Source organism: Ochotona princeps, chromosome 13 (genome assembly GCF_030435755.1).
Source record: "Ochotona princeps isolate mOchPri1 chromosome 13, mOchPri1.hap1, whole genome shotgun sequence".
NCBI lineage: Eukaryota > Metazoa > Chordata > Mammalia > Lagomorpha > Ochotonidae > Ochotona > Ochotona princeps.
In genome coordinates this window covers 19,923,301-19,995,389 of record NC_080844.1, presented here as the reverse complement: position 1 = coordinate 19,995,389, position 72,089 = coordinate 19,923,301, and the positions used below count along the sequence as shown (strand labels likewise).

The following is a 72,089-nucleotide window of genomic DNA, read 5'->3' as shown; positions in this document are numbered from 1 at the left end:
AGTAGAGATGCCTACTGCCATATACCTTCAATTCCTGGTATGCTAATATCCATTATATAGGTCATCTATGACAATAAATGTATATACGTGAATATATATATATATATATATATATATATATATATATATACACTCTGTATTTTGCATGAAGGTTGCCCTATATCAGAGAGAACATATGGTATTTGTCCTTTGGGGATTCGCTTATTTCACTGAGCATAATGGTCTACAGTTGAGACCATTTTGTTGAAAACGATAAAATTTCATTTTTTTAATGGCTAGGTAGTATCCATGGAGTATATGTACCACAGCTTCTTTACCCATTCTTTCAACAGACATTTAAGTTGTTTCCATGTCTTTGATATTGTGAATTGTGCTGCTATATAGTGTTGTAGATCACTTTCCTATATATATATATTCACTGCATATATACCCAGGAGTAGGATAACTAATTCATATGATAGATCAATTTCAGTTCTCTTAAACACTCTCCATACTGCCTTCCATAGTGGCTTTATTAGCCTGCACATACACCAACAGTGGAGAAGGGTACTTTTCTCCACCCATCCACACCAATAGGTGCTGTTGGTACATTTCCAAGTGTAGGCCAATCTCAACAAAGTTAGTATAACCTCAATGTGATTTTCATTTGTATTTCCCTAATAGCTAGGGATCCTGAGCATTTTTTCATGTATCTATTAGCCATTTAATTTAATCTTTTGATATAATGTGTGTTCATTTCCTTCATTCATTTCTTCAAGGGGGTGTTTGTTTTGTTATGATTGAGATTCTGAAGCTGTTTGTAAGTCTTAGATATTAGTGCCCTGTCTGTTGTATAGTATGCAAACATTTTCTCTAATTCTGTTGGTTGCTTCTTCTCTTTGTTGATCATTTCCTTTGCTGTACAGAAGCTTCTTACGTTGAGGTGGTCCCATTTGTTTATTTTGGATTTGACTGCCTATGTTTTGGGTGACTTTTCTAAGTCTTTCCCAATTCCTATATCTTGCAGAGTGCTTCCTACATTTTCCTCTAATAGTCTGATGGTTTCTGGGTGCAAATTTAGGTCCTTGATTCATTTAGAGCTGATTTCTATATAAGGTGACAGCTAGGGAGTCTTCCTTTTGCAGGCTGCTATACAACTGCCCCAACAGTATTTCTTAAGAGACCAATTTTTTCCCCTTGGATTATTTTCAGTTCTCTTGTCAAGGATTAGTCAGTTGCACATGTGTGGGCTCATTCTCAGGTTTCTGTTCTGTTCCACTGATCTTCTATGTCTGTACCAGGATCGGACTGTTTTGATTACTACCACCCTGCATGATGTCTTCTGAAGCTAGCATAGTCCTGCATTTACTAGCCTACTGATGCTGAATTCAGAGCTTTGTTGAATATCACATTATTAGCAAAAAGAGTTTCACTAAGAGAGCCCATTTTCCTTTTATCAACCATGTCAAAAAATGATTATTGTGTGTAACATTTGTCTCTGATAGTCACATTATACTAGGAATGATCAGTCTGTATGCTAAACTAGTTTTACATTAGGTTCGAGTACATTTCCCTATAAATGCTTGTTTTTCTACATTGAATTAGATTATGAAAATAGTATCTTACAACGGTATATCAGAGAGCCCTTAGACAATCTCCCTTCAGCCTACTAATATCTTGGCCACTAGTTTTTAAGGAGATTTCTTCACTCACAAATTCATAAACTTTATCTAATATCAGTAGAACAGTATTACCAAATGCAGGTTACTTGATTTCCATAAGCTAATTTATATCAGTTATAATAAAGAAGGGAATCAAAACATAAATTTAAATTCATAGCTTTACCTGCAATCATACAAATTTTTATTAATTACCACATTGAAATACTTTTTTTTCTTAAAGATTTATTTATTTTTATTGGAAAGGCAGATATACAGAGAGGAGGAGAGACAGAGAGGAAGATCTTCTCTCTGATGACTCACTCCCCAAGTGAGCGCAACGACCAGTGCTGTGCCGATCTGGAGCCAGGAGCCAGGAAGTTTCTCTAGGTCTCAAAGCTTTGGGCCACCCTTGACTGCTTTCCAGGGCCAGAAGCAGGGAGCTGGATGGGAAGCAGGTCCTCTGGGGTTAGAACCGGCGACCATATGGGGATCCCGGCGCATACAAGGCGAGGATCTTAACCACTACACTATCAGGCTGGGCCCTAAAATATGTTAAAGTAAATAACTCCAGATATTGGACCATCGCCCATAAAAAAGAAAAGATTTCTATGTGATGCCCCCATTTTCTATTACACTTGCTTGTCAGAAGTTCCACTGTTCACCAGAAGAGTCACTTGTGGCTATTTATACCTTTGGAGACTGCTGTCCCTCAGCTTAGCTGTCTTTCCTAAGTCAGAGTTCAGTATTCATTATTATGATGATCAAAACATTTCAGTGAAAGGGATTTCCACAACCTAAAACTGGAAAAGCAGTGATAGAAGAGTTGATGATTAACTAGTGTGATTAAGTAAGACATAAAAGTTTACTCTAAAACCTTTTGAAGCATTTCTGTCCCAGAGTTTTGAACACTTTACAAATTGCCTACTTGAAAAATAAAGGTTAATTAATGTAGAACCTGCCACAAAGATGTATTAGTTATATATATACTAGCCACACTGCTGTCTTCCCCATGAACACATAACTGGTACATACCAACAGTTTCAAGCAGTCTTAAAAGTAGTACTTACACTGGTAAACCAGAGTAAACTTACTCTAAAAGTTACTCTAAAATTAAGTTACTCAAAAAGAAATTAACTGTTCTTCTCAACTTTTTAAAGGGCCTAACTGAATGAAAACACAATCAGTGTAAAAGTAACGCACAAAAGCAAAACACGCCAATATGTATTGTTTCTCTGGCTCTGTGTGCCCACTTCACATTGGCTCCTCCGTGTCCTAGTGATCACACACGTGACTGCCCACTTCACATTGGCTCCTCCGTGTCCCAGTGACCACACACGTGACTGCCCACTTCACATTGGCTCCTCCGTGTCCCAGCGACCACACACGTGGCTGCCCACTTCACACTGGCTCCTCCGTGTCCCAGCGACCACACACGTGGCTGCCCACTTCACATCGGCTTCTCCGTGTCCCAGTGACCACACACGTGGCTGCCCACTTCACACTGGCTCCTCCGTGTCCCAGCTACCACACACACACGTGACTGTCCTTGCAGTCCTTTTTGCAGCAGTATGTGTGATATTTGTTTGATTTATTACATGAAACTGTCATGGTGAACATCCTTCTTTAAGTGCTTAAATATACTATCCAGGTCCACACTATCCATGCCAAGGCTAAACAGGAAAGAAGAAAAAGATCAGTACACATCTATGAGAAACTGGAGGAATTAAAAGAAAGAATACTTCTGAAAAGTTCCATATTTTTAGTTGTAAAGCTACAATCATCAAACTAGAGTGAAAGGAAATTGCAGTCTTAAAATGGTACATGATTCTTGAAGTTTTTAGACTCTGAGAGATGCAGTCAACCTGTACAAGGGAAATGAAAATGGAATTCTTGGGAAGATAGGCTTCAAGCCTTTATGAAAGATGCAAATGATATGTGTACAATTAGAGAACTTTGGGCTATAAAAAGTGAGGAATAGATGGAAATTCAGTTTGATCCAAACATTTGAGTTAATCAGGGGAGCTCAAAGAGTTTGAAGAACTGCTTGTAAGTTTCAAATATGAAGACTTCCAGATTTATCCTTGTCTCTTCCCCAGACTATCATGGCATGTGGGCAAGACCTTTGTTCTTTCAGATACCGTCATTATCCACAGTGCCTGGGCGACAATGAATGCTTTATAATAACTGATAACTGAAAGAACTCAGAAGGAGCTATGTTTAAATTTAAAAACAAAAACCATGCTATCCTATAAATGAAAATATTTCAATAGATTGACAGGCCCACACTATGAAATATCTTTTTAACAGAATTAATATATTATTTCATGTTAGGCTTTAACAAGTAGAACAAAGAAACTTGTAAAATTGGGTCTATATAAGTAAAGTAAAATTATGTCTTTATAAGTAATTTATTAAATAGGCCTCTATAAATAATTGGAGGATTCGGGCTTTATTATTATTGTTGTTGTTGTTGTTGTTGTTATTTGTTGCTGTTTTCTTTTGCTTTTGATAACTAAAATTTACTTTTTTAAAAACTTGTTATCCATAATAATAACAGCTGGATCAGAAGTGGAGCAGCCAGGATTCGAACCAGCATCTTTCTGGGATGCCAACTCTGCAGGTGGAGGCTTCACTTGTTATACCGTAGCACCAGAAACAGGTACTATCTTTTTAATCTAACTCTTTGTATTGGTTATGAGGACTCCAAATTATAGCAGATATATAGTTTTTACTTTCTAAAATACAGATTTTTAGAATATTTAAGCTAAAGGAACTTTGAGATTTATTTCTGTTAGCCATGCAATTTTACTTACAAAATAAGATATTAGGTATAAATTGCCAGCTGGTATTTACTTGGCTAAGTTAGTGCCTGCATGACCAATCAATACTGTTTTTCAGTTTCTGTTACTATAACTATTTCCTTTAAAAAGTGGAAGTTGGGCTTCATGAAATCCACAGGCTAATATCAAGCTCTTTCTGGACTTCTAGTAGTTCCAAAATTTAACTGTATTGTCAAATTTAGTCTTTACTGAAAAAAAATATATTATGAACTAACGTTTTTCAATTCTTATTCAAGTAGTTTTCCCACTTTCAGTTGATGCAGAATTAATTGTCACAGAGATCAAATTGCCTACTGAAGACCAAGTAAGCTTCTTACTCAGACGCTTTTCCCAGTAGTTTCCCCAGCAGAAAAAAACTTTTAAATGCAGTCATGAATATTAACATTCTGAGTATAAATGAGCCACTAAGTCCTCTCTTCTTTGTTTCTTTTCTGAGAGAAAGATTGCCAAACTGCACACAGCACAGACATAGAGAGGGAGAAGCAATTTTCCAGGAGATTTAAATGTGTGACCTAACTCCATCAAGGATCTGACTTCTCTCCTGCAATATAAGAAAATGAATGGAGATTTTTTTTTTAATTTATCAGGGAAGGGGTATTTGGCACAGCTGCTAAGAATGCTTGGTCTAAGCTACTGCTCCTTCACTCCCAATTCAGTTGTCTGCTAATACAAACACTAAAAGGTGGCAGGTGTTTTCTCGTCAAGTACCAGCCATGCATGGTAGAGACCGGAACTAAGTTCTAGCATCCTGCCTTCGGTTTGGCTAAGCCTGGCTCTTGCAGAAATTTGGGAAAGGAGCCATCAGACAGCAAATCCCTGTATATCTGTCTCTGCCTCTCTGTGTATCTCTCTGGCTTTCAAATACAAATAAGGAATGAATAAAAAACTAATTTTAAAAATAAATTGAATAAAACTCACCAGTATGTTCCCCCATTGGAGACTCATATTTTGCCCTGACCTTTATCTGTGTAAAGGTTGCTTTAGCTGGCATTAAATGAATGACATTTAAAAGTATGACTGAGTTAACTGATAATCAGAGTTCCACCTGGGAGTATAATCCTACCAATAACGGGTCTTTTGCATTCAACAGCAACGGGAAATCTTATAACAAACAAACAGGTTGATCTGACCTTGATCCTCCTAAAAATTATCCAGCTGCTTAGAGGGAATAATTTCCTAATCAATGACATCATCATATCTGCCTTCCAGCCTAAGCTCCAAACCTAGCAACAGGCACATCTATACCTGACCATCCTCTGCCATGAATATGTATGAATGTGCTACCCCTGATTTTGGAGAACTGGCCAGATAGCCTTTGAAACTCTTCACTGAGATTGTATAGCAGCATCAAAGCCTTCAAGATCAAAGCAAAGAAGGCATATTACTTGCTTCCAAATGTTAACAAATGACAAGGAACACAGTAAAAGGGAGAAAGAAGGCAATCTTCTTCCACTATTAAGACACTGGAATTGTTAAAAGTGCTATTACTTTAAAAAGCAAAATGGTGGGCCCAACATAACAGCCTACTGGCTAAATCTTCACCTTGCATGCATTGGGATCCCCTATGAATGCCAATTCACATCCCAGTTGCTCCATTTCCCTTCTAGCTCCCTGCTTGTGACCTGGGAGGGCAGTGGAACATGGCCCAGAGTCTTGGGACCCTACATCCACGTGGAAGACCTGGAAAAAGCTCCTGGCTCCTGCCTTCAGATTGCCTTAGCTCCAGCCATTATGGCCACTTGGAAAGCGAACCAAGCGGTGGAAGATCTTTCTGTGTCTCCTTCTCTGTGTATATCTGCCTTTCCAATAAAAATAAATGAATCTTTTAAAAAAGAAAAATTCCGACACTCATATAAACATAAAATGAACACCTGGCAGTGATTTTATTTAATTCATTATTATATGAAAAAAACAATTCAAATGAAAATTCAAGAAAGGCACATTTGCAAACCAGGAATATGGACATGCATTTACAATGAATGCAAAACTATCTTTTGCATCAAGGGAATGGAATTTTACCTTCACTAAACCAAATTATTTGCATTACTATAGACATTGTTTACAATGCTATTTAAAATTTGAAGAGTTGTAAACTCACTCAAAAGCAATCAAAGGATGCAGCCTCCATACAATCAGATCTGGTAACTGAGAAAGTTGTACTATAAAAATGCACAGGATTTATGAAAACACACATTTTTCCTAAAACTCAATTGCAAACCATGGAATTCTTTTTAACAATTCAAGCACATAAGCAGCTCAGTGAAGAGGACAAGATTGCAGCTATTCTGAATACTAAGCTGAACACTTTATTGAAGTCTATAGTTTATACTGTTCTTTCTAAATACCTATGCAAATAACAATCGCTCTTAGGAAAAGGAAGACATTAAAGTAAAATTTGTTTCAGACAAATAAATTTGTAGAACTGAGTGGGAAGAGTTGAAGATATATTTCATCCTAATATAAGGGTAATATCAGGAATTCTGCTTGGAAAAGTTATGGCACTGCTTCATAGTGTATCAACATTATTGGCACTTCAGTTCTGTCACTGGACTTTTTAAGAGATTTTTCATTCTACTACACTGAACTCTAACACTTGACTGGCAACAGTTTGTAAAACACAAGCATGGATTTTACATAGCAAAATCACAATGTCATAAAGCAAAACTGAATGTGCTTCTTATACCTCACTGGATGGGACACAAAGATTAGTTACTCCTCACTGGGGTATGGAAGATTTCTCTGCACACCCCTCCTAAACATGCTCACCTAAACTGTTGACATATATCCTGTTAGAATTATAGAGTTAAACCACCTGAAAAACAGCCAGGTTCAGCAAAATCATGCTTTAATGCTATAAACTGCTAAAGACTAAAATTAAAATAGGCATGAAACAGCTGAATAGCAATCTAAGTCATTTTAAGGTGTATAGAACACGGTTGAATGTAAACCAAAATTGAAATGTCTATGAAGAAGTCACAGGTTGTGGTTGAGAACCTGCATTTTCCTATTAACATATTGGTTAATCAATACCATGTCAATTAATGCCATAATGTTGTAAATGGTTGGAAATATTATGTTGGGGCTTTTAATTGATTGGGATGATACTCTGCCGGCTCCACCTTCAGACCAGAGATGGTCTCACCAAGAAACCATTGAACTTCCCAGGACAATAAGATGCTGGACTTTATGCTTGGTAAATATCTCCAATGACAGAATCTCAACTGAATTTGAACTATGGAAATGCAACAAGGTAGAGCAATCCACCGTGGGGGGAGGGTTTGGTGAGGGGCGGGGGGAATCCCAGTGCATAAAAAAATGTATCACATAATGCGATGTAATTAATTTTTAAAAAAGGAAATGCAATAAAAATATATGTTTAAAAAAAAAAACTGAATGTGCTTGGCTTCCTAGCTTTACATTTCTATTACATGTTACAAAATCCCTCTCAGAAGAAATGGGTTGGCCTGTTTTAAGTAAAAAAAAAATTGTTTTATATATATAATTATATATACATATATGTGTGTGTATAATATATATTCCAAAAAATTATATATAAAAATTATATATATATAAAATCACCTGAAGCTGGAAGTCAGGAGCTTCTTCTGGGTCCCCACATGGGTCCAGAGGACCAAGGAACTGAGCCATCCTCTCCTGCTTTCCAGGCCATTAAAAGAAAGCTGGACTGGAAGCAGAGCATCTGGGACTCAAACTGGCACCCACACTGGAGGCCAGAGCCCTAGCTAGAGGCTTAATCAGCTATACCATGGTGCCAGCCCCTTAAAATGTCCTTTGATAAACTGTGCTTGAGTCCATGGGACAAGACAGCAAATATCTACCATTGAGAAGAAGTCACTGAATTTTAGGTTTACAACTCAGTAAGTCAACATGACCTATCACTGCTGAATCACAATCCAGGGTCTATGTTCTTAACAAGAACATGGCTTTACTTCATGTAAGACGTAGATGAGAACAAAATTTAAAAGGAAAACAAGAGGTGACTTGCTGTTTACTACATATTGTGGCTTTGCAATAATACTCTTTTTTAAAATTCTTTTTTTAATTATGCTTTTTCCATGATACAGTTTTATAGGTTTAGGGAATCTACACCTCCACTTCCCCTTCTTTTCCCATTCTCCATCACCATTGTTTTCCCTTATATTTTTACAATAGTATAATCTTTCAGCAACAGTCCCAAGTCCAGCATCCTGCTTTTTAAGTGTATCATGGCATTGTAGGTATAGATAATGATAGAAAGTCTAGTGTCCTATTGCCAAGGTATATTAAAAACCTCAAGATTAAAATCTTACATGACAGTTTCAGGAACCGGGCCTATCTCACCTGTAACAGACATACAGACAGAAATAGAATCAATGGGTCAAGCAAGTGGAATGAATGTATCCCTGATACTCATGGTTTTGCATCACCTGCTGGGGATTGGGAATCAACTTGCACTGACTGAAAAGTAAAATCATTTTGTTCTCAGGAATTACATGAGCCAGTTGTTAAACATAGCCATTATTAAAATTTTAATTAGATAAACCTCCAATCAAATTGGTTTTATTAAAAACTAAAGAAATAATAGAATCTCATACCTTCATAATTAGATTACTACTTTATGATATTAGCTATACTCTTGAGGTTAATTACTTCTATTGTAGCTATATAGTAGAATGCTATAAAATAGTTCTGTTACATAAAACACACATAGTGATGTTATGCTGTTACCAGTGATGACAATAAATTAGGAAAATCATTAAACACTATTAACCCGAAGCTTGATTTATCATTTTGTTGACTATCTACATTTTGTTGATTATTGGTATAGAAGCTTAAAAGTCAGATATTAAAATTAAAACTTTACAAGTGGCTGTTTGGCCTGGAAGTTTTGATATTGCTTGGGACACCCACATCTCATGGCTGAAATCTTGGCTCCAACCAAGATTCCAGCTTGTTGACAATATATATTCTCTAAGGCAAAGATGAGAAACCTTCACTGAATCCTGGGTTCCCAGCTGCAACCTGGCACAATCCAAGTCATTATGGGCATTTAGGGAGTCGAGTAGTGGATGGAAGCACTCTGTCTCTTAAATTTCTTTTTTTTTTTAATTTAAAAATCAAGTTTGCTTAAAACTGTTAAATTATGAACACCACAAGTAACTGAGGATGCAGTATTACAGAATTAAAACTTTTTATTTTGATTTAGCAAAGTTATTTCATTCACTAATGAGTAAAGTTCTAGGATACATCCTTGAGTCCTTTTCATGGTATTCATTAATATCAATGAATATATTAGCAAAAATGTAATAACTATGCCTATCCACCTACTGCAATCATGCTTTAGGTATAAGCACAAGAACTTGACAGAACTCACAGACTTTGTTATCATAAAAGTCAGCTGTCACAGTGGGATTTATAGTAAGCATACTGTATACTTCATTATTAGTTACAAAATCAGTGCTAAGTTCCTTTATATTAGTAAAATTATTGTACACCCAGGTACATACATAGTTAACTTACAGTTGTTATTTTGCAAGGACTGCACTCAAAACATTACTATCCCTAAACGCTCACCTTACAAAGGAAGTAAGTGAGCACAGATAAATGTTTGCCTTCTGATATCTTTGTCTTTTGAAGACTGAAAAGCAAGGCAGAGACGGGTTGAAAAACCCACTATCTCTTTCTCACTTCGCTGCCATTTCCCTTTTGTATCTAACTCATTTCACTTGACTGATGAGAAAAATTGGGCCTGAGACCTGCTGATGCTGCAAGAAGCAGACTTAGTCACCTCTGACTCTTGTAATTAAAGTTATAAAGACTAAAGATCTGACACTCAGGCATGGATCCAGAGGAAAAGAAGAAGATAAGACTATATATGCTACAATATAAAAGGCATCCAACTCTACCTTGGAATAGGCAGATAATTTCACTTTGCACAATAAAATTCAACATTGTGTTTTAGGGCCTATACCATCCTTCCTCTATAACTTTCCTCAGGCAAGTGACAGCCCATTGGAAACTGGGAGTACCTTACTCATAATCTCTCCCTCTTCTCAGCCTTAGTCTCAAGTTATATAAGCAGCATTTCCTACTGATCACAACTCTGCCCATCTCCCCTTCCCTGGACTCTCTTCTTATGGAATAGAGAGTGCGACTGATTCCGGGATCTAAGTGATGATAACATAGGCCCCTGAGATCTCAGAAATGATAGAAAATCATGAAACATGGTTGAAATGGGGAAAAAATATTCCCAAAATGCTCATTAACTCCATAATTAGTGAACCTATGAGTCTTAAATGTCTACCAAGAAGCTGAAAACTCACGTTATCTTTGTTAAGATGAAAAGTTAGGCAAAAAGAAAACTCAGAATCTTAAAAGTTGACAAGTGTCATCAGTACATCCCATAGTTAGGAAGAACAACCATATTCTTGAGAGTGGATGAAATACCACTGCCACAAGCGACACAGATACAAGGAGCAAGCTTTGTGACCTGCAGCCCAGTATCCTGGAGTTGCTTCTGAATGCAGACACCTTGGCCTTATCAAAAAGGAAATCGAAAGAAGTAATGATAAAATCCTACTTTGTGGTTTTACATTTAGTGAAACATTTATAACTTCAGCTTGGAGATTCATTGCTGACACATTTAGGTGTATTTACTGTTCCTGTTGAATCATGCTTTCCCTCCCCAACACTGAAAACTCTTTGCGTTTGTACTCTGATTGTCTTTGCATGAGAACATTTCAATAAATTCAGTGAAGGTATTGGTGTGGGAATTTCCAGTTTTGAAAACAGGGTTTGTAAGTGTATATTGAGAGGCATTTGTTGATATCGATAGCAGAATGATGGACTTAAGATTGATTGTGAAAAACTATACTATTGTAATGACATTGGGGAAATCAGTGGGAGGGTGGGGACTTGGGGCAGTGGGAAGGGAAGTCCTGGTGCCTACGGAACTCTATCATGGAATAATAAAATCAAATAAATAAATTTAAAAGAAAAAAATAAATGTTTGACTAATTTCCTAGGGATATTTATGACAGTTTCTCCTTGAGAAATATTTTTAACCTCCATGAATATAGTAAGAAGTGAAGACTGGAAAATGTATGTTTCATTATGGTTCAGCAGAGATTGACACCCGTAACAGCAATGAGTTAAGATGCTGGGTGCCTCTAATTCTGCACACTGTTTAGTAGTACCTACATTATTTCTGCTATAAAATACATGACTATATTCTTGATGAAAGAGCTTTCTTGAGGATTATGCTGCTTATTTCTGAAACTCATCCATTATAAACAAACTGGCTTGGGACCACCATAAATATTGGAAGGCTGACCAAGGTTATTTTCTGAAACAGTTATTTCTGGTACTAATTAAACATAAAAATATGAGATGTTACTGGCAAACATATTATATTTTTGGAGTCAGTGTTTGCTTTCCTTGGGCTTATAATAAGCGATGTGTTATTGATCTATTAACAATATTACTTTGATAAAATTTGATTTAAAAAAAGTATAGGACTGGCAACTACAGAGTTAATGAGAGGAGGTAGAAACGGTTACCATGATTTATACACAACACGAAATACACATGTATCAAAATATCACATGGTCCCCTATATATAAAACTGAATTTATTATTAAATTAATGATTAAAAGTAAAATAGATGCTTAACCAAAATTGGAAAATATTATTGTCCTGGAGCTTTTTCAGTAGCCAAGGTTAGTTGATTCTTCATCTTTCTAATTGAAAAGTTAAATGGAAGCCAGAGTTTTTGATGCTTCATTAAATTTTAAGTTCAATAGATTTTTTTTTCTATGGAGTGACTATTGTCGCAACTTAATTAAATCAAGCAGTTATATAGACTATGCCTAAATAACATTAAAATAATACATCACCTAAAAAGAAAAGTATAGTCAAGCAGATTGAGTTGAGACATATTTTGACAATTAAACTTTCTGTTTTTTAACCTTTGCTATACCCTAGCACAATCTCCATAGCAACTCTACAAACATTGCTCTCCCATTCAAAAGAAAAAAAATCCCTGACCCACATATAAGGAAAAGTTAGGCTTCTAGACAAGCAGGTCAGCTTTTTACTCCACAATTGGTCAAAGATTCAATGCATCATTGAAACCACTGTGTGCAGCTTCTCCCTTCCTGCTCTCAGAATTATATCCTTACAGCTCATTGCTCTACACTAAGCAGGAACCTGGCCCGCCCTAGACAGAACTGTGAAATATACCAAGACCACTTGTGGACTCTCCAAGTTCTTGACCATGAGTCTGTCCTTCCCCTGTGACAACATTTCATCACAGTTCTGTGCTGTGCTGCATGGGAACAGGGTTATCAGTGTCACCCCATACTCCTGCTGGCACATCCCTCAGGACTGGAGAACCAAAATCATTCTCCTTTTTTGTTTGTTTGTTTGGTTTTTTGTTAAAGATTTATTTGTTTTTATTGGAAAGGCAGATCTACAGACAGAAGGAGACAGAGAAAGGTCTTCTGTCCCCTGGCTCACCCCCCAACCGGGCGCAACAGCCCGAGTTGAGCTGATCCGAAACCAGGAGCCAGCAGCTTCTTCTGGATCTCCCACAGGGGTGAAGGATCCCAAGGCTTTGGGCTGTCCTCTACTGCTTTCCCAGGCCACAAGCAGGGAGTAAGAAGGGAAATGGGGCAGCCAGGATACGAACCAGTACTGATATGGGATCCTGGCCCTTGCAAGGTGAAGATTTTAGCCATTTGGCTATAGCACCAGGCCCCACAAATCATTCTTAACTCTCTAAAGATTAATGCTAATTGGTGCTCCACAGCTGCTTTAACAATCTGCTGAACTATCTGAATGTATAAAGTTAATGTATATTAATGGTTAATCCATTTGACTACCAGACTATCCTTGGAGTCTTATCAAAGTAATCAATTAGAAGATTCCCATGTTTACTGTTAGGCTGAGAGAACAAGATTGTGTGGGTTTGAAGATTGGGTTCTTTACCACTGTGGTGGTTATCATATGAAGGGCTGATTCTGATTCCAGAGTCACAAATATTACTCAGAGCTGGAATTCTGCATTTCAGACAGAGTATATCCCAGGGATACTGACTCCGCGTGATTTGGGGAACTCCAGAATCTGGGCTTTGTATACCAAAATCAGTACATATGATACTGTGAGGTCTGGTTGAACTAGATTCTGTTTATTACATCATTACTGAAGTTCATTCTATCGTGAATTTGCTATGCAATAAACTCCCCCAACAAAACAGAGAAAAACGGTGCATGCAGTAAGCTTTCTGTTCCTTTCAGATTTTTCTACATAACAAGACCCCGTAAGCAGAGGTATTCAGTGGCAAACATGAAGATATGCCAGGGCTTAAATCCAGGTTTCAATTATTTCTTCAAATATTCACCTCTGATGAATGGGCAGCACAAGCCCTGGATGACTCCACTCCATTACTGCAATGAACAGGCAAGCTTCCTAAAAAGCATTCCTGGCCAAGCCATCAATATTATAAAAATAGGTTCCCTCTGGATTGCAAAGTACACATAGCTTTCAATTACAACACCGGGTGTGGCTTTCAGGTGTATGAGTGACTAATGAACAGAGCTCATCATCACTATCACAGTAAAGTTGCTTTCAAGCGCAGCTCAGCAAATTTTGCAAGGGTACTCCTGCCATCTAGTGTTCAAAGTCCAGAAAAACGTGTCCCATATTTGGAAGGAAATCCTTCCCTGTCAGACTTAAATGAGGCTTCACTTTCAATTGCCAAGGTCAATTCAGGACTGCTTGGGTGAGATAAGAAACAATAATGCTTATGGGGGGGAAACTGTACAATAGTTCTCTCAGTCACTCAATGAACTCTTTGGACACTAATGAATCATGATGCAGTACATGGATTTCTGCATGAAGAGTATAAATGTGAAAACTTCGGTTCTGTTTTGTAAATTTATTCAGTATTTTCAGTCACCATAATTTGATTTAACTTTTAGTAAGAGGTTAATAGCAAAGACTGCAGGGATTTGGGGTACTGAACTACATAGTCCACCAAATACAACTCCCATCAAAATGCTCTTTCCACATACAAAGCCCTGCAGCTCACAGCTCAGTGGGCAGTACATCCCTATCTCGTACGTGATGAGGACAAAGGGACTTAATCTCTGCCCTCGGATATCCCAACTGGAGAACGGCAAGTCTAAAAGGACTCTCCAAATCAAGGAGGAGGTGAGGGATAGCTGCTGCACACGCACCTCCGGTAAAGAGACCAGAGCCTCCTGGGGACAGGTAAAGCTGCAAGCCACTAATTGTGGTAAGTCACTGGGGAATACATTCAGGTCAAAATGAATATAAAGAAGATGACTAGGGATTTTTCTTAATTCATACAATTTCACTTAATTCATCATAATTTTTTTGTAAATAGCACCTATAGCTAATGTTTAATTATGATGAGAATTCTCCCAATCATTATTAAAAGCAGTGATCTATTCCTTGACCTTTGTACCAACATAAATTGAGCATACAGTTTGGTTTGGGCATTGTGGAATACCTTTACTTCTGATTTAAGACAAAGACTTGGTGATGGCATGGTAGTAGAGTAGGCTAATCTTCAACCTGAGGTGCCAGTATTCCATACAGTCACTGTTTCATGTCCTGGCTGCTCTACCTCTGATCTAGCACCCTGCCTATGACCTGGGAAAAAAACAGATGATGGCCCACGACCATGGGCCCTTACACTCACTGGGAGACCTGGAAGAAACTGCTGCTTCCCAGCCTTAGCTCAGTCCAGCTCTGGTCATTGTGGCCATGTGGGTAGTGACACAGATGATGGAAGACCTCTGTGACTGTGTCTCCTTCGCTCTCTGTAATATCTGCCTTTCAAGTAAAAACAAGGAAAGGTTTCTTTTTGAAAAAAAAATGGACCCTGAGAGGCTGGGATGATTTCTTCCATTTACCAAAAAGGAAATTCAAAGAAGTTCAGAGAAGTCAAGGAACTGTATCAAGGTGGCACAGCAAGAAATGACTGAGTCAGCACTAAAAATCAAGCTCTATTTGATGCCAAAGATTCCTTCCAAAATCACAAAGCTTCTCAATAGTCACAAGAAATCAAATAACCACCCAAAGTCCTAGTACGTCCTTCTCCCAAATTATATTTAGTTTTATACCATAAACCCAAATCTTGCTTATATCTATAAAGGAATCAAACAACACCCAAATGTGACGAACATCTCAACTTTTTGACCCATTCTGTTTTTATCAACATTTTCCTGATCTAAATGCATTCGAACATGAAAACATACACACCATTTTTCAGTTAATGCCAGCATTTATCAAGAGCTTTATAACACATAAGCATTAGGCCATTGGCTCATCAATGCTCCCCACATGTAACTTTTATCAAGTACCTATTATTTTTTCTGTCAGTTAAATACTCCAAGGTCTTCAAAATTTTCTCTTGGTTTAGAATAAACTCTAAAATGGAGTGACTGGGCATTTGAGACCATCTTCCAACCCATTTTTCACAGTGGGCATCAACCCCTTCTCTGCATTTCACAAATCCTGCTTTGTAATTTCACCTACGGATTGACCAGAATATACCTCATTTATACTTTTGGTTACTTTGCTTAACAAATTCTCCAGTAAGTGTGCTCAGATGCTCCCAAAAGCCACAAATTCCGCGTTGGCCTCAGGTTTTTGTTTGTTTGTTTTGAGAGATTCACCATCATATTACTTCTCCGTAATCATCTTATCTGTAATATCCTACAGATTTTGTCTTCTCATTTGCATATCGACGTGTCTCAAATGCTCACTCAGTTCATGCACAATGAAGTTTAAAGATAAATTTATAAGATTCCCTGATGAAGAGCCTAATGTGATTAGAACAATCTAGGAAAACAGAAAATGACATTTGTAAGGTAATTCATAATCTAGATATTGTCATACGCACTGATTCATCTAATTCTAATCACAGTCTTAGCAGAAATGTTGATTCATCAGTTTTCATATTAAGATGTCAGCATAAGAGCACGAACACTTACTAAAGATTAAATACATGATGCATGCTAGAGTTCACTTCAAACCTGTAGTTTCTAGCTCCAAAATCCACTCTCTGTGTATGTGTGTTCTTTATGTGTTGTAGCATTTCACTGTCTTTAACCTCAAAAACAATCCTGTGGAGTTGTTCATGCTTGTAAAGGTCAGAATAAACACAAGGTAGTTTAAGAAGAGTTGCCAAGAAACTCTGTTGTTGAATGAGGCCCAGGGTTTCCAAATAGCTAATGACTTTAAAACCAAAAGAGTTTTTCCTTGCCACAAGACTCTTTCGTAAATTAGACAAGGCAGTAGTCCCTAAATTATAAATAAAGTAACAGCACCTTATTTAATACAGTAGTTTGAAATCAGTTTCAAAAATGTTATTTGAATTGTAAGGGTGTATTTCGCTTAGCATGCCATTTTCTATGGACTTAATTTATTTACACTGTTCTTTTTTATCAGTATAGACTACACTATTTCTTCCAGTAGACATATCTCTAATGTAAAGTTTATTCAATTCTAACTGATTTAGTGAAGGATCTAAAGTGGGATAACTACACAGAGCAAGATGTTCCTATTACAACACAGCATAACATCCCTCAATCCAGATTTCCTTACAGGCCACAAACAGGTGCCAACGATCCTGCTAGTAGGGTCTTGCTATCAGGAGATCATTTTTTTCTCACTTATCTGAATGTGTGTCCCACCTGGGCCACACCCCAGCTCTTCGGGAGATGCTGGCATGGAAGCACTTAGAAAACAGAAGCAAGGGGAAGTTAGGCAGGGCACAATCACCCTAGCCCAATCCTCCTGTCAACACGGGAGCACTCACTTCCTGCCTGCTTTCTCACCAGCAGGAGTGATGCTCCCTCCCACCCGACAGTCCAGCTCCCATGGTTGGTCCTGTGCAAGCTGCCTCTGCGCCTTTCCTCCAGCTCTGGAGGCAGTGCACCTCAACGAGTCTGGTTCATTGCTGGCACTCTGCATGTAGCTCTGTGTATAGCCCCTCTTCCGTGAACTACCTTTAATTTAAAACTACTAAGTGAGCTGTCTGCTTCTGATCATGCCTCTGAAAGATATACAAAATCAGACACAAGCATGAGCTACTCCCATTATTAATTCACTTTGACTACCCCATAACTTCAAAATTATAGCCAGCATCTGAAATGCAAACATTTATAGCTCATATTTTCATAACCCAGATTTATTTCTCAAGCTCATATACTAGTTTCCCAGTCCTGGCTCACAAATATTTTTTTTCAAAGAATAGAATTTTAGTCTATAACCAAAAAGTCTCTTCCTTTCTACTTACACATAAAGAGCACAAAGTAATTTTTCCCTAGTAGCACAGACGCCCATAATAGGTCAATCACAGAAGACAATTCTTGCAATTCCACACTGACACAGAGAAACCAGAATCATGTGTTCCTAAGAACTGAATAGTGACCGGCGTGATGGCCTAGTAGATAAAGCCCTCACCTTGCATCTGTCGGTATCCCATGTGGGTGCCATTTCACGTCCTGGCTGCTCCACTTCCTATCCAGCTCCCTGCCTGTGGCCTGGGAAAGCAGTCAAGGATGGCCCAAAACGTTGGGCCCTGCGCCCACTTGGGAGCCCTGGAAGAAGCTCCTGACTCCTGGCTTCAGCTCAGCTCAGATCAGCTCCGCCCTGGCTGTTGCGGCCACTTTGGAAGTGGATTAACAGATGGAGGATCTTTCTCTGTCTCTCCTCTCTGTAAGTCTGACTTTCCAACGAAAATAAAATCAATCTTTAGATAAAAAGAAAAAAGAAGTGGATAGTTTCCCTTATGCAAGACTGTTCATTTTTCACCTCCTGTCTCCAAAGCTTTCTTAGGATTTTTGGAACTGTGCGTTGTGCAGCATAAGGCAAGTTAGTTACAGATGAGTTAGTTTTTTCCACTGGAATAGGGTAGTCTGAGGAGGGAAGAGGAACAAAGAAGCTGCTGGTTGACTTCAGAAGAGACTGTATCAGGAACCATTTCAACAGCTAGCAGCATTGGAATAGCAAATATTTTGTAACTGTAAATACCAGCACTTTCCAAAAAGGAAAAAAAAGGGTTATCTGTACCCCCACCTTTATAGCAGCTTTATTCACAAGAGCTAAGATACTGAATCAAGCCAGGCATCCAACAAGTATGACTGAACAAAGAAAATGTGTTATAGACACTATGAAGAATATGTAGGTGTAAAAAAATGAAATCCTGTCATTTGCGGCTCACGCTGTGTGACTCAACAAACTAATCCTCTACCTTCATGTGCTGGTATCCCATAGGGGTGCTTGTTTGTGACCAGACTGCTCCACTTCTCATTCAAATCCTTGCTTACAGCTTGGGAAAGCAAGAAAGGATGTTCCAAGTCCTTGGAACCCTGCACCCACAGGGGAGCCCCATTAGAAATCTCACATCTCACTGAGATATCTAACAGTGAACCACTTAACAACTAATTAGCCTGAAGGTACATTTCAATATCCAAAGAAGCCCAGCAGTAGGTATGCATACCTTTGGATAAATCATTAGTCAGAGCCTGAACATAAAGTAAAGTCATCTTGAGAAGTGTCCATCTTCACCCTGGCATCAAAATCCCTCCATGACAGGAGCAGGTTCCTCTATTGTGTTATCATGAGCAAGGGTGTGCTACACAGGTAGCTGGATAACACGGGTGAGTGGAGACTTTAATGCCTCAATCATATCAATTCAGTAAGGCGGTCTCTCATCCTAGCTTTGCCTAGGGTATTTCTGAATCCCAAAATTTCAATTTGGAAAATTTCTTTTGGCACATTATGATGCCTACAGAGCCTTTCCTTGGCTTTGTTCAAACTACTGATAGAGTCGTCAAATGCATTATTTATTTCTGATGAAAAGATTTTTTTCTGATTTCTGATATTCCTTTTCATTCTTCAGAGCTTTTTCTTCTTTCTGTACACATTTTCCATCTAGTCTTGCTTGTCTCTACCGAGCCCTTGTTATATTGCAGTTATTTTAAATTCTTCTGAAAATGTTAGCAGTACCGTGACAGCTGAGCCTTATTCTCATGTTTGCTTTATCTCTTAAGATTGTGATATTTTTCCCTGCAGAAATCTGGACACAATAAATTGGGTAAAATGAACTGAGGTACCAAAGGCCTGCAGAGAAAGGTTATATGCTAGTCTGCCTAGGAGTTGGGTCATGTTTGATGTTTTCTGTAGCTTCAAGTGCCAAAGTCTTTCAGTTTCTTTAATCTCTTGTTTATTCTTCCTGTTGTCTTCAGGCTTCCCAAAGAAGTCTGTGTTAACTGGAGTCTGAACTGTACAGCTCCTTCAGCATAATTTCACTGATAATGAACTAAAACCTTGCTAATGTGTTGGTAAATAGTAGGGGAAGAGAAGAATTTTAAATATATATAAATATATAAATATATATTTATATAAATATATATAAATATATATTTATTTAAATATATATTTATATAAACATAAATATAATATAAATATAAATATATAATAAAATAATATGATAATAAAATAATAATATAATATAAATATAAATATAAATATATTTTTTATATATATATAAATTTGAAAAGTAGAGAGAGAGAAATATCTTCTCCCTGTTTGTTTACCTTACAAATGTTCTCAGTGGCCATGACCTGGGAAAGTTGAAGCCAGGAGTCAAGAACTTCATATGTGCTTTCCATATGGATGTTGTCCATTGCCTCCAAAGCTTGTTAGTGGAAAGCTGGATCCTTAACAGCTTTCTTGTATGCGTTAGAAATTTGAAGTCAAAGGGAAAATGCCACATTGTATATGGAGAGACGTGAATACAGAGAGATAGGATTGATGTATACCACCTGAAATAGAAGCCATGAAGCTAGGAAATGGTAGGTTCAACTATATGGCAATTTTGATGAATTCCTTAAACTCTAATCTGCTAATACGCAGATTTAACCATAATAATATAGACATTGTGGTCCAGTGGGTGAAATTGCCGCTTAGCATACTCACTTTCTGTACGAAGTTTCCAGTTCACATCCCCTCTCACTCTACTCTATGGAATACTACTCAGTCATAAAAAAAGAATGAAATCTTGCTGCTTGCAACAAAATGGTCTAAGCTAGAAACCATTACGCTTAGCGAAGTAAGTCAGTCCCAAAAGGACAAATATATGTTCTTTCTGATGTAAGACATCTAATATGTAAAGTACAAAATACACACATACATATAAATAGATAGATAGATACAAAGAGATGTAAACAGATAAAGAGAAAGAGAAAGAGAGAGAGACTGTACAAGGGAAACTACCATGCCATGAAGAGAAAGTACTATACACTAAGCATCTCTACTTCTAAATTAAAGCAGGATTCCCACTGAAACTTGTAAATATACCTTTACACTATGATACTGGGTTTTCCAACTTTGTCTATATCTACCATGTCATGATACATTTAAAGATCAATAAGTTAAGCTTGTAACTTGTACTAAGGGACTATGCTACTGTGATAACATGGGGACAAATAAGGAAGAAGAAAATAGCAGAGGGGAAATGGAGGAGGGGGAGGAATCCATTTACTTACAAAACCGTATTGTAAAAAAAAGTTTTAAAAATTCAAAAAAGAATTTATGGTACGAAGCTATACTTGTCAAAATCTGAAAATTGAATCTAATATGTATTGCAAAGGAGCTTTCACTTATACACGGGGTATACATTTTGCTTTTTACATTAATTATTTTTATTTTTGATGATTTTTACATAGTTGATCAGGGGGAAAGGTCAAGGGCTAGAGGAAGGTGGGTGAGATCACCATTTCCACATTCTCTTTTTTTCCTTCCTTATCTGAGGGAAGCAGAGGTGGGAGGTGGAGATAAGGAAAGATGCACCAATCAGCCTCCCAAATGCCTCCGCACCCTGGGTCCAGCCACCTGACATCACCCCAGGGTCCCTGATGTGGGGAACGCTCCAAGGGTCCTGCTCAAGAGGTTTTGATAGTTTAACAGTTTTGAATTCCCGCCACTCTTGCACTCCAAGTATGATGAAGTCTCTCCAAAATCCATTGGTTGACACAGTTCACCTGAGTCTCCATTTGCCCAGATATTCACTGCCAACACTTGGCTGGGGTAGTTGATCAATTTGTTCTGTCCTCCATCTTCTGTTGTAGTACCAGGTGTTCTCTGCAGACTCCAAAATACTAACATATCCTCCATGTGCACCTGGATATGCTGTCTACTGCTCTGTCTAAGCCACTGAGGTGATAGAGCTCTGACACATGCACTCCACAATAAGACCATGAAACCTGCAATTCTCTCCATGGCTGGGATTCTGAGTCTAGCAGTTCAGTTGGGGGGATCCCCAAGAAAACTTCATCTGAGGTGATCCCAGATCTAATTCTTGTGTCTGCTTGCCAATATATGGTGCTGTGTCCAATCAGCTTATGCACACGCTGGTGCTTGCAATTGCTGGATAAGTTCTGCCTCCAGCCCTATCTTTTGCACAAACCAATGGGTGTTGTAGCCCAGCCCGATCCTGCCCACCACACACTTGGGAGTGGCAGCCAAGTTGGATCAACCTGCAATAACCCCTATCAGGCCTGCCCCCTGCCCTGGTTCCCATGCTTGCCAGTATGTGCAGCAGACTGGTCTAATATGTCCCACATCCCATTCAGCTCTCATACATGTCAGTGGGCACTGAAGCCTAGCTCAACCCAACCAGCCCCACTATCCAGCCCACACACCTGCCAGCAGGTGTCACTCTCTGTCTAGCCATGTCTGCCCCAGTCCTATTTCTTATGCTCACCAGTCGGAGTGACAACCCAAGAGAGAGGTGCATACTGTCTCCCTACTGGGCCCAGTCCCATTCTCAGATCTTGCACTCTCCAGGTAGTTCTACAGTCTACCTTGACAGAATTTGTCCCCTGTGCCAGCATCTGCCAGCTGATGCTGTGGCAAAGCCCAACCAACCCATACCCACTCTGACTTACACATGCACCAGAAGGAATAGTCAACCCAGCCTGGCATTTCCTAATCCAGCTCACATGAGGCCAACAGGTATTGTAGCCCTGTGTGGCCTGGTCATCCCGCATCCCAGCTTTCACGCTCTCCAGTGGGAGTAATGGTCCAGCAGCAAGCCCCTTAAAACCCTACCACCAGCTTTACAGCCTCCCCCCTTGGTCTCACGTGTGCTAGTTGGATGCTGAAGCCCAGTCTGGCATGGCCCGCCTCACCTAGGCATTTGCCATTGGGTGCTGTAGCCTAGCTGGGCCTGGTCCACCTCCAATTCCAGCTCACGATGGTGGGGGCTACAGCCTAGCCTAATCTAGCCCAGCCGGCCCTCAGTCCTGGCCCCCATATGAACTGGGTTGTGTTGCGTCCCAACTCAGCCAGACCCACACACCATGTTGGCTCTGATTCGCTAGTGGGTGATATGAACTGGCTCAGCCTGGTTTGCCCCCGGCCGGTGCCAAATGTATGCTGGTGGGTACCATTCCCTGACCTGGTCTGGGCTGCTCCATATTGTGGTTCTTGTGCTCACCTGCAGGAACTGGGTCTTGACAGAAGAGTTTCCCAAGCTCCTCCATCAGAACCTCTCCGAGATCTTATGCCCATTGGTGGGTCCATGAGCCAGCTCTACTTACTCACCTCCTGTCTTAGCAGGAACAATGACCCTTCTCAACCAGCCTTCACCCGTTCTAGGTTTACTGTTGGGTGTTACAGCCCAGCCAAGCCTGGTCCATACCCAAACAGAGCTCACACATGGCTCAGCAGGGGCAGAGACCTAGCCTAGCCCCTCCTACACATACCCTGGTTCTCATGAGCACCAGTGGGTGCTGGGTTCTAGCCCAGTCTGGCACACTCAGTCCTAGTTCACACTTGTGCCAAGGGACACTACAGCCATGTCCAGACCAGAACATGACTCTCATCTCAGTCTCCACGCTCACCAATGGGAACCACAACCCAGCCAGGGTATCCCCTTAGCTCCCCAACCAGACCTGCTCCAGCTATACATCTTGCATGTGGCAGTAGTTGCTCGACCCAGCTTGGCATAGTCTCTCACCTGTCATGACCTTTGCCTTGGGATGCTGTAGCCTGGCCTGACTCGGCCTGCCACCAGTCCCAGCATTCACTGTTGGTTGCTGGAATCTGGCCCTGCTCAGTTTGCTCCCATCCCAGGCTCGTGCAAACTGGTAGGTGTGACAGCTTAGCCCAGCTTGACCTATGCTCCAGCCTGGTTTCTTCTCTTGCCGGTGAGCTAAGATTTGCTTGGCCCTGCCCTGTCTGCCCCTTTCCAAAACCAACCCACTCACTTGCCATCAGTTGGAGCTACCTTGCCCAGTTTGCCTGACCCCCAGGCCTGGACCACGTGCTCAGCAGTAGGAGTTATGACCCACTAGGGGAGTTTCCCACGTTCCCCCATTCGGCCCACTCCCAGACCCAGATCTCACACATGCCAGCAAGTCCGAGGCCCTTGTCCGGCATAGCCTGCCTCTCCATCTTGGCCTTGTATGAGCTGGTGAATGTTGCAGCCTGGTGCATCCCACACCTGTTTTAGGATGCACATGTGGTTGCTGCAGCCTGGACCTGACCAGACTATTCCTGTACGCATGAGTGTAACAGGATCCATGGTCACACCTAGCTCAGCGGATGACCACCCCATCTCTTGAGCTAACAGTGGGACTTGTTTTCCATAGGGTTGGGTACATATATACCCCACAGAACCTACCCCTGGACCTGGTTCTCTCGTGTGCTGGTTGGTGACATGCGCCTGTCTAATGTGACCCGTCCACTGTTCTGACATTCAGTCTGGTACTGGGATCTAGCCCTGCCAGACATGTCCCCAGCCCTAACTTTAGTGTGTACCGGTGTGTGGTGGTCAGTAATGTCCCTTGCTAACAAGCTCTACTCAGGACTCCCATGTGGGCTTGTGTATCAGTCTGACCCATACAGATCTTCTGGTCTCTCCCCTCCAAACCATCAGGTTTCAGTCCTCTCGCTTACCTTGCAAGTATAGTGACCCCATTGCTGGGAGTCACACAGAATTCATTTTCCTCACCTACATGCACAGTGGCCTTATCTATGGACTTCCCTAGGTAGTAATTCCACCCCCTCAAGAGCCCAAAGCTCATTGCCAGGATGCCAGCAGGCAAAGCCGTCAAGCCCAATATTTGCCCACTGCTTAGCAGTGGTAGCTGGGGCTAGGTCCCCAAGCATTAAGTCTACCTGACTCAGGTCCCTTCAGCAGCCGCCACGCTGCTGGGAGGCCCATCCACCCAAGCCCAAAGGTGGAACTCACCTGGGGCCCTCCCACCAAGATGGTGGCAGTGGGCGGAGCCAGGGATCCAGGCTGCCAAGGTCCCCTTACAGTGTATTTGCTGCGAAGGGAGAAAACTCTCAGGCCCAGGCAAGCCCCAGATTCTCCCACCACTTGGCAGCTGTGACTGGGGCTAGGGCCCTAAGCATTGAATATGACCTGGATCAGATGCCCACAGCAGCTGCCACACTGCTGGGAGGTCCGAACATCTAAGCCCCATGGACAAACTCACTTAGGAGTATACATTTTCACAGAGTTCTTTCAGATTTGCTTCTAAGATTGATCATATGTCATCTACCTTGCACCTGATATCTGAAAATACACAATGGATTTGGAAATACACAGATACCCACATCACGTGAAAATAACTTCAATCTCAAAGGATTTTATACCACCATTGTTCACAGGCCTGGCAACAAAGGTACTACTGTTCTAAATTTTCTTGGAGAAGTACACGCAAATAAAGATTGGTTTGATCAGATATTTGGAAATCATTCAGTTTTATACTTAACTGAAAGGGAAGTGAAGATAAAGTGGGAAAGAAAACGCATGTTAGCTTTATCACATTTATATAAGTTCTCTGAGGTAGTCTCCCATCAGCAATATCTTGTTTAAGCACTTACAGAATTCAATTCTTATTACCCAATAAGTTTAAGAATTTGGAAGTGATATGTTTAAAGCAAACTATTCTTCATATCAAAAATTGATTACTTTGTGTGATTTTCCCATTTCTGCTCAAATTATTTGTTCCTAAAAGGTTTTTAGCACTACAAGAAATTTGCTAACTTCTCTAGTATCATTTTAAACAAAAAACGGAATGAATTTTCAGATAACATTTAATTATATCAACAGGTTAAGAAAGTGGAATAACTTACTATTTGATTATGAAAGTGTTCATAAAGATATTTTGTAATGTAGGCTTATCTTCATTAAATCTATTTTCTTAGAAGGAACCCAGTATATATCTACAGATATGAAGGCAAAAAAATATATCTTGTACTTACACTTTCTGCACAAAGGAAGAAAAAAGAAAGACTGAACATTTTTCTCTCATCACCTAAAACTATACTGTGATCAGCTACTAGTGCATGAAAAGAGATCTTTGCAGAAAGTTGACTAAACTGTTCTTCATTTGTTAATTGATGATGTTCTATTGTGATTTTTGATATTGTGTCTTAACAAAACAATGCAAGAAGAATTCTGGAGCATGTTCTATTTTAGATTGAGAACTGAATGTTTTAAGTCCAAAATGCACCTTGGGAATCCTATCTAAATCACCCTTACTTTACCAGTTTCACAGAGCAAAAAGTCACAACTCTGGGAGGATACAGAAGTGATAAAGCTGAGTACAGTGCATGCATCTTGCCTTCTGACCTTCATGCTCCTTCCAAGTCAAGCAGTTTACATCTAGCCGGTTTGGAGTACAGGACGGTATGCAGGTAATGTTTATCCAGTGCTTCATGAGTACACGAGTCACACAAGAGAGACACTGGCTAGTCAAGAGCCCTAAGCAGTAAGTAGCTTCACTGCAGACATGCAGGGCTTAACTATGCTCTATCCTGCAAAGGGTAGGCTAGGAGGACAATAGGTGACCACAGTCTGAAAGGTGTGGTTTCACTGATTGTAGGAGGCACTTGCATCATGCGTGTCCATGGAGGACATTCTAATAGTTTCAGTGGAAATAACTAAAAGAAAATAGAAAATAATTGGCTGAAAAGCCAAAAAGATTTCTAGTAACAATTTTGATAAAGTGCTAGTTGAATGGTGACTTGTGAATTCTTATCAAAAATCATGGATAAATCAGTCAATTATTCACTTTCCACATGACTGTGTAAGGAATTGGGAAGTATCTGGATGCTGCAGTTAATCCTGCTTTAAGGTGGAGGCCCAAACAGTAGAGTCCAAAGGATCCCTGTGATTCCTGACACTCATAAAGCAGAGGTTGCTAATACACAAGCAGAGACAGGCTGGGTCCCCAACGTGCTGAAACATGGATTCAGGTACTTCTGGGGGAAGCTAGAACCTGAAGCAAATCAGAGTCCCAGATTACCAAGCTAGAAACGTGTCGTAAGGGACAGACCACAAGATAGGAGTTAAGACGGAGCAGATAGCTAAACCAACTTGATTTAAAAACACAAAGAAAAAGGAGTAACAAAAGTAGCGTCAAAAGTCACAGGTGCATTTCATTCAATAAAACAAAGGTCACCATACTGGAGTCGCATCTGGCCTAACACTTGCCACGTAGGTAAAATTTCACTGGAGTGCAACCAAGTTCATCCACTGATGTGTACCAAGCACAACTGAGTAAACTGAAGATTGCATTTTACACAAAGCCTAAAACATTTACTATCTTCTCTTTACAGTAAAATAAAAATACAAAATCCTGCTGGAGGTTGTAACATATTTCAACATATTCCAAATGTAGAAAATTACATGTACTTCTTCTAATAGTAAAACTAAAAGTTAGCCATCAAGTGTTTGAAAAATAAAAATACAATATTAAATAATTCATCAATTAAGAAGGGAAAGAGGGCCCAGGGTGATAGTGTAGCAGTTAAAGTTTTCGTCTTGAACACTCTGGGATCCCATATGGGTGCCAGTTCTAGTTTTTGTTTGTTTGCTTTGTTTTGTTTTTTGTTTTCTTTTGAAGATTTATTTTTATTGGAAAGTCATATATACAGAGAGGAGGAGAGACAGAGAGAAAGATCCTCCGTCTGATGATTCACTCCCCAAGTGACCGCAATGGCGTTATGCCAATCTGAAGCCAGGAACCTAGAACTTCTTCCAGGTCTCCCACATGGGTGCAGGAACCCAAGGCTTTGGGCTGTCCTCAACCACTTTCCCAGGCCACAAGCAGGGAGCTGGAAGGGAAGTGGAGCTGTTGGGATTAGAACCAGCACCCATATGGGATCCTGGCGCATTCAAGGCAAGGATTTTAGCTGCTAGGCCATGGCCCCAGGCCCATGGATGCCAGTTCTAATCCCCTGCTTCCCATCCAGCTCTCTGCTTGTGACTTGAAAAAGCAGTTGAGGACCGCCCAAAGCTTTGGGACACTGCACCTGCATAAGAAACCCGGAAGAAGCTCCTGGCTCCTGCCTTTCAGCTGGCTCAGTTCCAGCTGTTGCTGCCACTTGTGGAATGAACCATCGGATGGAAGATCTTCCTCTCTGTCTCTCCTCCTCTCTGTACCTCTGCCTTTCCAACAAAAATAAATAAATCTTAAAAAAAAATAGAAGGGAAGGAGACAGTCAAGATGGCAGAATAGGGTGAGGACACGTTTAAACAGACAAAAATATTAGCCAGTGTGAAGCAGAGAGGGCACACTGCAGGAAACAGGCGAGGACAGAATAACAGCAGAGGGTTACCTGGAGACTGACAGACACAGGAAAGCACCTGACACAACGGCGTGGTGTTGCAGTGACTGATACTCCAGTGGCATTCAGCCTGTGGTGATACAAATCACACAGGCAGCCAGAACTACACCAACAACCAGGTGGGAAGGGACTTTCACTGGGAGCTCCTAGAAACCCCAGGGCCTATGGAGCTCTATCATAAAATGATAATAATAATAAAAAAGAAGTAAAATTTTTTAAAAAGGAAGGGAAAGGGAAACTCAGTGCCTAAATATTTTCAACTATATGACAAAGAAATGTAGCCAAAGAGTTAATCACAGCAAAAATGTATATTTTCAAATTTGTATAAGAAAAATCAAAACTAATCCCTTTGTCCCTTCTCAAACACCCACCAAAGCAGACAAATGAAGCCCAAAAATAAACAGAAAAAAATAGGAATAGAAGTCAGTAACAAAGAAAACAGATGAAGAACGGTAACTATCAAAAAATGAAACTTGGTCTTTTTAAAAGATTAGAACATCATAACATAGAGAGTCAAATATAAAGTGTTACTATAAACAATTTTTGGACAGTAAATTTTACACGATGAAATTTAAAAAAAAATTGGGACAAAAAAAAGAGAAAACACCAATCGCAGCAAAGAAAGAAAAGGTAAATCTGTAAGTCTTAGCATCTGTTAAAGAAATCGAATCTGTATTAAAAGTTATGGTATAAAGAAATCTCCCAATGCACAAAACTTCACTGATGTATTAACAGATTTAAGGGAAGAATGAGAGAAATCAGAAACAGAATCTTCAAGCACAAAGGTGGTGGGGCAAGGACATTTCCCAATGGACTTATAAGGAAAGGAGCTAGCAATACCAGTGATGTGGGACATTTCCCAGCAGACTCACGAGGTAAGTGAGTCATTGATTCCAAAATCTCAATAGACAAAGAAAATACAGGATAATAAATATTGTAGCACAAAATATTCACATTCTTATTGAGATTATAGTATATGAAATGAGCAACAAGAAAAAAACTTATCAATATCAATGAAGAAACATATCTGCCACTTCACTCCCCAAAGACCAACCAGAAGCCAGGAACCAGAAATTCGATCTAGTTCTCCTATATGGATAATAAGAACACAACTTCTTGAGCCATCACCTGGCGTCTCTCACAGTCTGCCTTTGTAGGAACTGGATTTTGGATATGGAGCAAAGATTCAACTCCAGCCACTCCAAGATGAGAGGCAGCCATCCCATTAACATCCTAACCCTTCTTACAGCTTCAAAAAAAAAAAAAAAAAATCTTCCTGAATAGTCTCATTTGTTATACAAAACTGAAAAAATAAGAAAACATTGTCTTTTTAAAACTATATCTTTTATTTTTATTTGAAAGGAAGAGTTATAGGGAGAAGAAGAGACAGAGTGAGAGATCTGTCATCTGCTGGTTCACTCTACAGCGGCAGCTTAGCCAATGTGAAACCAGGAGCCTCTCCTGGGTCTCCCACGTGGTTACAGTGGTCCAAAGACTTGCGCCGTCCTCTGCTCCCCAGGCTAATTAAGGCAGGGAGCTTGATCCGAAGTGGACCAGCAGGAACACGACCCAGCGCCTGTATGGGATGATGGTGCCACATGTCAGCCTAGGGCCTCTGTGAAGCCTTCTTGAAACCTGAGTTTGTATTGCATTTGCTGTGATCCTTGAACAAAATAAAGAATATTTCTTTTATGACATAAGAGTAAAGCTGATTTCCAGTTAAATTTTAGGATTCCCTTAAGAATACAGACTGCCAAATCTACAAAATGTTGCAACAGTATTCTTGGCAACAGAGACTCTAATTCTATTTAGATAAACATTGTAGTATCCTTAAAAAAGCTTCTCACAAAAATTATCTTAGTTTCTAATCTCTACTCTGGACCTTCCTGTTATTAGATCCTAACCAGACTTTGACATTTTATTTTTAGTAGAACACTAAGAAAAAAAAAATACCCACAACATTGTCCAGAAAGATTTTTTTAAATGTTAACTTACTTGCTTAAAAAATTATCACAGAGAATGAGGAGAAGAGAAGAGAAAGAGGGAAAGGGAGAGAAAGAAAAAAATCTTTCCACTCACTGGTTCACTCTCAAATGTCCATGACATCCAAAAACTGTGTCAGGCTGAATTCAGGAGCGGGGAGCTCCATCTGGAGTCCTCACAAGGTGGTCCAATCGCCAAGACTAGAGCCATTATCACCTGCTGCTTTCAAAACTGCAAACTTCCAGTGTTTTTCCTTTGCAGTTACTGTCCTCTCAGCAAGCAATTGAGGACCCAAGCTTTTTTTGTCATAAAGCCTTCAGAATACATATCCATCCCTGGTGTGTCATTTTTTTTAATCATAAAAGAGCGTGGCGGTTTTATCAAATGCATTTTCTGCTCATGAATTTTGTCCCTTATTGTAATAATGATCTAAGATGTTCATATTTTGATAGATTTTATCTTGAGCCAATTTTTTATCCCTGGGATAAATACCATTTCATTATGGTAAATAATTCTTTGTGTATTAGGTTTTAATTTGTGCTATTTAGAGCTTCATATCTGTAAGACATACTAGTCAGTAGTTTTCATTCCCGGCAATATCTTTATCCACTTTTTTTGCTTTCAGGGTAATAAACACCTTTTAGAATGAATTTAAGAAGCATTCCTTCCTTCTCTAAGTTTTAGAAGATTTTTTTTAAAAGATTTATTCAGTTTATTACAGCCAGATATACACAGAGGAAGAGAGACAGACAGGAAGATCTTCCATCCGATGATTCACTCCCCAAGTGAGCCGCAACGGGCCGGTGCGCGCCGATCCGAAGCTGGGAACCTGGAACCTCCTCCAGGTCTCCCACACGGGTGCAGGGTCCCAATGCATTGGGCCATCCTCGACTGCTTTCCCAGGCCACAAGCAGGGAGCTGGATGGGAAGTGGAGCTGCCAGGATTAGAACCAGCACCTATATGGGATCCCGGCAGATTCAAGGGACTTTAGCCACTAGGCCACCACGCTGGGCCCTTACATGTAAATTTCTGTTTCTTGTTAAATTGAAAGCACTATGACAAACTGAGACAAACAAAAACAAATCTGAAAAAGCAGGTGATGTTAGTCATATATCAAAAGCTCTGGCTTATTTTGAAATATCAATTTCTAGATTTCTATAACACTCATGCTGCATAGCTATAACTTAAATATTTACATTTCATTCATTTTTATGATCATATTAAGGATTTTGTTCTTAGGCTAAAAAGCAAAGAGCAATCTCTGATATAGGCTTACAATGTGAACATAACATCCTGGTTGCAGAGTAAAGAACAGAACAAGAGAGAACTACTGGAAACAAGTTCAGCTTTCAACAAGTGGTGACCAGGGCTAACCAGAAAGCCTCCTGGTATAAATATGAAACAACGCTAGATCACAGATAAAAGCAGCAGAATAAAAAGCAGCTCTTAAAAAAGCCACATTGGGGTAAAACGAAGTACACAAACCTGTTTCAAGTCAATCTTGTCAACAGTAACCAGTCAGAGCATCCCAACAGACAGGAGTTCCTTCCAGCCAGGGGCTGTTCATATTCTCATACCACAGATGAGGAAACCGAGGTTCAACAGAGGACGATGCAGCCTCACTCCTCTCTGGAAAGGATGGTCTTCAGTGGCCCAGGGGAAGTCACACATAAGAGTGTTCGCTGTGAAGGTGCTGGCCCATGGGCTCTGATCTGACCCCATCACATCCAGGTAGGGCCTTACATCATCAGCACTGCCACTCAGCTCTTCAGAGTTCCTGTGGTATCAGAGAGAACTCAGCCCAGAGTCCCTCTCTGACTCTGAAATCAGAGTCAAATATTCTATAACATAAGCCTCAAGCCCAGGATCCTGAAACCACTTTCTGGTCACAGAAGGCAGAAATACAGCCCCTTGATTAGTGACAAAGTGAGGCAGAGCCTGAAACATAAAATTTACAGACCAGAGTTCAGAGCCTGAACAAGCAACCTGCATCAAAGGGAAAAGATAGAGGCGCTCAGCTAAGCTCCAATGGCAGTCGTTGCATAATGTCCAGGACAAAGCCCAGAAACATGAGCTCACATCCTGCAGCCATACGGCTGGAAGGCAAGGTCAGTCTACAGGCAGATGGCCGAGCCTCAGCCAGAGCCAGGGACCAATAAGCCGGGTCCCACATACACAGCTTCAACTTTTCCAAGAATACAAGCTACAGGCAAATAACAGCATGGGGTTCTTTCTAGACATTCTAAGCGTGAATATCACATGTATAAGAACAAAGCTACAACTTCCCGAGACCCCTGAGGGGTGATTCCCATGTCCACAAAGGCATGTTCCTGAGGAAGTCCCTGGGACTCAGGAAACAAACTGCAGACCTCAGATGACCCAGCCTGAACGTTCTCAGGCTCCAGAGCAGTTGCCTGTCTATCCCAATCCACAGTGCCTTCAGCACAGCTTCCCTGTAAGCCCTACCCCCAGTGGTCTGTCCATCAACACTCAGCCACTACCCAAGGTCCAGGGACCTCTCCATCTGATCTCTACCTCCGAGTCAGGAGTCTTGAGACCTGCAAAGCAGCAGCAACCCCCTTCTCCCAAAGGGTGGCTTCTCTCCTTGTCTCCCTGCTTCCTGTATTCTTCCTAGTGCCAGGGTTGATCTGGCACACAAAGCAGTCACAACTAAATCCAACACTGGCTGTCTCCTGTCCCCGATACCCAAAAGTTCCAATAGCAGGACTCAGCACGCGCAGCCTGAAGATAACTGTCTGGGGTGGGGTGCGGCCAGGGGGACAGGGAGAAAGTCCACCAAGCCAGATGAGGACCCTCCTGGCCCTTGGGCTCAGGTCTCCAGGCGATAAAGACAAAGCTGAAAAAGCAGCCTCTGAGCTCATGAGCCCCTGCCTCTAGCAGCTGAGCCTGCTCCAGTGCCACTGAGGACCCTGCAAAGCTAGGGATCCATGGCACCGGACCCATATATACCCAGAGTTTCCCCGCCAGTAAACCCTGAGGTCCAGGCCATTACTGGGAACTTAACTTTTTTATACCCTAAAGCCACAAGCTGAAGCCTAAGCACCTCATTTGCTATTAAACAGAGCTGAAGTCTTTGGAAGGGAATTATGTTATGCGGATGAAATCCTCATTAATGGGATTCATGTCCCTTTCATAAAAAACACAAAAGAGATCCACATTCATTCTGTGCCTGTCTCTCTATGAGCCACACAAGCGTATTAAATAATGGCCATCTACAAATTACTAAGTGGGCCCTCACCATCCACCGATCGTTCACTGCTTTCATTTTGACTTCTCATCCCCCAGGACAGGAAAAACAATCTGTTGTTTAAGCCATGTAACCAGTGGCTTTCTGTTCTAGTAGACTGAACTGGCTGCGTAGTCCTTCCTTAGTTCAACTCAAATGAACAGGGATAAATCGTTTCCAATTTGCTGAAAGGCGAAGTGTAGATTCAGGACAGCCGGAAGCAGAAGCAGAAGTTGTGGGGTTTTCCTGTCCCAACGGTAACAAAACCCCCATACCAGGGAGAAAATGCTCCCTGCCAAAAACCCAGCCACAATGGTCAAATTTGCAGGAATCCACCTCCAGAAACTGCAACCGCATCCCACTTCCCCTTGTTCTTTTGTCTCAGGTCCTCCACCTCTTCTCTGGTGAGGAGAATTGATTCACCCTCCTAAGCTTTCAACTAGGCATCCTGAGCCTTTTCTTGCAGGGACAGAATCTGCCCCGGAAAGGAAGAAATGGTTAGCTTTAGCTCTCCTTAGAAAATAAGGAATCTCTTTTTGTCGATCTCCAGCTCTTCCTCTTGATTGCTAAAGTCTTCACCCCTTCAGCATTTACAATACTTTCTCACTTTCCTAGAAAGTGCTTCCACATACTTCCATATTCAGGACTCTTCTTTCCCACAAAGGTCCGAATACACCACCCCTCGATGTTCCATTAACATCTCTTTTAGCCCCTTTTTTTCCTCTTCATAGAAAAATTGTGTTAATACAAATTACAACAGGCTCTCCATTAGATTATGAGCTCACAAGGGCTCCTCATGTCCTATCCCAGACCCTGACTGACGGCAGCTTCCAGAGACTAAGGTGTGATGTCTCCCAGGGCAGCCTCGATTCACTGCAGTTCCAAATACAGCCAGAAGATGGCACGGCTGATCTATTCTTTCCTTCTTCACCAGAACAATCAGGGCTCTAGCAGAGAATGGGCCAGAATAAGGAGGGCTCCTTGCCTAGAAAACCCATATGAGGATGACCACGTGCTATTGCTCACCAAGAATGTCACTGCTTTTTAGGAAACAGAATGCCAGGGAGAAGGCTGGTATGCATTGAGCAGTCCTGAGGATGGAGAGGTTGAGAGGACGAGAGCATTGGATGTCTTACAATGACTCTGAGATTCACCAGCGTTGTGGTTGCTGCGGGAAAGGAGTGGGTCTTGCTGTTCCACGCTCTAGGCTGACTTTCACCGTAGTCAGCATGTATCAGGAGCGCTCCACAGTCTTCTTTACGTAGGCAGAGGTGACACCCTCTTACCTCCTGGAGAATGACCTGAAGGCTTGTGAAGCTCTGGTACACTTTTCAGGTTGCTCGGGGGATGTGTGCTTGTTGATCAGAAGGCCCACCACATTTCAGATTCTCAAAACGTTCATGACCAAAAACAAGTGAGGAAATGATAGCATGAGTAGAAGCACAGAACAGCAGAGGAAGAAGAATATGGGGCAGGCACAAACGACCATGCGAACAGAAGGAACCTGATGGCCGTCAGCTGTCACTCATGGCCAGGCCACAGCGCTCACTACTGACTATAAATAATTCCACAGAACACCAACATAAAATGAAATTGCTGCCTTACGGGGCACCAAATCAATCTAAAATCAGGTCTACACACAGCAAATAAAACTGCTCTGTGACCCGCAGAAATGGAAATCTTCCCCTCTCACACTGAAGTGAACATTGGTCTCTTCTTTATAAAATGCAGCTTCACCTTGCTTCACTCCACTCTCTTCCTGGGTCAAAAGTATTAAGATACACAATCATAGAACTGACTACCTTCTTGATAGCACCAAATCATTAAATATTTGTCCTGAATCTCTCTCCTTCTTTAAAAAAGATTTCTTTTATTTGGTTGAACAGAAGAGTGACAGAGAGGAGAGGGTGAGACACAGACCAAGAGGGATCGTCCATCTATTGATCCACTTCCTAAATACCTTCGACAGATCAAACTGGATCCAGCTCAAATGCGTTGAGGAACAACACCTGGGCATTTCACACACGTGGCAGGAGCCAAAACACCCGTACTTCCCAGCTGCACTTGCAGGAAGCTGCATCAGACACAGAGCCTGACGTAGGATGCCAGCTTTACAGGTGGTAGCTTAACCCACTGTACCACAATGTCCATCCCAGCCCCAAAGTTCTTAATACAAAAATCAAACCTCATGAAAACTCCCTCCTGACCACCTGTTCCTGAGAAGGCCTTGGTTACATCACTGTACACAACTAGGAAACACAGAACTGAAAGTATTTCTTCAATCACAAGATTGTTCTTTTTCAGTCTATCTGATCCAAAGTACAGATATTATACCTTGTATCAATGCCCCTTATCAGCAAGAAGTAGCCAGAAAGAAACCTACCTGATCCTTAAGAGAGACCTGACCCAGTCCCCCAAGGGACTCCCTAGCTTCTGTATACCTAACCAGCTCAGCCCATGCTCTGTATTCTCCAATCCCATTGCTGCATTCTGTCCCAATTAACCAGCCGTGAGGGAGAAAGGCATAGGTGTTTGAAAAGCCCGTTAAAGGCTACCTCAGCTCTGGCCCCTCTCGTGGCCCTCACCTGGTTCATGCCAGATAAACACACCACCCTCCTGCTCACTGCCATGTGCTCACTCTGTATGCATGGCAACAGCAGTTAGCCACTTTGCGAGCATATTCCCTTGAGTGAATTCATTTTTGGCTGTATCTTAAAAAAAAAATACCTAAGAATGTCCCAAACTCAATCAACTATCCTTGGCCACAAGCCCATTCCTGATCATCTTTGCCTGGGGGACAATGTCTCCTATTCATTGCCTTTGTCTTAGTCACAGCTTCTTGAAGGAAAAGGAATGAAGTTCAAAGTCATAATTTGTTGATGTAAAAACTAAGATGTGGCCAGAATATGTGGTTTGCCTAAACCCACAGCCATACATTATGATCAAGACTTCTGATCCCAAGTCTCAAGATGTTCCTTCCGGATGGTGTTATTAAGGAGCTTCCCAAAAGAAAAGACTACAGTGCCATCCCTGAAGGGAGTGACAGTGCTGTCGTCGTAAGCAGGCAGTTGCAGTGGGTAGTGTGCCATGCAATCTCAGCGTGGACTCATTGAGGGCACAGTTCTCCACAGGCAGGCAAGTGGCAGCTTTCTTCCCAAAACAGAAAGCAGAGAGCGAAGGTAACAGAACTTGACCCAAGTCACACAGCCAGGAGCGACAGAGTTGGAGTTCAACCACAGGCAGTCCTCCTGCAGGCTCTGGGATAAGATGGATTGGTACAGTGGATCACACGTACCTAATGTCCAAAACAAATGGACATAATGGTGACCTTATCCACAGAATGGAGGGCGGCATGGGTATGCAAGGGAGGCGGAAGGTGGAGGCAGAGCAGCTCATGGTGGGAAAGGCCAGGTGGGATCTGTCAAACAGGAAGGACTCAAACCAGGGCAGCACCCCAATCTGCAGCTCAAACTCGTAAATTGACTTCTGATCCAGGTATTCATCTTCTTCCAGCCAGGATATAGGAAATGTCCCAATCTGGAGGGTAGTCTGGACTAAGGAAGCAATGAAAATATTTTCGCCAAGGCCCTCTGGTTTGTCTTGTGGGCAACTGCCTTGCCCTCATCTAATGACACTTCAGTTCATGGACAGAAGGAAACTCTGGCTGCTATAGAGCAGGAAAGAGAGATTAATGAGAAAGATGTGTACCCGCCTTTTTGGCCCCAAAGCTCCTGAGAGCCCACATTTGCCTTAGACATATGGTGCAGCACCACCCTGGACATTTATCTGAGCACAGAGAACAGTTCAGCAGATAAGGAGACCAGGCTGTCTCTAAGCAAAAGTTGAATCCAGTGGGAAGGGACCAGAGAAGAACCCAATCCCTTCTTAAGTTAGGAGAGCTCCAAAGCACCCCCACCTTCCTTGTGCCTTGCAGCTTCTGTGCGAAATTCTTACAATGAGCTTCCTCAACATTACAAGCTAACGTGGTACTTTTCCAACAGCTGTCTTAAAATCATAGCTCAGAGTTGAGCTAATTACACCATAGGACAGTTTTATCCTGTCCAATCCAGATTGCCCCCATTAACTATTACTGCAGACTTTGAACAATTTATTGAAAACTGTCTTTCATTTTGTTCCTTTAGTTGCTGTTCTTTTGTCTTTGTTTGCTATTTCAGCTGAATGACCTCTAGATATTAAAGCCTAAAACTTGCATGCTAATTGTCACTTATCATTTCACATCCAACCGATTTCCAAGGACAACTGCACAATTGCATCTCCTATGTGTTTGTCTAATGTCTCCACAATCTTCATCCACCTGCCATTATCCTAATCCTGCTGATCTTCATGTGTCTGCTTTTCTCCACGGCTGCTCTGTTTTAATCTTTCTGCCTGACACAGCCAGGAAAACCCAAGTCTAATCATATAGCTACTGGAATCGATCTAGTGACTCTTGGGAGACCACCCAAGCTCTTCCATTCTGTTTACAAGCTCTCTGAGCAGTCACGTCTTGCCTCATCTTTCACAACATGGGCATCCAAGTGTTAAGTCCAGGCAGAATGAAACTTGGAATCTGGCCAGCTTTTCTCACCTTCCAGCCACTACATATTCCATTCACTGGCTGAAATGTGAGTAAATCTCTGAGAGAAGGATCAATAGTCTTTGTAGAATTCACAACGTCTTTAGGACTTGTTTTCTTTTGAAATAATTTCATTGTCACATGGAAGTTTAAAAAATAATAAACAGCATAAGATAGATGTTATTTGCATTTAGCCATTATTTACTTAAGGGTTTTTTTAATGTCTAGTTCTATAAGAATTATGACAATCAAAAGCTTGTATATCTGACTATTTAAAAACAGAATTCTCATTACTCCCAATTAAACCTCTCCATGCTACAGTTATATTCACCACAGGTACTTTTTTCACAGTTTCACTTTTGTCATTTCAACAATGTTATATATCGATGGATCATACATTTTGGAAAATAGGAGATTACATTTCTTTTTCTCAACAACCCTGAGATCCATCCCAAGTTATTACATGAACCAACACCCTGTTCTATTCAGTCAGTCTTTCCTTGTATGACTATATTATAGTTTGCTTATCCATTCACATGAGGGATGAATCAATTATTTTAATCCATTAATTCATTTTGACCATCAGAATCAAAGCTTTCACAATGCACACATATTGTATGAGATATGCTACGATCTATAAAAGAATTAAATTATGATACATCCTGTAACTTAGATGAACTCTGAAGACATGTTAGTGAAATAAGCCAAAAGCAAAAGGTGATCACATGCTCTACAGGAAATTCCTGGAATGAGCATCCTTATAGAGACACAAAGGACAGCAGCAGTTACCAGTATCAGGAAGGGGGAAGAACGTGTCACCAAACTGTCTACATCATAATGCTCAAATCTTTAGATTTCCAGTTTTACACACTTTACAACAAATCATAGTAAAATAAATATGTAGCAATCATATGAAATGGTATAAGTCATATGAAGGAAAACAATGCACACCACCTGGAGACGGTGCATCTGGAGGTGGGGACTGCCCTAGGTAGTGAGGCAAACAGATTTCTCTGAGACAGGCACATGTAAGGAGAAGTAATCAGCTAATGATGCACTGAGGCAGTAATGGTCTTAACACATGGACAGCAGTGAGAGTGTGTGTGCACAGGCTTATTCTGTATGTACAGTGGGAATAGCAAGCCTACATGCACCTACTGCACACGAATACCTGGCAGAAACTACCTATGGTTTCTTGGGGATGAGAGACACTAGGAGATGGCAGTCAAATGACCGACTGTGTATAGAAGCACACAGCCACTTATCATTGTGCCAGAGCTCCTGGAGAATGCTCCAACAGAAAATTTTGTATGGACATAAGAAGTTATTTATTAATCTAGGGTTCAAGGCCAAGCCGGGGCTTTCCATTTCAGGAACTCGACTGGCCCTCATACTTGGGTTCCATCTCCTCCCTAACTCTAAGGCATCCCTGACTCTGAGTGCCAGGCTGGAGTGCCAGCTGCTTGTCACTGAATCTCTGCCTGTCTCAAACCCTAGTAAGTCATTTCTGGGGAACGGATCTAGGTCCCTGGGTCAAGTGTCTGAAGACTTGAGTTGGCCCTGGAGGCCTAAAAGGAGGCTTTCTGCAGGTGGGAGCAGGCAGAAATCACGCTGGAGGTATCTCTTTGCTTATGCTTTCTTCAGTTACCACGAGGTTAACCACCTTTGTTTGCAAAGAGACAGAAGGTTTCATAGATTGGGCTGGGAGACTGGCACTGCAGGGTTTTGAAGGATGGATGAAATGTTGAGATTGAGAAAATAAAATATAATTTGAGTAGACTGGCTGATTGTCCATGGCTTTTGACTCACAAAATGCAGGGAACTTCTGCAAGCAGCATCGAGGGGTCTCATATCATGTAAGGCCCAAGGTATTGACAACTGCCACAAATGAAAATTCCAAGTAGGTAAGACATAAAAAAGAAAACATCATAAGAAACTAGTAAAGTGATTTGCTTCTTGTAGAATGGATCCTTTGCTCATTATGTGGTGTCCTTCATCTCTTTTAATGTTTTGCACATCAAAGTCTATATTATCCAATATAAGAATGTCTACACCAACTCATATTTCCTTTCCACTAGCTTGGAATATCTTTTTCCATCCCTTCACTTTCAGTTTCCCCTTATCTTTGTTGGTGAGATGTGACTCCTGTAGGCAATAGGGCATATGGGTTTTGTTTTCTGATAAAGTTCACTAATCTATGACACTTGATTGATGAGTTTAAGCCATTTATATTCAGGATTAATATTGATAGGTAATAATTTGGTCCTGTCATTTCAGCAATAGGTGGTTCATTGTCTGATTTTATTTTCTTTTGTTGTTTTATTGGGACATTCTCCACATTTGCCTTTGTTTTTGGTGGGTGTTATTCCTTTTCTCTGTCAAGAGAACATCTTTAGAGTAGGTCTAGAAGAGGTGAATTCTTTGAGTTTTTCTTTTCTGCTTTGCTTTTCTTTGCTAGTCTGGCTAAAAGTTTGTTTTGCTCATCTTAAAAAATGGCTCCTTCCTGTTGCAATTTGTAATTTTTTTAGTTTCAATGTCATTTATTTTTGTTGTGATTTTTATCACTTCTTGCTTCCTGTTAATTTTTTTTCCTTTTTAGTAAGTCCATGAGACACATTACCAGATCATTTATTTGAGATATTTCTATTTTTTGTAAGCACTTGATGTTATAAATGTTCCTCTCAATATTGTTTTTGTTACATTTCATGAGTTTTGATATTTTTGTTTTTATTTTCATTTCTTCAAAAAAGTTTTTTTTCTTATTAATTTCTTCAGTGACACATAGGTCATACAGTAAAATCATTTCTTCAAGAAGATTTTTTATTTTCTTTTTCATTTCTTCAGCAACACATTGGTCATTCAGTAGCATTTTATTTAACTTCATGTTTTTATAAAGTTTCCATTTTTCTTCCTGTTGTTGATTTTGTTTTATCGCTTTTCTTTTAAGGGGATATATAGTAACTATGTAATAGAGACTATCATATGCAGATGTAAAGATACAATGCAGCATTTTACAAATCAAAGATGGATTCCTAATGAAAACTGTTCAATATATCTTGACATTAGGATGTTGGACTCTCTGCCATCGTCCATACCTACAATGTCAGGATACACTTAAATTACAGAATGATGGACTGATGGACTTAGGACTGCTTAAGAACTATACTATTGTAATAATATAGGGGAAATCAGCTCAGGGAGAGGTTTTAAAAAGGAGGGAGGGTAAATCACAAATTCTATCATAAAATAATTAATTAATAATTTTTAAAAAAAGAATTAAAATTCCTTCTAGCAAACCTATCTCCCTATGCAAACGACACCAAGAGGAGAACAACTCCAGCTGTTTCTGGGCATGGTTAGTGACTGGGAGCTGGCCTGATCTCAACTTAAGATCTGATCGGTTCCTCTCTGGATTGTCAGTCTGCGGCTCAGGGCTTCCTCCTGAAGGTATTATGGCTAACATCCAGAAGAGAAATCATCCACCAACATATGAAGATGGGACTCAGGGTGTCCACAGGCTCAAAAGGAGAGGGCAGGAGGAGAGAGAGTGAGCCTTAGAAGAAACCAGGATCTCCATTCATCCTCACCGCCTAAGCTCACAGGCAGGTGAACTGGTAACAAGCAGTTCATTTACTCTCACTACCCTTAAGCAGCACCAGAAGCCAAAGTTCTGGTGACCCCCCTCTCCAGGGTGCCCACCACATGCTGCCATCACTTTTGTTCAAGTGCTAATTTCACAATACCCCAGGGAATATTTGCTTTTCCTAATCCCCATTCCAAAGGCCAGGAATTGGTCACTGGTTTCCACACTGCCAGGGCCAGAGCTGTGGGACAGAGGGCGTGTTTGGTAAATATGCACTGAATTGTCTTTCTTCACTTTCTCTGCCCCAAGGTGAGGATCCCGTTCCTGTTAACATCACTCCCTCTTCTTCCGCTGAGTGTGCTGGCAGCCTCTTATTCAGAAGCCATATAGAAGAGCATAGTCCAAACAACTGCCCCATGATTGCTTGTCATTCTCCAGGCATAAATGGCTTCCCAGGCAAAGATGGACGTGATGGCCCAAAGGGAGAAAAGGGAGAACCAGGTATGGGTTGTACCATTCTGTCTCTGAAATGCTTTACTGCCCAGAGGAAACTGGCTTGGGATATGAGTGTAATTTCTATTTAAGTAGACTGTGTTTTTTCAAGTACATACAAAGATATTTCAAAATGCTCATGAGAAATGCAATTTATTTATTTTTAGATTAATAATTTATTAATTATTTAATTTTTAAAAAATTTTAGTGGAATGGCAAATTAACACAGAGTAGAGACAGAGAGAAAGATCTTCCATCTTCTGGTTCACTCCCAAGATAGCCAAAATGGCTAGAACTGAGACAATCAGAAGCTGGGTCTCCCATGTGAGTCAGGGTCCCAAGGACTTGCACCATCCCCCACTGCCTTCCCAAGCCACAAACAGCGAGCCAGATGGGAAGTGAAGCAGCTAGGACATGAACCAGCTCTGGAATGGAATGCCAGCTCATGTAGGTGGAAGATTAATCCATTGAACCATGGTATCAGCCTTTAAGAAATTGAATTTTAAAATGTTTAATTTGATGACACAATTTTGAAATTCATTCATTTTCCCATTGCAATATTTTTCAATGAACATTTTTTTAAAAACCTCTTATTTTATAAATCAACATACAGATACACTTCCCTACTCTGGGTGTCCAGAATTATCCACAGAGGTTAAAGACCAGAGGTTGTCTTGCCTGTCCTGTAAAGTTATTCAGGTCAGGCCATCTCATTGAATTCAGAACGATTCTTTGTTTTTTTTGTTTTTTTGTTTTGTTTTTTTTTTATCGGAAGGCAGATATATAGAGAGGAGAGACAGAGAGGAAGATCTTCCGTCTGATGATTCACTCCCCAAGTGACCACAATGGCTGGTGCTGAGCCAATCCGAAGCCAGGAGTCAGGAGCTCTTCCAGGTCTCCCACACGGGTGCAGGGTCCCAAGGCTTTGGGCTGTCCTCAACTGCTTTCCCAGGCCACAATCAGGGAACTGGATGGGAAGCGGGGCTGCCGGGACTATAACTAGTGCCCATACAGGATCCTGGTGTACTCAAGGCAAGGATCTTAGCTGCTAGCCACTGTGCTGGGCCTCCAGAAGGATTCTTTTTCTTTCTCTGGCTCACTGGAAGCTGCAGCTTGGAAACACTGGCCCTGGGCCAACACCTCTTCCTCTAAAAAGAGAGCAGTAGGGCAAGGACACAGCTATCCAATCATGACTGCTTTGTCGTCCAACAGGTCAAGGGCTCAGAGGCCTGCAGGGCCCTCCCGGGAAGATGGGGCCTCCAGGAAACCCAGGTGCCCCTGGGCTGCCAGGTGCAGTGGGCCAAAAAGGAGACCCTGGAGAAAGTCGCGGTAAGCAACACACCCTAGCAGGGTCTGAGCAGAGGGAACCCAAGATCCTGCACTAGCAAAGGTGGGGGTGCCCCTTTTTTTGCGTTTCAAAGGAAAGCTCCTAACCTTGCTTCTTGCAGGACCCTCTCTGCATTAGAAACTCAAGATGTTCCTATCAGTGCTTATGCGTAAACACATAAACCTTTCAGAGCCATTCTCCCACCAGCTACCCCCTGGAGACCCTGGGGCCAGGTTTCCCTTCCGCCAAAATGGTCCATCATGACGGCCTGCATCCAGAGGGACAGCATGGGCTAAGTGGGAGCCTATTATATCTTTTCATGAGAGCATATGCACTCAAGATGTCAGTTATATCTTACTTCCTAAGAAACCAACCCCAAATTTAGTGGTTTTAAAACACAGTCATTTGTTTAAATCATAGCTTTGTGAGTCAGTCAAGTGATGGCTTTGTTGTGATCATGTGGCTGTGGTCGACTGAGGGCAGTGCCGTCAATCACAAACCTGACTGCTGTTCGGATGTTAGATACAGTGATGCAGGCCATCTCCCAGCCTCCAACAGTCTAGCCAAACAACGACGCTCCTAAAACTACTAGAGTACAAAGGAAAGAAGCTGCAAGACGTCCTGAAGGTTTGAGATACATAAACTATGCATCTCATCATATCATACTCATCAAAACAAATCATAATCCCATACAACAGTGAGAGTTATTAAAATGGAATTCAACTTCATCTCCAAAGGAGAAAAGCTGCATTGTATCAGTCCATTTTTGTCATTTCATACGCATGACTTGCCTCACACTTAGCCTACTTCGATAATGTGAAACTCACAAAATATATTTTTTTTAAAAGATTTATTTATTTTTATTGGCAAGTCAGATTTACAGAGAGGAAGGGAGACAGACAGAAAGATCTTCTTTCTGGTGATTCACTCCCCAAGTGGCCGCAATGGCTGGAGCTGAGCCAATCCAAAGCCAGGAGCCAGGAGCTTGCTCTGGGTCTCCCATGCAGATGCAAGGTTCCAAGACCTTGGGCCATCCTCAACTGCTTTCCCAGGCCACAAGCAGGGAGCTGGAGTAGCGGAGATACAACCCGGTGTACATATGGGATCTCAGTGCGGGCAAGGAGAGGACATAAGCCACCAGGCTACCACAACAGGCCCCACAAAAAAATTTTATCTCTTGAATAAATGAACTTTCTTTTTAAAGTCTGAAGAAAGAATTCCCCTTCTCCCCAAAGACACAGACCACTTCTTAACAATGTTTCTTCACTTTCTTAAAATTTTCTAGAATGTGCTACTACGGTGTCCAGTTCCACAATAGAAGTTCTGTAAGTAGAATTACAGCGTATCAAAAACTGTAAGTTTCCTTTCTCTTCAGTGAGCTTGAATTTTGGGGAATGGTGGGAAACAGTAAGTTCCTATAGATTATGTATTTTTTTTTAGTACCGGTGTATCATTCTTCATATTTTAAAAGGCGAAGGATTTATACGATCTGAAGAGAAACCAGAGTCTTCATATCTTAAGCTCATCAGAACCACTCGGTGGACAGGGAGGCAGGGAGAGGTCAAGTTACTTGCATAAATGCACAGCGCTAATAAACATCGCAGTCAGTTCTAAATTGACATCAGTTTCACTCTGGAGACCCGACCCTCTCCGGTTGCTGCCCAAGGAAAGTGAGGCCGTTCCCCTCTGTTTGGCTGCTCCTGAGGCCTGCTGATGGAACCTATACTCTCTCCTGCTGGCATGGGGAAAATCTACTCAAATATCTTTTTTAAAAAAGATTTATTTATTTTTTGTTGGAAAGGCAGATTTACAGACAGAAGGAGAGGTAGAGAGAAAGATCTTCCATCTGCCGGTTCACTCCCCAAGTGGCTACAATGGCTGGAGCTGAGCCGATCCAAAGGCAGGACCCAGGAGCTTCTTCCTCATCTCTGTATTGAGCGCAGGGTCCCAAGGCCTTGGGCAATCCTCCACTGCTTTCCCAGGTCACAAGCAGGGAGCTAGAAGGGAAGTGGAGTATTCAGGACATGAACCGGCACCTATAAGGGATCCCGGCACATACAAGGCAAGTATTTAGCTACTAGACTATTGTGTCAGGCCCTCAAACATCTTTATTTAGTCTTAAGTTTATAATGATAAACTTCAGAGTTCTCAAGTGTTATGTCCTATAACTTTTACCTGAAAAGACAAACCTCTTTGATTTTGTCTCTTTGCATTAGGCTTAAAGATTTAGCCAAAGGATAGGACAACAGATAAATTTGAATTTCAGGTAGTACAAGTATATCCTCAAAAAGGCATGGGAATTTGGATGAATAGAAAAAGTCATTGTTTATCTAAAACTCCAATGTAAGTGGAGGGGACTGAATCTGACACAGCCATATCACTCCACAAATCTACCTGGAATAGCCCGTGTCACCATGCTTGTTTTCCCTTTTGTTTTAGGGGTGTTCTTCTCTTTGGGCAAAAAAGGTGGGAACAAATTCTTCTTGAATCATCATGAAATGATGACCCTTGACAAAGCCAAAGCCCTGTGTGCCCAATTTGAGGGCTCGGTGGCCACTCCCCAAAATGCTGCCGAGAACAACGCCATCACAGGAGTTGCAGACAGTGCAGCTGAAGGCCTGTTTCAGCAGCTGAAAGGAAGGACGATCAACTACAAGAACTGGATGAGCGTGAGCCTAACGCGGACTCCGGGGAAGACTGCACAGTGATCATGCCAAACGGCAAGTGGAATGATGTGCCTTGCTCCTCCCGCTGACGTGCTCTGCGAGTTCTCTGTCTGAAGACCCTCCGCCACCCTTTAGGATGCCTCTCAAGTGGTCAGATCAGTGAGTGTGCATTCACACCCACCTATGCAACCACTGTCCAGACCAAGACCCAGGCTACTTTACTTGAAGCACATGTTGTTTTGAACTCTATCATCACACATTAATTCTGCTTATGAGTCTGATATATTTGGAATCTCTGTACATACTTCTTTATGTCTTTTTCACTCAAAATCAAATCTATGAAATGCACTCATGCTGTATTCATGTAGCAGCTTATTCTCTTTCATTGCCATGCAGAGTTGCATCATTAATATGATTCAGTTTATCTGTATTAGTAGTAATAGACCCTTGGGCAGCTTACAATTTGGAGCCATTAAGAAAAAAAAACTCCAATATTTCTCTTCATGTTTTTAGTAGATATGCTGTACTAATTACTTCAGCTATCCACCCAGGAATACATTTGGTACATTTTGGGTAAAGCATATGCTTACCTTGAGTATTTATAATCCATTTTCTAAGGAAATCACGTAATTTACCCTCCCATCAGTAGGAAACAATCCCTTCGATAATGTCTCCCCAGGAACCATCACCAGCAGAAGCTCCTTTAAAAGCTGTGTCTGGGTTCTGAAGCACCCCACTTTTGGCACCTGTGAAGCCACGTTATATAGAGAAGAAGGATGGCTTGTTCCCATTAGCACTTGAATTCTGCAATTCCTGCAAACTCTAGACCAACTAATTCTTTTCTGTGTCCTTCACCATTTCTGTTCTACTCATGTGCTTCCAAGATGTAGCTATCTTGGTGGCGGCCCTTAAAACTCTGGGCTTGCATATGCCAATGCACAAGCCTAGCTCCTCAATTATAAAATCCTCACCAGGTTATACCAGAAGGGTCTGCATTCATCTCATTTCTGCAGTCTGTTGATTTCAACCCTCCCCTTATTTCTTTATCCAGTAGTTCAGCCAACCTCTCTGTTCCTCTCCACGCTCTCATCTCCATCAGAAGCTTTAGCTAGAACATACAATTGTACACATTAACGCAGAAGCAACTTACAGGTTATGGCTGAAAATAGGTACACATAAACACACACCTCATTTATGACGTATGGAGACAGATCATCTAATTGAAACTGCTTGCATAATACATTAAGCCCCCTGTGCAGGTTTTGACCCAATACATTATAAGGGATATATTGGAATGAACTGTCCAATGTTGTAGTAGCAGTACAGCCAGGGCAAGATTTTCAACACACCCCAGAACTGACTTTAAGGACTTTACATAGTGATTAGAGGATTCTTCCTCTGAGCGGTAAGTATCCTAACATTAGAGTCACCATGGCCTACACTCACCTTGCAACACCAAGATCCCATATGGGCACTGGTTCATGTCCTGGCTGCCCCACTTCCCATCCAGCTCTCTGCCTATGGCCTGGGAAGACAGTGGCAGATGGCCCAAAGCCTGATGGGAAGCCCAGAAGAAGCTCCTGGCTTCTGGATTTGGGTTGGCTTAGCTCTAGCTGTTGCAGGCATTGGGGAGTGAGCTAGCAGATGGAAGATCTTTCTGTCTCTTCTCTCTGCAAAGCCAATTTTACCATAAAAATTAATATTTAAAAAATTAACACTGTGTAACTGAGACAGCATTATTCAGTGTGTAACAATTTGTCTAATTTTCTCAAGAAATCATCACTGTCCAGAGTCTGTTTACATGCAGAGCACATCTCAACTTGAACAAACCCTCACTGGATAGTGGCTTTCTCCTTGGGCAGCCCACATCTGCAAGGTCCTTCGCAACCTTTTATGGAGAACGACTGTTGGCCATTGACGGCAAGCTGCTGAGTCTCGGCTCTCACACCTATTCAATGAGTAACTGGACAGCCCTGGTCAGCAAGACACTAGCCCTGGGCATCGCATGGGGTGACATGTGAGTGAATAATCTCTCACCCTGAAAGTCTGAGACAGGTCATTGCTCCTCATAGCGACAGAATGACACAAAAATTCCTCAAAATGGTCTCATAGAAGGGTAGGAAAATGTTGAATCCTAAGGAATCCTGAGGGACAATATCCTTCCGAATCTGATAGGAAAAGCATGGGATAGCTCTGCCCTCTGCTGGCCACATGCAGAACTACAGTGGATCACGGAGATGGCACAGTGAAGGACTCGTAGGAGACCTGAGGATAGGGAAAAAGAAAAGGATGTGTTGGAAGCCAGAACCTGTTATGAAGTTTCTCATGGTGGGAAAAAGCCTTGCCATGATAATGAACAGTTAATAGACTCGCAGGCCCAGAAACTCTCAGACATTCAAATCAAGAAAATAGAAACCCAATTCCCAGGAGCTACTCCTCCACAGCACTCTCCTCCTGCATGCAGTCTCTGGATGTCCCAGCCTTCAGCCCTCATCTTAAGACTCAGAACAGTGGTCATGTCCTCAGGGACTGTGGATCTGAGCTCTGGGAGCAGGTGTTGGGTTTTGAATCGGCCGCCGCGGCCACCTCTCCAGGGCAGGCTCTGTCCCTTGAGTGGTGGGATTTCCTTGTGACTGGGATTAATTTTGAACTGACGTGGGCAGGAATCTAGTTCTTCTGGAGAAGAAGTCTCTAAGGGCTGTGTGGGTTGGGGCCTGAACTGAGCACTGACCCTCCTTGAGGGTCCTAGCAGCCAGCCTCTGGTGCCAGCATGGCAGCTCCTCTTATTTCCGGCCTTCATCCTTGGTGTTATGCAGGGCTGTGGCGCTGCATGTTGATCTGAGCCTCTCGAGCTCTGCTCCTTTCTAGTTCCTTGCTAAGGCTCTGGACACTGGGTTGTGATCCTGGGTTCTGGGCCCTGGCCTGTTGTTGCGTCTGGTCTCCAGGCTTGGAGGCACGCTGGATCTCGTGGTGTAAGTTCAGGATGTATATTCTCACACACATGGCTTTGGATTTCCGCATAATACTTCTTGAAGCAACTGTGACAAGAGGTGAGGATGGTGTAGCGAAAGGTTAGACGAAGTGATGATTTCACGCTCCAAGCCGATGAAATAATGGGAACTACCAGAGAAGCATGTGCTTGGAAGCCTTGGGGACCAAAGACGGGTCTGTTCCCTCCTGAGCTGCATGACTTCGAGATTTGACTTCAGCTGCCTGCATAGAGGCTCCTCTCTTTTCCGGTTGGTTCTAAGAAACTGCCTCATTTGGCTGAGTCCCGGGTTCCTTAACTGAGAAGTAACTTAATGCTCCTTTGATTCAGCACCCTATTTATCAGAAAGACAGACAGACTGCCCATCTGTGAGTTCACGTCTCAAATTCCCACAATATCTATCTAGGGGTAGGTAGGCCAATTCAAGCCAAGAGTCTGAAAGTCCCCAAGTCTCCCAAATGGTTGGCGGCGACACAGGGCTGCACCGAGCTGTAGACTAGTAGGAAGGTGGACAGGAGACAGAGCCAGAACTCACATCGCAACCTTTGGATAGGAGGTGCGGGCACCCAGTGGCAGCTTCGCCGCTCTGCCAACTGCTCACGCTGAATGCGGAATCCCATCAGCTAAGAAGATAGCAGATTCTAAATCGAGACTTTGGGTGGGAAAAAAAATACATTTTCTCCTTAGTACCTGAATGGTGCCTTTAAAAGAAAAGCTGATTTTGCTGCCGACTTTGATTTCAGTACTATTTGGGAAAAGGAGCACAACGGTGTTGCTCCATTTGTGGTGCCGTTTCTTGTCAGGACAGCAGGGGGTGCTCTTCCATTAAGATAGTACATCATCCACTAGGAAATGTGAGGTGTTTACTGGGTGGTAAGAAATGTAATTTCATAAAATTACTATCTGCATGGTTTTCTTCAATTTTTCCATCTTTCTAGGAAATCATTTCTTAGATGACATGAATGATGTTCCTATGTATTTTGCCATCTTTGAACGTCTGATGAAAGCTACAAACTTCCAAGAAAAATGTTCTATTCACATCATATACGCAGAAAATTAGTGAAGATTTTAGGAATATAAAAAATTAAATAATTAAAAATCTTTCCAAAACATGGTGAATGATTTTACAAAGCCAGTTAAAAGGGTTTCTTCGGGCCCGACGGCGTGGCCTAGCGGCTAAAGTCATCGCCTTGAAAGCCCCGGGATCCCATATGGGCACTGGTTCTAATCCCGGCAGCTCCACTTCCCATCCAGCTCCCTGCTTGTGGCCTGGGAAGGCAGTCGAGGACAGCCCAAAGCTTTGGGACACTGCACCTGCGTGGGAGACCCAGAAGAGGTTCCTGGTCCCAGCATCAGATTGGCGTGTACCGGCCCGTTGCAGCTCACTTGGGGAGTGAAACATTGGATGGAAGATCTTCCTCTCTGTCTCTCCTCCTCTCTGTATATCCGGCTTTCCAATAATAATAATAATAAAATCTTTTTAAAAAAAAAGGGTTTCTTCTAGAGAAGACTTGAGACATAAAACAGTAGAAATATCAATATCAGGGGGCTGAAAAATCTTTGTCACGTAATGACCACCCTTTCTCCTTTTCCCTTGAATGTAGACTTAATAGTTTCAAACCCAGTTCTAATCAGCATGTCAACCATGCCACAACCTACGGATGCATATCAAAAAGTATAAGAAGTTTTTTCCTTAAATATAACCAAATAGCATTATTATATCATACCTTTAAAAGTAAATATTTTAACATTACTAAACATCAACTTATCACCTTTTAAAAATGATTTATTTATTTGAAAACATGACAGAGACAGACCGATAGAGAGAGCTCCTTCATCTGCTGGCCAGTCCCCAGAGGACTCAGGACCCAGGAGCTTCTCCTGGTCTTGCACGTGTGTTGCTGCGGCCCGAGCACTTGAGCCGACCTCTGTTCCTTCTCCTGGGCTATTAGTAAGCAGACGGATCAGCAGTGGAGCAGCCGAGAGACTCTAACTGACACCTATTGGGGATGCCTGTGTCATGAGCAGTGGCTTATCTGCTAGGCCACAACACTGGCCCCTCTCATAAATTCTGACAATTACAACCTTAAATATTAAAATGCAGACACACTGCATTTGATTATTATGTCACCAGAGCTACTTCTAATTTATACGACACTCTCTTCTGTTCTCTCTTTTCCTTCCTTCCTTCCTTCCTTCTTTGAAGTAAAGTTTATTTTGCTACTCAAAGTGTAGACAGTGGGCCAGCAGCACTGGTAACATTATGGTATCTGCAATAAAGAACGTGAAGTCCCACTCCTCACTATTAAACCAGGATCTACATTTTCTTACATTTTAATTACAGAGAGAACTTGAATCTACCGCTTCGCTTCACTCCCAGATGCCACTACTGCCAGGCCTGGGCCAGGTGGAAGCCAGGGGCCAGGACCTCAGCCTGGTAGGGGACAGGGACACAAGCACTGGCTGGGGCTATCTCCCAGGATACCCTTAAACAGGAAGCTAGAATCTGAACACAAGTAGGACTCAAACCCAAGCACTCCAGTGCAGAACTCTGGTGACTGAAATGATATCTAAATCCTTAAACCTCACAGACTCTGCGTGTTAAAAAGCTCTTTATGCAATTCCTCCAGCAGTTGACATTAAAGAAGCATGCTGAAGGGTTGGCTTAGTTTGGATTTCGCGGACTGCAGTTAGCAATAAGCACGCCTAAGGAGCTGATGTGCTTCAAGCCGGGCTTCTTGGCGGGACTGCAGGTGCTCCTATCCTGCCGGGAGCAGCATTAGGTCATGCAATCTCTCTCTGTGAATGACCTTATGGGCCGCTGACGACTACAACCTGGTTTGGGGATTTTCACAATGATGACGTGCAAATTCTATCACTCCTTCTTTTACTACAAGGAAATTCTAAGAGAAAACCTCCTCATCAACTATTTTACTGCATGTGTGCTAAAATTCACACAGAAAGCTTAACTGAAAAAAAATAGTTAACATGTTATTTACCCTCTCTCTTCACTTCTTAACTAGTTTTTTTCTTAAATAAAATAAATTGGTCCCCAATTATTTTCCAAAGGTGCCCTAAGGGAGGGGAAAATAATTTTCCTGTACCTTTTGATGTCCCAGGATGGGCTATGAATTAAATTGACATAAGGCAAGTTGGCAGGAGAAAAACCATGTCAATTACATGCAAATGAATCGAAGCTTACATGGCAACCTGTACTACAGAAGGGAACAGGCTCTTGAGGCTTCCAGAAAGTACTAGAGACAAACTGTAGAAGGGTTATAGTGTAAGTGATATGATCAACAAATAACAACTTGTTATGGCTCAAGACTAAACTGCTGCTGGGAGCATCTGCATCCCATGCTGGACTGTCCAACCCGCAGCCTCCTGCCTCTGTGACCCTGCGAGGCAGCATGCGGTGCTCCCAGCAGCTGTGCTTGTACCAGCCATGTGGGAGAACTAGACTGAGTTCCTGACAGTGTTCGGCTTTGGCTTGGCTGAAGCCATAGTGAGCATTTGGGAAGTGAGTAAGCGGATGGCAATTCTCTCTCTGCCTCTCTCTACGTCTCTGTCTCATTTTCAAATAAATAAAAATGAAAAAGACTGCCTTGCTGTGTAGATAAAAACCTCTCAAACAGCCGGGGCATCAAGCACAGTGCTCTCTCTTTCTGACACAGAAACTTTTACAAATGTGCATTTCCTTTATGCACGCACATTTCTCCAACAAAAAGGCAGCTTTTCAGATTTACTCCTGGGTCTGCAATGTCTCAGAATAACCAGCTCAAAATATACCCAAGAATTATACACTTGGGGTGGCATATTCTGGTCACCTACAGTCATATTTGGGGTAGTGTGTTCCAAGTCCCAACAGTGCCCAAAGGTTTGTTATTTTTTTGAATTTATGGTATAATTATGAACTTATGGGATTTCAAAAATAAGCCTGGATAGTTTTAATTTACCACAGTTATTCTTACTGATTCTCAGTGTGTTCCACCTTTCATTATTGGGAAGGGAGCACAGTATGTGCTCAGTTTCTGATTCACTTTGACATGGACATAACTTTAGCGGTCTTTGCAACCCTTCCTTGCTTTCTGCCATCACAAACATTTCCTACCTCGTCCCGCATATTCCATGCCCTGGTCCTGGAATCGACCATTTTTCTAAGGACACCTAGTTTGACTTCATGGGAAGTGCTGATGGTGATTATGCTACTGAATAATCATCAGTCTTGATTTCCAGCAACTTGTAGTGGATGGAGCTCAGAGATGCAGATTTCTAGTACGTATGAGTTTATACCAACAGTTTAAAATCAGAGTTACAAATAAACAAATAATTTCAGTTAGCTTCTGATTTAATAGCTACATCCTTTATTAGTATGAAAAAATATTTGATTTCAAATGGTATTAATGTCTTAGAATGTTATTCTATTATACTCGGACAGTAGTTTCAGAATAACAGTACCAGTATTTGTGATTTAAATAGCAAAAGTGGCGTTAGAAGTTTTGGTTCTGTTTGGCCTTGTGGTTACTGCAGGTTGAGGATGTAGTTTTCTGAGATTACTGTGCTTTGCAATCACCTGAAATAATTCCTGCTTGTGTGGTTAGTGCACCAATTCGATACTGAATTGCATTTATTTCAGTTTGCTTTTGATTTTCAGGAGCGCTTGCTTATTTTTATTTTACTTCATTTTGTTTTATAATTATGTTAACTAAAACAAGATAGAGTCTGAAGTATGTAGTTGTGCAAATGTATTTTTTAAAAATTCATTTAAGTCAATATCACAACATGAACTAGGTATCAGATGAAAAGTACAGGACAAACTGCAGCCAATAGGAAACCTGGCCCTTTTTATCACTCCCTTAAAGGTAGGGTAGCTAAATGTATTTACTATAACATGTTTTATGGATTTGAGAATGTATTTGTGTATGATTTATGAATTGTCATTTGTTAGGTTGTAAATGAACTATGCTATTCATGAATAAGCCTATGATGGTGATGGGGAAAAGAAAGAGAGGCCAATGTATATATTTAACCTGGGGAAAATAATTTCATCTTACTATTCTGTGATTCAACAGTTTCAAAAATATATATTTTTATAATGTTTCAGGTCACTGACTTTTTTCCCATCACAGCTTACATGTTGGCATGCCTGATCTTATCAACTCATTTTAATTTGGGGTGGTAAAAATGCTTCACATGATATCTACCCTCTTAACAAAAACTGAAGTATGCCATTAGTATGGTTAACAATAAGCACGAAATTGAACAGCATGTTTCTACAACTTACTCATTGCCTAATCAAAGTTTAATACATATTGAAGAGAAACTCCTCACTTATCTCCAGCCTCATAAACTTTATTTCTCTCTTTTTCTGTGAGTTTGATTATTTTAGGTAAGTGGAACTGTGCCATATGTACCCATCTGTGATTGACTAATTTCACTTAGTAAAATGTCTCCGTCTTCCATGTGTGTTGCTGCACATGACATGAATGCCTGCTGTTTCCGAAGGCTGAATAACATTCTGCTGTATTTATATTTTTCATTTTCCTTATCTAATCATTCGCCAGTGGATACTTACATTGTTTAATAGCTCAGTCATTAAGAATAATGCTGCAATGAATGTGGACATACAGACAAATCTTGAAGATTCTGATTTTAATTCTTTCAGATATATAACTAGAGGTGACGTGACTGAGTCATTTCATAGTTAAACTTCTACTTTTCTGAGAACTGCCCTTCCCTACCTAACCCCCTGCACAGTCTTCCACAGTTAGTACATCATTTTACATTGCCCCCACCAGTACACAAGGGTTCTAGCTTCTCTACATTCTTGCTAACATTCGTTTTAAGCATGCTTATACTCATCCTAACAGGTGATATCCTATTGGGGATTCTGATTTGCATTTCCCTGATGATCAACAATTATGCTTTCATAAACTTGATTATTTGTATGTCTTCTTTTGAATGCCTATTCATGATCCACCCCTCCCCGTTTAATTGCATTATTTTTATTTGTTTTCTTGCTTTTCCTGCTAAGTTGAAATGCTTACTTAGATATGAAACCAAAACAAAAGCAATAGAAACAAAATAGGTAAATAGAAATCCATTGACCCCGAATCTTCAACCCAACAAATCAACTGAATGGAATGGAAAAAGTAAACCAAGTGATCTGGCAAGCTATGGAGCGGGAGAAAACATTTTCAAAGCACATATATGACAAGAAGTTGGTACTTAAGTAACTGAGGAGCCTCTGCAATCAACCAGGAGCAGCGTTTAGAGTACCAAGTGGAAAGGATTTTGTATAAAACCTTCAGATAGTTGGTTCACACTTTTCTCTAGCTCCTCTGTTTTAAGTGAGGCAGAGGCAGAGGCAGATACTGTTGAATGCATGTCTGAAATACTGGTACTCCACTTCCACATGCTTTCAATACTGGATAAAGAGGTGGCAAGGTTTTCATTTTTCTTTTAACTAATTCCTGATGATCATCCTAGCAGTACTTTAATGATATTTTGCTTAAAAGCTGAAGACATGATTTTTACGGTACCTTTTTACTCCTAGTATCTATGAGAAGAAATAAAAAACCACAAATGATAAAATTCTGCCCAGTTAAGGATAGACACTAATTTAAGCTATATACCACCACGGACCTCCTTTGCCCACCCCACCCCCCAGCTTACTACTCTTTAATTTGCTTCCGAGCACATGTGCTAAAGATCTTAGCATAAGTAACTTCAAAGGGGGTGGATTTTAAGTATTTTTGAATGGAGGGTCCTATAATCTGCAAACATTGTAACAATGACCATGCCATAGATGCAAGGCATTCTAAAACTTCCTCACATAACACAATCACTTGGGTCTTATTTAAAATCCAACTTCTTGACTTCTAATCCCCTGGCAAACAGTACATTACAATCAGTATGGGACCTAACTATGGAAGAAAACCTGTCCCATGCCAACATGACCCAAGATGTTTAAGCAAACTGCCCTAAGCGATTATAGGCAACACACTGTTTTTTGTATTCTCAAAATTCATGCTGAAGCTTATAGATCTTTCATTTACTCTCCAATTCCCTAATAGATTTTTTTTTCTTCTTCCCCTCCCAGGAATTTTCTAGGTGAGTAGAAATGGAGTATACGAAATAATTTACCAAGTAGGCTTTCAGATGATGAACTATTTCTATGTTATCTCTCTGTTCCATTCACAGTCTGCCAATGCTCAACTGACTGTTATTTACAAATGTTTGTCAACTTGTCTTGTTTTTTTAAAGACCATTTCGAGGGTCTTCTTTTTCAGGAAAACTAGGATTTTATAGTTCTTATTCTTCTCAGATATTTTCTTATTTCTTCTATCCCTTTAAATTGGCAAAGTTTCAACACTAGGATTTTTAATGGCTGGCTAGAGCATTGTTTTCAACATGTCAGCTTGTCCAATTGATCAGCATAAATCAGACTATAACTAGTTGAGATGATTCAAAACAAACCACAGAAACCAAGTTTTTCAGGCAGAAAGGCAAATAGCCTTGCGTGTGATGTCTAAGAACCTACTGGTTCCCCAGTCACTGGAAACGGTGTGGACCAGGGAACACCTGTATCAGTAACCAGGCATTTCACCACTGCTCCTGAGCTCTTTCCCCACCTGTCCTTTAGGGTGTTGGTTGCTCATAGGCCCAAGGAGTGCAAATCGAAACCTGGAATGTCATGGTCCTTTGGCGCTACCTGAGTGGTATGATAGGAAGTGCATTCAAGACAGAACTCTCTTGGCGATGGCTCATGCATCAGTGGAAGGTGCATAGGGAATAGTTAAGTCCGCATTCCTGGACCACCTAGTGAGGATGTGATCACAGAGCACTTACCAGAATATGCATGTCCCAGTTCCATTCAGCAGCAGCACAGGCCCTCCTGCAGGGGCCCTGTGTGAGACATCTGGGCTTCCGAAGAGAAAGCACCCAATCACCTGCTTGCATGATGTCAGAGGAGGCCTGTTAAAATAGAACATGGAATAAGACCCAGAGTCCTAGAACAACCAAAATACCTGGATTTTAACAGAAAATCACTCCTATGTCAACACCACAGGACATTCCCAGCATGAAGAAGACAGTCAGGCAGCATCAGGATGGTAAACATGTTAGAATTCTCCAAGAAGGGGTCCGGCGGCATGGTCTAGCGGCTAAAATCCTCGCAGCTGAAGTCCTCGCCTTGAACGCCCGGGATCCCATATGGGCGCCGGTTCTAATCCCGGCAGCTCCACTTCCCATCCAGCTCCCTGCTTGTGGCCTTGAAAGCAGTCCGGCCATTGCGCTCACTTGGGGAGTGAATCATCAGACGGAAGTTCTTCCTCTCTGTCTCTCCTCCTCTCTGTATATCTGACTTTGTAATAAAAATCAATAAATCTTTAAAAAAAAAGAATTATCTAAGAAGGAAGGAAATCATAATAAAAATGTTTCCGGGAGCAATAAAAGCACGTAAACATGCATGAAACAAATTTATAAAAGAGGAAAACTTGGCAAAAACAGATATTCTGCAAAAACGCAGACTGAAAAACAGAAAATACACAGAGAACCTGATGAAAGTTTCAAACTGAAAATTACAATAGCCAAGAGCAAGATAAACAAATGAAGGGATGTCCTCAATAACAAACTATAAAAGTAGGGAACTTCAATGTAAAGCAGTACAAATGGCTCAATCCAAACACCGAAGAAAAATACAACAAAAATATGAAAGAAGTTTGGAGGTGTGTGAGGCTATAATGGGAGATTTAACATTCCTGTATTCAGAGTCCAGGAAAGAGAGGGACTGAAAACAGCTTCAAAGAAATAACAACCACCCATCCATGCCCTTGAGCAGGGGATGGGCCAGGCCAGGCCAGGCCGGGCCAGGCGAGGCTGCAGCCCGGGGGCACGCTGTGAGGTCCAGTCGGGGCGGGCCTGGAAGGCGTCCAAGGGGGTCTTCCCAACCAGGCCACAGCAACGGACGGTAAAAGAAACGAGCTGTGTCTAGAAGTGGCCAGGGCAGGCCACGAACCCTCTAGTTCACACAGGAACCAGAGCTGGGGGCCGGCCGCGCTGAGCTGAGCACCGGCAGGCTGGGACCAGGCCATAACACATGCCGGGGCTTAGGAGCTAGTTCTGGTGGGCTTGGAAGTGGTCCTCAGGGGTCTCCAGACTAGGCTGCAGCAAGTACAAGTGCGGGTCAGGTTTGGGGGTAAGGTCTGGGCGCCGACCTGGGCCGAGGTTCTTGAGGGTCCTTCTGACGGGGGAGGCCGGGAGGCGGCCGCAGCCGGCGCATGCGGGGTTGAGTCTGGAGGCAGCCGGCTTGGGCTGGGCTGCAGCGCCCTCTAGCGCATGAGAGCCGATCTGGGGACTGACCACGCAGGCTGTGGGGTCCCCTTCCCACAGAACAGGACGTCTGTTCTGGCCTCAGAGCGCATGTTGCGAGTCTGGACTGCCCCCAATTTCCGACTCTGCATAATCCCGAGACAACACACCGGGATGCACACCAAAGACAGGTCTCTGATTCAACAGAGGATCTTGAGTGTCTCACCAAAGACAGAAAGAAGAGCAAGTTAAACAATTCTCCACCAAGCATCTGAGGAAACGGATGTACCAAAACAGCCAAGAACAGCCTGCAAGTATGGGGAAGTGGTATCTGAAACCTGGCGCAATGAAGCCAACACCATCTCAGAACAATCTATTCAAATGACAACCCCCTGGACGTTCTGCCCCACGTGGGCAGAAACCAGGGACCATCCACGTCCTCTGGCACTCACGTGATCTGGCAGGAGAGAGCTTTGCAAGATCCCCTCCTGTCCTCCCCAACTCACAAATGGAAGACTAGGGTCTTTTCCTGTATCTGTCTTCCCTTCCCCTAATCCTTCCCCTCTCACTAGGAGACCTGCATGGATCTTCAGTCCTCTCACCAATGTAACAAACATTTAAATTAAAAAATAATGGCCAATAATTTTTCAAATTTGGCAAAAGACAGAAACCTAAAAATTAGAGCATGAATGAATGACAAATGAAATAAATTCTAATAAATCCACATGAGAGTCCGTCATCATTATGAAACTTCAGAACGCTAAACTCAAACTATTTTGCAAGTTGGAAGAGATTAAAGATTATATACATCTAGGTAACAATAATTAAATTGTCAAAAGATTTCCACAGGAAACCATGGAAGCCAGAAGAGGGACATATCTTTTTTTAAAATCAGTAGAACAGAAGGAAATAACTTTTAACTCTGAAATTCATTTCCAATGAAAATATGGCTTAATAATAAGAAAGAAATCAAAGTACTTTTATATTAGCCAAAATTTAAAAAATTTCTTACAAGCAGATTTATTCTAATAACTAATATAAGTTATCTAAATAGAAAGAAATGATAAGTAAAAGAAATAGTGGGATATCATACAGAAAAAGAAAAATGGAAAATGGAAAAATATATTTCTTCTGAGTTTCCCAAATTATTTGAGGATTAAAGAAAAATTGTGCTGATTACTAATCATTTCATGTATGTACAGAAAATATTTAAGAAAATTATAAATAGAGAAGGTAAAACAAACATTTCACTCAAACTGGTAAAATGTTAATACCAGTAGACTGTAGAATAACAAATATAATACTTAAAACACTACATAAATCAAAATGGATAATAAAGAGTGTTTAGTTTAATTAAGACATAGAAGGCATGAAAAATAAAGCATAAAGGGAAAATAGTATAAAAACTTAAAATAAATATATAAACTGGCTCATTTATGATCCAACCTATCAATTCTAGCATCAAGTATAAATGACTTAATTACGCCAATTAAAATAGAGAAGTTGGCAGAGTGAATTGAAATTAGTGGCCTAATTTTCTGTAGTCTATAGGAAATTCACATCAATTATGTGTGTGTGTGTATACATACATAATTATATACATGTGTATATATGCCATTTTAAAGAGAGAATGTGGGGAAGATACAATGTATATATCTTATATATATACATATATAAACACATATATACCTATATATACATATGTATACATATATATATACAAGAAAGATTTGAAAGCAGACATGAAGGCTGGCATGCTGGTGCAACTGGCTGAGCTTCATGTGGTGCCAGCATGCCACGGGCGATCGTTCACATCCCAGCTGCTCCACTTCCAATCCAGCTCTCAGCTTATGGCCTGAGAAGTCATCTGCTGGCTTTTGCTGCCATTTGATGAGTGAACCAGTAGATGAAAGGACTTCACTCTCAATCTTTCCTTCTTGCAAAATTTGCCTTTCAAATACAAATGAGATCTTTCAAATATCTTTCTTTAAAAAAAGCAGAAATTACTAGATTAATAAAGCAGATTACTTTTCAAAGATATTTTATTTTTATTGCAAAGGCAAAGTTACACAGAGAAGCAGAGAGAGGGATTTTTCATTTACTGGTTCAGTCCCCAAATGACCATAAAGACCCAATCTGAGCAAATTCAAAGCCAGGAGCTTCTTCTGGATCTCCCACATGGGTGCAGGAACCCAAGGACCTGAGCATTACTTTCCCAGGCCATAAACAGGGAGCTGGATTGGAAGCAGAGCAGTCAGGACTCAAACTGGCATCAATATGGGATTCCAATGCTAAAAGCCAATGCTTAGGCTACCATACCATTGTCCAGTCCCCTAAAGTACATTCTATAATAAAGAAAATGATCAGACAGAGTCATTACTTAGTGACTAAGAAACAGGAATTCTAATTATGTTGGCATCAAACACCAGCGCTGTATTATTTACATGAAGCCTAACACGACCCGGCATGGTAACCTAGTGGCTAAAGTCCTTGCCTTGCAAGTGCCCGGGATCTCATATGGGCTCCGGTTCATGTCCAGGGGGCTCCTCATCCAGCTTCCTGCTTGTAGCCTAGCAAAGCAGTTGAGGACAGCCCAAAGCCTTGGGACCCTACAACCATGTGGGAGACCCAGAAGCAGCTCCTGGCTCCTGGCTTCAGATCGGCTCAGCTCCAGCTGCTGCTGCCACTTGGGGAGTGAATCAGCAGAGGGAAGATCTTCCTCTCTGTTTCTCCTCCTTTGTGTATATCTGACTTTTCAATAAAAATAAAATAAAATAAAATAAAATAAAATAAAATAAAATAAGCCTAACAGGTAAAACTTAAGGAAAAACAGAAAATGCATAATTACATGTAGAGACTTCACTGTGCAGTTCTGAAGTACTATTGGGATCATTGGAAATCCACTAGGATGTAGACAAACCAGACAACACCTTCATCCTAAATGACTGAATAGAAATGTATAGAATATACCAATCTGGAACAGTAAAATGCATACATTTGTCAAATACCCATGGGACATATACAAAATTGACCATCTCCTGACCTACAAACCAAACCCCAACATACTTGCTAAGTTTTGAAAAGGCTTATTTGAAAGGCAGTATTTCAGGGCAAGAGAGAGACAGAGAGGTAGAATCAACGAGTAAGATCTTCCATCCACAGCTCCCTCTCCAAATGGCTTCAGCAGCTAGCACCAGGCCAGATGGATGGCAAGAGACAGGAGGTTTTTTCAGGTCTCCCATGTGGGTGTGGGTGCCCAAGTAAGTGAGCCATACTTTGCTGTTTACCCAAGCACATTAGCAGGGAGTTGGAGCAGAAGTGAAGCAGCTTGGTTTGAATTACTGCCCAAATGGGATGTTGGCTTCACAGGCTGGGATTTAGCTTGCTTTGCCACAACCCTAGCCACAACCTAATAATTTTAAAAGATTTGAAGCAATGTGCTTCAAATGTGCTTCCACAGAACAAATCAGAAATCAATAACAGTATAGGAGAATTCCCCAATACTTAGAATACATAAATGATAGGAGGTAAGCAACTGTTTTCATGCCTGTTACTACCAGCTTTTATGTTTTAAAAATATACAAACTGCATTGTATATGACTAAAAATACTTACACCAGGTAATGAAAAAAAAAGTGCTTTGGATCCAGCATTGGGGCACAGAGAATTAAGCTACTGCCTGCAGCACCTGCATCCCATGTGGACGCCAATGTTGAGTTCCAGCTACTCCACTTCCAGCCCAGCTCCCTGCTAATATGCCTGGGAAAAGCATCAGAGGATGGCCTGGCTGCTGTGGACGACCCGGAAGAAGCTCCTGGCTCTTGGCATCTCCCTGGCCCACCTTATCTGTAATAGCCCATCTGGGGAGTGAACCTTGAATAAAATCTCCCTCTCTCTCTTTCACTCTTTCTCTGTGTGTGTGTGTGTATTTCTCCCTTTCTCTCTGTGTACAATTCTGCCTTTCAAAAAGATAAAATAAATTCTCAAAGGGCTTTTATTCCCATATGATAAATTTTTCTGAACTTCTTATCACATTAGTACATAAAGTGCTATTTGAAAAAAATGCAATTAGATACTTTATCAGGGTCATCTAAGAAATGAAATGTACTTACTCTGTGTGAAGTACTACCATAAATACTTAACATACATAAGTGGGTAATTACCTGCTGGTATGTTTCGTGTATACCAATAGAGACAACATGACTGTGTAAAATAAAAAGCGATAATGATATGAAAACGAAAGCAAACATGGAAGAGAATAAGAGGTATGAGGAAGATGGGGAAGCAGAGGACAAAAGCTGAGGGACAGATTATAATAAATGAAAGTAGCCGTGGTAAGGTTCCCTGAGGTGGTCAAAATCTGAGCAAATACTTGAATATGGTGCATCAATTAACCAGCTGTGTCTGAGGCGCACTGGGCAAATGTTCTCATCAGAGCAAGAGTCAAGACCTTACGCCAGAAAAGAGCAACCAAAAGTAAGGTCGTGCAGGAAGCAGGTAGCACAGACAGGCTAGAATGGGAGAAGAGTCCAAGATGAAGTCCAGGAGGAATAGCCAGTAAGAGGGATAGGGTCTCGCTGCCATTGAAAGGACATTGGCTTCTGCTGGAATAGCTAAGGGGAGCGGTTACAGGGCCTGAAGGCACAGAACACAATCTAAATCCGATTTTTAAAGATTTACTTTAGTAACATTAGAAGGAAGGAAGGAGGTGGGCATTGATAACAGTGCTTAAGACTTCAGTTGGGAAGCCCCAAAAGTAGCTGAATGCTGGGGCTTAAGTGACTTAGTCATGCATTTATATCCTGGGTATCAACTTGTAAACATTCTTGTGGTTTTCTCTGCTGTGTGAGATCTACCCAAACCAAAGGGCTAAAGCTGATCATCACTCAGCAAATAGCTCTTGAGTGTTGATTATCTGATCAGACATCACTCTGGTACATTTCAGTGGGTACTCCTACAGGTCTGTGGCTCATGCTTTTGCTATAGAGGCCCATGCTCACTATATAATCAGGAAGACAACTTAAAATACATCTAAGCAAAACACATACGATTATGAGAGGCAATCTAACAAAAGTGAGGCTCATCATACAAGTACCAATAAGCTATCAATACAACATCAGCCCCAAGATCTGCATCTGGAAACTAAGACATAAGAATTATTTTATGAATTAAATGAGAGCACTCTCTGTGTATGATCCGCAACAAATATCCAATAAAAATCACTTATTGTCTTTATGAAAGCTACATTATTACTGTTATAAAAGCTTAATGCCAAATGTCCACGTAAGCATTGCCCCATTAAGTATCTCTCCATTGAATGTTCATCAGACAGCAAAGCCTAATGGGAACGGCAGAATTGGAAGAAAGAGGATAGGACTTAGAATTTAGTAAAGCAAGGTATCCAAACGTCCGTCTTGCCAAAGGTTGTCTGACCTTGGTCACCGACCATATCCTGAGCCACAGTCTCCTCTTCAACTCAAAGTCAACCTGGCAGTGTTTGGAAGATTAACTTGGAAAATAATAGACAGCTGGAGTACATGGTACACAGCTCAGCATGGGATGCAGATTTGTAAAACGAAGTAAAAGTAATTCTTGGCATAAATGTTAATGAAAGCTGGGAAAGCTTGAATAAAGACATGAAATTTCTGATCCAAGTTAAATGACAGATCTCTTCTGTGTGTATTAAATCTTGAAACAATATTAAGTTTCTTACAGAACCACTTGTTTTTCAGTCTCCTTTCTTATTATTCTTTAGTAGTATTGAAAGCCTTTAGCATAGGAAGAAAGGAACACTTTTAACAAGGAAATGGGTAAGGAAAAAAAGCCTGCTTATTCTCCATGATTGATATGTTAATAGACAGCTTCTTTTAAAACCTTATCATATACCTTTTCCTCTTTCAATTTAAAGTTGGAAGTCATAAATTCTTATCATCTGTCTCCATGGTCAAATACTCAAGATCGTCACATTGCCACAGTCCTGGGAGAGAGGACCCCTTGGGTTATTGTAAAACTAGACTGTTATGATGTACAGTTTACGCTAATGAAGGTAGGCTCCCAGTCAGGATGTGGAGTCACTCCCTGTGGTGAGGCCATTAAATAACCAGGAATGAGACTTGTCTATAATTAGAGGAGCATTAGGCGTTACTGATCCCAGTGACCAGGGGGCCTATGCCCAATGGACTAGGCAGACTGGCTGGCTACCCACCGTAAGCTATTTCCTCCATCAGTCAAAGTCAGAAGCAACGTAATGAGGGTCGGACTCACAAACTCCATGAAGGTGAAACTAACCATTCAAAAAGTAAATAAGGCTTCTGAAAAGCAGGATTAAACATTACATATGCTCAGAGCAAAACAAAAATAAAAATAAAAGCATGATATCCAGGAAAGCAATACATTGATAAAATAAAAACCAACAGTGTTACTACTATGTTCCTATAAGCTTTGTTCTGTTTAATCATCCTCAAGGTTTGAAAATAGAAGAGCTGGGCCCGGCACGATAGCGTAGTGGTTAAGATCCTCACATTGCACTCACTGGCATCCCATATGAATGCCGGTTCTAATCCTCTCGGCCCCGCTTCCCATCCAGCTCCCTGCTTGTGGCCTGGGAAAGCAGTTGAGGATGGCCCAAAGCCTTGGGACCCTGCACCCATGTGGGAGACCTGGAAGAAGCTCCTGGCTCCTGGCTTCGGATTGGCTCAGCTCCAGCTGTTGCAGCTGCTTGGGGCATGAATCATCGGACAGAAGATCTTCTCTGTCTCTCCTCCTCTCTGTATATTCACCTTTCCAATGAAAATAAATACATCTTTAAAAAGAAAAAAAAAAAAAAAAGAAAATAGAAGAGCCAAGGAAAATGCCACAGTCATTCCATCTTTCTGGAATATATCTGTGCTAAAACTGAAGAAAGCATATTCATCATCAGGGAACCCACAGCACTGTTGGCAAGCCTACAAAGTTTGAAAATGTGAGCTCTGTGAAAGATGGAAGAAATGCTCACTATTTATGACAAAACCAAAGCTGAGGAGGAAGAGAAAGAACGTGAATGAGACCACACCAATTCATCAAGAATGCACACAACCACGGTTAATATCCAGTCGTTGGCTTCTCTGATTCTTTGCTGGGCCCAGTGAAGCAATGACTGATCATTATTCGTTTCTTTTTTTAAAGGATTTATTTATTTTTATTTGAAAGGCAGATTTTCTGGAGAGAGAAGGAGAGACAAAGAGAAGAGGATCTTCTATCTGCTGGTTCACTCCCCAAATGGCTGCAATGGCTGGAGCCAAAGCCACGGGCCAGAAGCTTCCCAACAACCTGTGTCACCCTCTGCTGCTTTCCCAGGCCATAAGCAAGTAGCTGGATCGCAAGTGGAGCAGCCAGAACATGACTTGGCAGCAATATGAGATGCCAGCACTGGTAGGCAGACGATTAGCATGATAATCCACTGTGCCAACCTCTGTTACTCACATCTTACACATGAGAAAACAAAGTAACAGAAAAATGAATAAATTGTCCATGCCCATCTTTGAAACCAGTGGCTCTCAGAAGTTGCGATGGTTGTAATTATACATCATATGCCTTGTCTAATACCCCTTTACTACCAATACTGGCAGATCTAGGATTAGGACAGGCTCAACATTTTAAGACCTTGCATTCCCTTCAGTAGAATAAGCTACAACCCTGTAAGTTCTGAATACACTTATCAGTATTTATCTGTAAGTTGTACTAAAGGGTCCTCGAAATGCATGGATGCCCACACTTGCCCCTGTCCCAACTCCTGCAATGCCGTTGAGTTCTTTCAGCAGGTCTGAACTTCAAGCTAAATTTGCATCCACCATATTTTAAAACCATTGATGACAGTGGTTGTGGTACCTAGTAGAAAGTGTACAGGAGATGACAAAAAAGCAAAACAGAAAGTAGCAGAACAAAGACAAGTCTACTAAATACTTCTTAGATGTCCAAAAAATTCATTCTCAGCCTAATGTAACAAAGAACACATGTTCTCTCACTTCTTACAATTCACTTCTGAATTCCTTAAGACTAGTAATTTAGGGCCCGGCATGGTGGCCTAACGATTAAAGTCCTTGCCTTGCACGCACATGGATCCCATATGAGCACTGGTTCTAATCCTGGGGGCCCCGCTTCCCATCCAGCTCCCTGCTTGTGGCCTGGGAAAGCAATTGAGGACGGCCCAAAGCCTTGGGACCCTGCACCTGTGTTGGAGACCTGGAGGAGGTTCCTGCTCCTGGCTTCGGATTGGTGCAGCACCGACCGTTGCGGCTCACTTGGGGAGTGAAAACATCGGATGGAAGATCTTCCTCTCTGTCTCTCCTCCTCTCTGTATATCTGACTTTGCAATAAAAATAAATAAAATAATATATCTTAAAAGATGAATAATTTAATTATCAATATTAAGCTAAATTCATGGTCACTTTTATTTTATTTATGATTCATTTTTTCCTTATAAGATTTTATTTATTTTTTTTTTGGAAAGTCAGATATACAGACAGGAGGAGAGATCACAGAAGAAGATCTTCTGTCCAAGGGTTCACTCCCCAAGTGGCTGCAATGGCTGGAGCTGAGCCAATCTGAAGCCAGGAGTCAGGAGCTTCTTCCAGTTCTCCCATGCGGGTGCAGGGTCCCAAGTATTTGGGCCATTCTCAACTGCTTTCCCAGGCCACAAGCAGGGAGCTGGATGGGAAGCGGGGACACCGGGATTAGAACTGACGCCCATATGAGATCTCATTGCATTAAGGCAAGGACCTTAACCAATACACTATCATGCCAGGCCCTATTATTTTATAATTAACCAGAGTTCATTTAGATCAATCTGGCAAATACTTTTTAATATTTTGTGACTTAGAAGCTATCCACAGAAGTACAATTATTTGAAGGAGTATTCAACACATCAATCTGGTAACTCAGTTAATTATTTGTACAGATTATGAGAAAAGCTATGTGTGAATTTAGCAGAATTAACATAAGCTTGTTTTCTTTAGAGTAGCATAGTCTTTTCCAGCTTTAATGTTTTTGGTTGTTGTTTATAACTATGGTTTACACTCCCGTTGATTCAATTTTAAAAATCCTGTTTCATTAGGTTATCATAAAAGTACCTTCAAATATTTAAACTAAAGCTTTCTACATATCACCAGCTTGATTGTCAGTTATAGTGAATTTCACATAAGGAAACAGTGGTAAACTTCAAAAACCAATGAAAATGTGATTCCCTCTCCCCGCCCCCAAAAGTCTCTCTTTAAATGGGTGTGGTTTCCTTCCAGGAAGGCTTAAAAGACCCATAAGCCTAATCATGGAGAAGGTGCTGATAACGCTCACCCAATCACAATTTATTTTATAGTCCTGTTCCATCAGATACAACTTTGACTTACTGCTAACTAGAGCAGCCATATTTCCCCTAGCACAGGTAACATCTTACTGATGATGTAGCCAAAAACCAGCTTTTGTGATAAGTCAGTACAATTTAATGCAACAGAAAAGGTATGATTTACTCTAGAAATGCACCCTATCTTCTGCATCAGACAGAAAGACCAAAAATACGGAAGTTACTTTTCAGATTGTAACGATCAAGAGATAGCCAGGAAATTATCTTAGATCACTAAGTCAATATGAGAAGATTTGAGGGGGAAAAAAAAAATTCCCTGTAGGTTTCTGACTCATTGTCAGACGAATTGTAAACAAACAGGTATAGAATGGCTATCACTCCTCAGAATGTATATTTGCTTGTTTGGCTGGAAATTGAACCAGACATTACAAGTTGGTACAAATATGGATTCGTTTGAGCAGAAACAAAATAAATAAATAAATAGAAGTCTTGGGATGTGAATTCTGTCACTCTCAGACATAAAGCATTTTACTATGGACTACCAGAAGAGCAACTCAACAACCTTTCAGGCATCTAAGTATAAAAGGCAAACACACTGTGGTTAAAAAAGGCTCTCCATCATTGTATTTATATCACTCAAAACTCCCACAGTCACAGACACTATTTTTAGATACCCTCAATTTCAGTGCCACCAATTTTATCTAATGATTTGGTTTTGTTGGGGACAGCGGAGTCTGAAGAGGAGATATTATGCTCAAATGTTTAAATGAGAAAGAACATGTCTCAAGTTCACTCCAACAATCACAGACGAAAGGAGGGGTGTTTTAGGTGTTTTAACAATCTGTATCTGTGGCAAACACAACATTACAGTGAAATTCCTATGTATTTTGAGAAACTACAGTGTAATGTGTATTTCTCTCAAACACATCAAGTAGTTTTCCAATGAGCATACTGAATTAGGATTTGTGTGCTGAGTGGAACAGTCACAAGGTATAGGGAAGTTGTCAAAATTTCACACGAAGATCTCAAAAGTTTGGTTGACTGTAAAGATTATATCTACTTCGTAGCAAAGGTATCAGAAGACTGCAAATAATTCAGTGTATAAGACTTAATAATCAAACCCCAAGCCTTTATTTTACAATGTCTTCATTTACAAAAGCTTACTGAGCATTTGACTTAGTTCAAACGCTTAAGAAATGTTAAATAAACATATAGCACAATGTATACAATAAGTTACAGAAAAATAGTTCAAAGTTTGATGGAACTTCAAAATCTATACAAAATCAAGGTTTGTTTGGTTTGTCTTACTGTTTTTTAAATATGGACTAACCCAAACTATATAGCTGTTGCCAAAGTCAAATATATAGATATAAAAAGATATATACTTGCACATATTTTCATTATTTTTTTTAAAGATTTATTCAGTTTATTACAGCCAGATATACACAGAGGAGGAGAGACAGAGAGGAAGATCTTCCATCTACTGATTCACTCCCCAAGTGAGCCGTAACGGGCCGGTGCGCGCCGATCCGAAGTCAGGAACCAGGAACCTCCTCCGGGTCTCCCACACGGGTGCAGGGTCCCAATGCATTGGCCGTCCTCAACTGCTTTCCCAGGCCACAAGCAGGGAGCTGGATGGGAAGTGGAGCTGCCGGGATTAGAACCGGCGCCCATATGGGATCCATGTGTGTTCAAGGCGAGGACTTTAGCCACTAGGCCACGCCGCCGGGCCCACATATTATTAACAGGAGTTATTTTTCAATAGATTTTTCAATAGATTAGAAGGCAGTTATGATTCGCCCCCCGTCAGGCAGGCAATTTGTATTTAGGGCTAGTTTTCCCCCAAGAGTAAAGGTAGCTTCCGAAAGTGTCTCACTTGCTATATAAGATGTAAAAAAAAATCACTGGTATTGAGATCTGCTGGTCTCAAACTTTTGCACCAAAATACCCATAATTAGCACCCAGAATAGACAAAGTTTATGCTTCTGAAATGTTTGTCTGTTTGGCTTGAAACTAGACCGTCAGGATTTAATTTTTTGCAGTTTCATGCTTTGAAAAAATGCCTATGCAACATGTACTCTATTCACTTATTATCATGCTAGCTTGTTTTAATACTTAGCAATTTTCTGCCACATAATAGAGTCAAACTAGCAAACGAACACATGCCAACTCTTATCTCTTAAAAGTACATACAAGGATGCCATTTGAACTTGTGGTTAGTTCATTTGCTGGGACAATGTGTCCTGTGTGGATGCCTGCCTCTGGCTCCTCACTCCAGCTTCCTGCTAATACATTCTCCAGGAGGCAGGGTGATGGATAGCTCAAGAACCTGGTTCACAGCTTCCGCCTCAGCATGAGCCCAGCACATCTGACAGCTCCGTCTAGGTCTGTGTCTGACTCTGTCTCTCTGCCTCTCAGCAGCATACATATTCCAATAAAAATCACCCCACTTAAAAAGTGGCATTTAACTGACACACTTTCTGCCCCATAAAAAACAATACACCCTATGAAATTTAAACTATTGTCTGAGAATGTATTGAAGGGGAGGTAGTTCAGATTGGCTTTTGTAGGGTCAATTCCAGAAGAAAAACTCAAGGATTCCAAGTTGTAACCAAACCCACACTTGTTATATGACCTTGAACAAGCTAAGCAGGCTGTGGCCATGATTATGTATACAAACCGCCTGCACGGGTGTCATATGAAGGTCAGTGTGTTTATGCCAGCTGTTTTAGTTATACATGCGGAATGACACACAGTTGTTCTCCGCATGGCGGTCTGATGGGATGCCAGCACAACTGCACTGAGCCGACTGCAGCAACACGCTGATTATACAGACCAAATAAAGAGCTGAAACAATTATAAAAGGGAACTCGTAAATATCTTTTTTACAAACACTCTCATAATCTGGATGAGCTATACAATTGATCATATACACAAAGCAACATTTGAGAATTGCAATATAGAGTATTTTACAGGGAGGGAACACTAGACAAGCAACATGTAATTTTTTAAAAGAGTAAGACCGTAGATGATGCTAATACTTTGGAACTATTACATCAATCTATTAGTAAATTATATGTTCTCAATAAATTATATGAGAACACAATTCTAAAAAGTCATACATCGGGCCCAGCACGGTAACCTAGAGGCTAAAGTCTTCACCTTGCAAGCACCAGGATGCCATTTGGGCACTCCGCTGTCCATCCAGCTCCCTGCTTGTGGCCTGGGAAGGCAGTGCAGGACAGCCCAAATCCTTGGGACCCTGCACCCTTGTGATGGGAGACCTGGAGGAACCTCCTGGCTCTTGGCTTCGGATTGGCTCAGTTCCGGTCACTATGGCTACTTGGGGAGTGAATCATCAGATGGAAGATCTTCTCTGTCTCTCCTCCTCTTTGTATCTCTGACTTTTGCAATAAAAACAAATAAAATAATATAAAAAGCCGTGCATCTTAAAGGCAAAGGGATGGTACGCATTGGTAAAATCTGGTTTCTAGAAATGTAGCATAATTTCTATCTGAGATCTGAATTCTTAAAGGAAAGGAAAAATACTTAAAGCTTACTAGTGTATTTGTTCACTAAGACAAATGCATTTTTCTTATCTACTTTATTGTCAGCCTTTATTTCAGAATGTTGTAGTTCCGCCCCTAAAACAGGATGGATACAATTCTGCAGAACCTGATGCAGGAATGTTAATCCCACCCAGTGATGATATTGCACATGGCTGCTGGTCCTTTTTTAAGCCATGAGGTGAGATCTGAGGTTTTATTTTAATAATGTAAGATAACAGAAAAGTTAGCTGGCTCAATAAAGGGGAAAAAGTGAGGCAAATTAATCTGTTTGCACTTAATTTTTCTGTCTATTATAGTAACTTCTTAAATCATCCTGAAAATACACTGAGAATGATCACTGCCAGGGAAATTGGTGTTGACTAATATTCAGTATTCAAACTGGAAGAGGTTGAAATGGCATCTAACACTATTAAATTACCATGTTAATAAACGAGAATTCTTAGTGAAATATGTAAGGCCAAAAATAATCATTTATATAAATATTATATTGACACTTTTTTCTTATTACAGTTTTAAAAGGACTAATATCTAGAAATTTTGTATCTTTTCAAAAGTTAATGTTCCTGTCAGAGGTAACTAGAACACTAGTTTTCGACATACTTTATTTTACTATAAATGAACTGAGATAGCACTTTCCTATCTTATTTGTTAAAGTATTTATTTATTTTTATTAATTAGAAAGGCAGAGAGAGTGAGACACACACACACACAAAGAGCAGAGGGTGCAGGAGGGAGCAAATGGAGGGAGAAGGAGAAACTAGATAGTCTGATTCTCTATCTACTTATTTATTGCACAAACTTTTGCAATAACTGAAACTGGACGAGGCTGAACTCAGGAACTAG

The 72,089-nt window shown here is 41.1% G+C and overlaps 1 protein-coding gene across 1 annotated transcript; it reads left to right on the top strand.

Moving 5' to 3' along the window:
• Positions 1–14,605: 14,605 nt before the first annotated feature.
• MBL2 (mannose binding lectin 2) lies at positions 14,606–46,132 on the top strand. The gene is given in 7 exon segments (XM_036495691.2): positions 14,606–14,752; positions 41,868–41,943; positions 41,946–42,059; positions 43,263–43,379; positions 44,663–44,731; positions 45,817–46,038; positions 46,041–46,132. Coding segments are annotated over 7 exon segments (837 nt in total).
• Positions 46,133–72,089: the final 25,957 nt, after the last annotated feature.